Raw genomic sequence first — 72,089 nt, forward strand, 5'->3', positions numbered from 1 at the left:
CTGGGCAGACTCTCATGTCAAACTAACACACTAAGCTGCCTTTTAGCCCCCACCGCCGAATGACATTCTTCTTCATTCCTTCCCTTTTTCTGGCACCACGAATGGAACTCCAAATCACAAAACAAATGTAATAGCTTGTACAGTGCCTAGTTCATTTGTTTTGCGATACTTCTATTTGGTATATTGTGGTTGTGTAATTTAGAAGAATCCCTAATCTCCCAAGATGTTGACGATTTGTTTGAAACCAAAAGCACAAGTCTAACATGTATACATGTTACCTTGTATGTGACTATCTTTGTTAGTACCCCAGGTCTATGCATTTTATATTTGCTAAAAATTTATATTTAAGACGATTGCACAGATTCAGTTTTTTAACTATTATTATTATTTTTACATAGTTTTTAAGCATTTATCCATATAACGCATTGAAATACTGGTATTCACTTTCTGCCTATAGTGTCCCTTCAAGTAGATACATTGGCTCTTTATTTGTCCTAATGCCTTGCTTTCTCAACAATGCAGGCCTTTTATAGATGTATTAATTACTCTCACAGAAACCTCCCATGTCTTGACCTAGAGCCTTTCTCCACTAATCTCCAAACTCTCCTTTTACCTATATCAAACCTCACCTGTCCTTGTTCTGCAACCTCCTTCTACAATTCCACCCTCTCCTCATAACTAGACATCATGGCACCTTGTACATTTAAACACCGCAGGCGCCCCTAACAACAACCCTGGCACACCAAGTTCACTTGATACCTCCAAAAATGCTCCAAAACTGCTGAGCGCTGTTGGAGAAAGTCTCACTGTGCATCTGACTTTCTCCACTATAAAGTTATCCTGAGCTTATACAGCTTGGCTCTTTCCTCTGCAAAAGTTAATTACTTCAATACCCTCATAACCACACTCTCCCGCGAACCCAAACGACTATTTCACACATTTAACTCTCTTCTTCGCCCTGCTGTTCCTCCTCTACCGCCTCAGACTTTGCAACTCACTTCACTGACAAGATCTCTACAATCAGAGAAGAAATCTCTCATCTTTCTTTTTCCCCTTACAATACTTCCCCTAACTTCACTCCCTCTGCTGTTCTATGTTCATTCGCACCCGCTACATTGGAGGAGGTTTCTGCTCTGCTCCAGTCCTCCCGCCCCACCAACTGCTCCCTAGATCCAATTCCCTCGCATCTCATCCATACTCTGTCTTCTTCTCTTTCTCCACCTCTCACTAAAATTCTCAATCTCGTTCTCTCCTCTGGTATATCGCCCTTCAAACATGTAACTGTAACCCCAATTCTAAAGAAGCCCAATCTTGACCCTAACTCCCCATCCAACTATCGTCCTATCTCGCTACTGCCTTTTGCATCCAAGATCCTTGAAAGAATTGTGTATGCGAGATTGACAGACTTCCTCGAGTCCAACTCTCTGCTGGACCCGCTTCAGTCTGGTTTCCGCGCTAAGCACTCTGTGGAAACGGCACTGACCAAAATATCCAATGATCTACTCGCTGCAAAATCTCGTGGTCACTACTCTATCCTAATTCTCCTTGAACTGTCTGCGGCTTTTGACACTGTTGATCATCAACAGCTTCTTCTCATCCTCAGCAATATCGGTCTACAAGATATTGCTCTCTCCTGGTGCTCCTCCTACCTCTCAGTGTTTCTTTCTCTGGCTCTGCTTCTTCTCCCCAACTCCTCTCTGTTGGTGTCCCTCAAGGTTCAGTCATTGGTCCCCTACTGTTCTCCATCTATACTGCCTCCCTTGGTAAACTCATTAGCTCCTTTGGCTTCCAATATCATTTCTATGCAGATGACACCCAAATCTACCTGTCCTCTCCTGATCTCTCCCCATCCCTCTTGACTATTGTCTCTGACTGCCTCTCTGCTATTTCTAACTGGATGGCTGCCCACCTCCTTAAACTAAACTTAACCAAAACTAAAATGTTGATCTTTCCTCCTTCAAGTGTTGTTACTCCTGTGTGTGTCTCCCTCCAAGTCAATGGTGCAACCATCAGCTCCACCACGCAGGCTCGATGCCTAGGTGTTCTCTTTGACTCCGACCTCTCCTTCAAGCCTCATGTTCAATCTAACGCCAAATCATGTCATTTCCATCTCAAAAACATTGTGCGCATCCACCCTACTTAACACCAGATGCGACTAAGGTGTTGGTCCATTCCACTGTCCTTTCTTGCCTTGACTACTGTAATCCGCTTCTGAGTGGTCTTACGTGCTCCCAACTTGCGCCGTTACTGTCCATAATGAATGCGGCAGCGAGGCTCATCTTCCTGTCCGCCCGCCCTTCCCATGCCTCACCCTTCTGTCAGTCCCTACATTGGCTTCCTATAAAATATAGAGCTCAATTTAAAATTCTGGTTCTTGCTTGCTTTCAAATCTTTAGATACTGCTGCTCCCACCTATCTATCCTCCCTTATACACAAGTATGTCCCATCTAGGCCATTACGATTTGCTGAAGACTTACATCTATCTTCTGTCCGTACTCCCACCTCTGATGCTCGCCTTCAAGATTTCTCGAGGGCTGCACCATTCCTGTGGAACTCGCTTCCCTCCTCCGTTAGATGCTCACCCAGTCTCCACTCCTTAAAACATTTTTAAAAACCTACTTCTTCATAAAAGCGTATCAATTAATCTGTTAATAGCTCCTGACTAGTGATGTCGTGAACATGAAATTTTCCGTTCGCGAATGGCGAACGCGACTTCCGCAAATGTTCGCGAACGGGCGAACCCGGCGAACCGCCATAGACTTCAATAGGCAGGTGAATTTTAAAACCCACAGGGACTCTTTCTGGCCACAATAGTGATGGGCCCCCACCCACCTGAGTGGTGGGTGGGGGCCCTAAACAAGAATAAGGGGGGGAACCTAATGTCCTCCCCCCTGACCCCACCCCTGAGTGGTGGGTGGGGGCCCTAAACACAAATTAGGGGGGTGACCTAATGTCCTCCCCCCTGCTCCTACCCCTGAGCGGCGGGTGGGGGCCTTAAAAAAAAACATGTCCCCACCAGGTGACTAGGGGTCCCCAAACCCCTAGTCACCCCCTCCCCCCCAAAAAAATAATCCCCCTAAATACCCCCCTCACCCTAAAAATAATGAGGGGGGAGTCAATAAAGATAAAAACCTATAAATAAATAAAAATAAAATTACCATTAGATGTCTTCTTTTTTCTAAAATCTTCTTTCTTCAGCACCCAAAAAGGCCAAATATAAAAAAGAGCGCAAAAAAAATGAATCCTTGTTCACCCTTCGAGGGCAGGCCGCGTACTGAGCTCCGCAGGGCGGGTCAAGGCTTATAAAACCTTGCCACGCCCTGCAATTAGGCTTAGAACACTCTGATTGGTTAGTTTAAGCCAATCAGAGTGCTCTCTGTCATTTTACACAGCGTGGGAAAATTCCAAAGAACTTTCCACGCTGTGTAAAATGACACAGAGCACTCTGATTGGGTCGATTTCAAGCCACCCAATCAGAGTGCTCTGTGTCATTTTACACAGCGTGGGAAAGTTCTGTGGAATTTTCCCATGCTGTGTAATTTGACTCATAACTCTCTGATTGGTTACTTAATCCACCAATCAGAGTGTTATGAGTCAAATTACACAGCGTGGGAAAATTCCACAGAACGTTCCCACGCTGTTTAAAATGACACTGAGCACTCTGATTGGTGAATTTCAAACCAACCAATCAGAGTGCTGTGACAGGTAAATGTAGAGACTTACCTGTCAGTCTCTTCATTTACCTGTCAGAGCCTTCTGATTGGAGGGCCCCCACCCGCCGCTCAGGGGTAGGGGCCGGGGGGAGGACAGATAAACAGATACATCTTTAGTAATGAAAAATGTTTCCAGTTTTGACACAGCAAGATTTGTCATTACATAATGCATTCCAACTTGGCAGAAATCTACATCATATAAATCCAGTTATAAAAAGGGGACTGTAGAGAAATCTAAACAGTATTATAAGGAAAGATGCATTCACATATACAGGGAGTGCAGAATTATTAGGCAATTTGTATTTTTGAGTATTCATTTTATTATTGAACAACAACCATGTTCTCAATGAACCCAAAAAACTCATTAATATCAAAGCTGAATATTTTTGGAAGTAGTTTTTAGTTTGTTTTTAGTTTTAGCTATTTTAGGGGGATATCTGTGTGTGCAGGTGACTATTACTGTGCATAATTATTAGGCAACTTAACAAAAAACAAATATATACCCATTTCAATTATTTATTTTTACCAGTGAAACCAATATAACATCTCAACATTCACAAATATACATTTCTGACATTCAAAAACAAAACAAAAACAAATCAGTGACCAATATAGCCACCTTTCTTTGCAAGGACACTCAAAAGCCTGCCATCCATGGATTCTGTCAGTGTTTTGATCTGTTCACCATCAACATTGCGTGCAGAAGCAACCACAGCCTCCCAGACACTGTTCAGAGAGGTGTACTGTTTTTCCTCCTTGTAAATCTCACATTTGATGATGGACCACATGTTCTCAATGGGGTTCAGATCAGGTGAACAAGGAGGCCATGTCATTAGATTTTCTTCTTTTATACCCTTTCTTGCCAGCCACGCTGTGGAGTACTTGGACGCGTGTGATGGAGCATTGTCCTGCATGAAAATCATGTTTTTCTTGAAGGATGCAGACTTCTTCCTGTACCACTGCTTGAAGAAGGTGTCTTCCAGAAACTGGCAGTAGGACTGGGAGTTGAGCTTGACTCCATCCTCAACCCGAAAAGGCCCCACAAGCTCATCTTTGATGATACCAGCACAAACCAGTACTCCACCTCCACCTTGCTGGCGTCTGAGTCGGACTGGAGCTCTCTGCCCTTTACCAATCCAGCCACGGGCCCATCCATCTGGCCCATCAAGACTCACTCTCATTTCATCAGTCCATAAAACCTTAGAAAAATCAGTCTTGAGATATTTCTTGGCCCAGTCTTGATGTTTCAGCTTGTGTGTCTTGTTCAGTGGTGGTCGTCTTTCAGCCTTTCTTACCTTGGCCATGTCTCTGAGTATTGCACACCTTGTGCTTTTGGGCACTCCAGTGATGTTGCAGCTCTGAAATATGGCCAAACTGGTGGCAAGTGGCATCTTGGCAGCTGCACGCTTGACTTTTCTCAGTTCATGGGCAGTTATTTTGCACCTTGGTTTTTCCACACACTTCTTGCGACCCTGTTGACTATTTTGAATGAAACACTTGATTGTTCGATGATCATGCTTCAGAAGCTTTGCAATTTTAAGAGTGCTGCATCACTCTGCAAGATATCTCATTATTTTTGACTTTTCTGAGCCTGTCAAGTCCTTCTTTTGACCCATTTTGCCAAAGGAAAGGAAGTTGCCTAATAATTATGCACACCTGATATAGGGTGTTGATGTCATTAGACCACACCCCTTCTCATTACAGAGATGCACATCACCTAATATGCTTAATTGGTAGTAGGCTTTCGAGCCTATACAGCTTGGAGTAAGACAACATGCATAAAGAGGATGATGTGGTCAAAATACTAATTTGCCTAATAATTCTGCACTCCCTGTATATAAATGTTAAATCTAACTGAATTAATTACATTACTACTTTATTTCCATTTTGTTCTTATTGATCAGACTTCTGGATAAAAGGGAATCATGACATGTCACACATGTAATGTGTCCTTAAGGGGTTAAAGGATCACTATAGGGTCAAGAACACAAACATGTATTCCTGACCCTATAGTGTTAACACCACCATCTAGCCCCCCTGGGCCCCTCATGCCTCCATAAATATAGCAAAATTGTACTGTATTCAAGCCAGAAGCTGTAGATCTGCATGCTGTTTGCCTAAAAAAACAAGCAATCTGCTGACATCATCAGAAGTGGTAGCCTGATCCAATCACAGTGCTTCCCTATAGGATTAGCTGAGACTGACAAAGAGGCAGATCAGGGGCAGAGCCAGCATGATTCTAACACAGCCCTGGCCAATCAGCATCTCCTCATAGAGATGAATTGAATCAACGAATCTCTATGAGGAAAGTTCAGTGTCTGCATGCAGAGGGAGGAGATACTGAATGTTTGGATGCATTTTAGGAAGCCATGACCCAGAAAGGATCTCTAACAGCCATCTAAGGAGTGGCCAGTGAAGTTATCACTCGGCTGTAATGTAAACACTGCATTTTCTCTGAAAAGACAGTGTTTACAGCAAAAAGCCTGAAGGTAATGATTGTACTCACCAGAACAAATTCAATAAGCTGTAGTTGTTCTGGTGACTATAGTGTCCCTTTAATTTTTATTCTCTTTATCGTCTCACATTTCCCTTATATTTTACCTGTATTTGGATTCAGACTTTTGAGAACCATTGGTTACGAGGCTCCATCTGGCCATTTTTGCCCAGTCTCCCGCATGCACAATCAGCATTTCAGCATGACCATTTTAGATTTTGGTAAATCATCTCAGATTTGCCTTTTCCTAGTAACAAATACCTTAATACTTGGCACAATAGCGGTCTGTGTGAGAGATACTTTTGGTTGGACAGATAGCTATCTGCTCAGGTATAGTGATTATTATTTGGGCAATTTTACTAATTTTATTCATTTGTTTCTACCCATTTCTCTAAATTTATTTACATTTGTTATATTAGTTTCACTAACCACTGATTCCTTTCATTAACTTTTTTCTCATTCATTATTACATTCTTTATATTATTAAACATTTTTGACTATACACCCTACTTATTAATTTTTAATATTATTTAGGTTTTACATTATTATTCATTTCCTGACAGGAAATGTAATTTTAAAAAATGTAGAGCCTTAGTGCCTTTTATTTAATTATGTCCTTAAATGTAATTATGACAGATAAAAAAGTCTGAACCCAACTACCAGATGTTGAACAAATAGTGCTGTATATTGTAACAAAGTATATGCAGTTTAGGGCTGTAGAAAGTGTGTATAGGTGCTGTAGTGTATACATAGGAAGCATAGTGTGTGTATAAAGGATGCAATGAGTGTGTGCATAGGGGCTGTTGTGTATGTGTGTAAAGGTATAAGTGACACAAGTGTGTGTTTAGGGAATGTAGCATGCATTCTTGCCTACAGGGGGTTTAGCAGTGTGTTTACGAGGGATGTAGTATTTATGGGGTGTGCACTGTGTGTAGGGGTGTAATGTGTGAGAGGGTGAGTGTTTGTAGTGGCGCAGTGTGAGTAGTGGTGCAGTGTGTGTAGGGGTGTAGTGTTTGTAGTGGTGCAGTGTGTGTAGTGGTGCAGTGTGTGTAGTGGTGCAGTATTTGTAGAACTGCATTGTATGAGGGGTAGAGTGTGAGAGAGGGGAACTGTGTGTGTGTGTTGGGTGGTATAAGGCCTATATTGTGTATGGGGAATAAGATGGGAGCAACTATACATGTTTTTAAAATTATTATTTACAAAACCAAAAAACTAAACTTTATATCCCCTCTCCTTTCTTCTAACCTTTGGCCCGGGGGTTTGGGGTCATTGCAAGCTCTGGTGGTCCGGTGGCACTGAGTTACTCTAGCTTTCAGCTCCTTGAGTTGCAGACTGAGTTCACTAAAGAGCTCAGGCACTGCGCTATGTTGGAGCATTGCAGTGGTAATCAGTGGCAACCCTCTGAACTGCCCAGCTCGCGGGAGGAACATTCCTGCAGACATTCTCGTCTTACTTTGTGCTTTAAAGTGCCTGTGGGCCAGTGAGGGAAATCTATCGCACCGGCCCGTGAAGGTGAACAGCAAGGCCGGCACTTGGATAGCGCTGGCTCTGCATGGGCCGACATGGGAGATCCTTTGATCTACCATGCTGGCCTTGGCCCATGGCCATTGTGGCCCATCGGCTTTTGCCAAAATTTGCCCAATAGCAAGACTTGTTCACGCAAGCTTAAAGCAGTCTGTAAACTAAAAAGATCACTGTTTCCCAAAGAATATATCAAATGTATCTTTTAGTTGCCAACATACCATGTGCAATAAATGAATAAATTAATGGTGCATGCTTTATTTAACTAACTGAAAGCAAAATAATTTATGTGTACATTAATTATCGTAAAATAACTGCGAAACAGATAATAAGCTTAATTAGGAAATAATAGCCAAGAGAATATCTATTCATAGGTATGCACAAGGGTTGTACCTGGCATGCACAGGCACACCTAAATGCAGGAACAAATTGTACTCCCTCCTACATATTTAATTTCCCTACCTACATTTTTGTGTTTGTTGGTTGGCCTGTTTTTTTGGCTGAAGACAAACATCTTGAAAATTAAATATCTTTGTATATACATAGTTATTACAGCAGCAAAAATGTGTTATTTTCATAGTTCATTTTTTACATTGGTATTTTTTAAGTAGTGTTTACATGCTAATCTAAGTAAATTGAATTTTAAATTGTAGTTAGATTTAAATAAAATATAATCAAATACATATTCACCTTTTACATGCAATATACACTGAACAAAATTTTAAATGCAACACTTTTTGCCCCCTTTTGTCATGAGCTGAACTTAAAGATCTAAAACTCTTTCTATGTACACAAAAGGCCTATTTCTCTAAAATATTTTTCACAAATCTGTCTAAATCTGTGTTAGTGAGCACTTCTCCTTTGGCGAGATAATACATACAAAATACATACAAAACAAATAGGAACCCCCACAAATTATATATCGTTAAATAGCCCTTATCTGAGCACCCAAGTTCTCGAAATAGCGCTCATATCCATACAGTGTAGGGCAAACGCCACCGTGTGGAAGTGCCTAAAACAGTTCCAGGGCGTTTGCTGCTTTTGCCGGTCAACTTCCTGGGAGCTCCTGCGGCCTCAATATGGGGTGCTCCGGCTGGCTTCCAAGTAGTGTTTGTTCCCTTTAGTCTCAGGCACCTTCCCTCCAAAACGCGCTCTCCTGGTGGATTTCAAAGTGGTTAAAATCTGCAAACCAAGTTCTCCATCAACCACAGGGTCACTTCATGCTGAAATTAGTTCCATAGCGGTCGCGGCTAAGTACCGCTGGGACTATTCGTGGGTTTGGTTCACGCGAATGGCCACCAGAGAGCCAGCTTTCGGTTCCATTCACATGAAGTTGGCTCTCTGACCACCCCTCTCCTCGACACTCTCTGATTTGCTACTATTTCATCTTTTTTGTTGTGGTTTCTCAAATCCTATATCCATTCTCTTTATCCTTGTTTTTGCTCTTTTCTCTTATATCTAAATGTAAAAATGTTTATTTCTTCCTTCATTCTTTGTTTTTATTGTGCTTCATGACTATGATGCTTTTATTTACAGAGCACTGTAAGAGCATGGCATATGCTATTCAGTCACTACAGCATATTGTTTCTACCATAATTTGCATAACTTGTACGTATATTAATGTCAAGTTAATGTCGTGGCTTCCTTTTGAAGGTAAGCGCGTGACAACAGACTCATGGGCGGAGAGAGAATTGCAAGACCCGGAAGTCATACGTGTAGTGCCGATCTGGTTGAAATCAAACATGGAGGAATAACGAGAGAATAGGGAGGAATCCTTATAATACCTTCCTGTACTAATTGTTACCCTTTAAACAACATTCAATTGTTATCACATAATGAATGGCACTTTCTGACATTCAAAAATGAGGTGGACCACTGAATCAACAAACCTTAATTTTCATAAATAAGTGGATTTTCTTCCCTTATACCCCACCTGAAAATACACGCCATTGGAAATAGAAACCTCTAGCATAGGCTCTGATGTTCTTCAAAATTATATATCTATTTACTTACCAGACTAATTCATCTCCTATATTTCATGGTAAGTGTACTCCGACTTTTCAGTGGTTATTTGTGTATGTATGCAGAGGCACAACATTCTCATTTTTCCTACCACAGTTGATTGGAAATCTCTGCTATTTCCTTTCTGTACATGTTTTAGATGTCTTTTTTAATTTAAAAAAAAAAATGTTTACTAGAGTGAACTGTACATGTTTTTTTCTTACCCAGGCTTTACAAAAGCCTATATTGTATACTTTGTCTTTATGGTACATGTAAAAGCTTTCAATAAAAACAGATTTAAAAATAGAGATTGGAAAGTTTATTTGTAGCAGAGTCATGTAGTAGATTGAAACATGTTCCGTAACAGTGCTTTGGTTCCTGTTACGTTTACCAGCACTAGGAAATGATCTGCATAGGTTAGTAGTCAGAGCGGTCAGAGACACAACAGCCCATGACTAGAGGTGTAATGAGTAGTTAAAGGGTAATGAGTGTTCATATAAACCTTCCTGTAGACTCACTGTGAGATTTAGGAGTGTAGAGGAACTTTAATAAATATGATATAATACAACTGACACATCACAGGGTATAACTGGTAGAATGTTTAAACCATTACGGGTATATAAGTTCCGTGGATCCCCGAGTGTGGTATGGACCCCTAATTTACACCCAAAAAAATCTGCCTACAGCATTAGAAACACATAAAAACCTATTTGTTTTAAATGTGTGTTTTAGCTCTTTTGTTAAAGTAGGGAAGTTCTAGGGGAATTTGCAAAACTGAATAAAACATTGGAAATCACCTATAACTTGTGTTAATCCCTTTTCACTTTTTGCACTTTTGCGAATTTCGCCTCCGGCATCGCAGAAGCGCCTCTAGCGGCTGTCAGGAAGACAGCCACTAGAGGTTGGATTAACCCTGCAATGTTTACATGTGAAGGGTTAAAACCTGAGGAACATGGCACCCAGACCACTTCATTGAGCTGAAGTGGTCTGGGTGACTATAGTGTCCCTTTAATATTAATTATTTAGCAAATGTCATCATGACTCAGTTCGGACAAGGCAAAGTCAGGGCAAACATTCCAAATGAAGAGGAAAATAGAAACATTTCTCTATGCTCACTGTCAGATGCAAAGGTCAGAGGTTATAACAATGACTGACAAGGAGCTAAGATGGAGGCAACCAGTTGCAGGAAAACAACATGTGTGAATTTCTACATGTAACTTTATTTTTTACACTTCACAAATACAAATTGGTTAAATATATATAGGGACAATGACAGTTAAAGCGGCACTGTTATGCCAAACTTACCTTTGCCTAATCGCTTTCTCAAATGCATTTTCCCACAATACTCACCTTCCTCCGTGATCTTGCGATGACTCCTTACACTATTCCTGAGGTCCTGTCATTTAGACAGGGTGCTGGCGAAACTACAGAATTTCGTCCTAACAGAATGAGCATAGTTTGTTCGTGTTAGGACAACATTCAGTACTTTTTGTTCGGATTTGAATTTTATTCGAATTAATGAAATTCCAATCCTATTCATGCCGTAGCTGCATCTTGCAGCCGCTTAGTAGATAGCTCCCTAATACCCATGTTATAAGGGAGCTATCTACTAAAATGCTGAAGGACCAATTTTGGTCTTTCAGACAACTTTGCTAATACTAAGTAAAAATTACTTAGTATTGGTGAATAAGGGAATTTAAAAATGCCGAATGGCTGCTCATTGTTCTAAAGAAAAATAAAAAGACCCCCCTACTTCTTCTCAAATAATTAACAGGTAGGGACAGGCGGGTCAGAGCCCTAAGTAACAAAATCGGAGGCCTATTGTGTCCCGCCCCCACCCATGAGCGGAGGGTGGGGGCCTAAGTAACAAAATCGGAGGACCAATTGTCTCCCGCCCAGCCCCCACCCATGAGCGGCAGGTGAGGGTCGGGGGGAGGCAATAGATCCCCCTACTTAGGGCCACCAACCTCCGCTCATAGGTAGGGGCTGAGAAGGGGAGACAATAGGTTCTCCCATTTTGTTACTTAGAGCCCCCACCCACCGCTCATGGGTGGGGGCAAGGAGGGAGGCAGTATGTCCCCACCTTTTGCTGACGTTTAGTTGAATAGCCTCCGCTCGTGGGGCACGGGTGGAGGCTAGGTGAGGACACTATGTCCTCCCCTGTTGAATTTTTTCATAGATTTTAGGGGAAATTTTTTCCCTTTTAATTTTAATTTTATTTTAAACCACAGGCTGCTCACTGTTTAGTATACATGCTCCTAATCGCTATTTTAATCTCCCTTAATCTAGCATGGGGGTCATATTGACCCTCATAGAATGATGGGGACATTGGGAGAGTTAGGAAGTGGCGAGGAGCACTTCTCCCCGCCGCTTCTATTTTCACATATTGCAAGGAGGGAGCTGCGAGCCGGTGGCTCCCTTCTTGTAATAAACTAAACAAATGAACAAAGAGGTCTTAGTTCGTTTGTTTGAAATTTCTATTCATTTGTCTTTCTGACGAATAAATGAATAGACAAAATTCCTGTCCGAATTTCAGACAATAGTGAATGCCCAAGTGTTTAACTGGGCATGCACAAGAATTTCATATCGCTATCTAGTGTGGGCAGATGATGTGTCCCACAGGGCCTTCATCTGCCCACACAAAGATGGCGGCAGCCAGGACCTAGATCGGGGCATAAAATAAAGTTATTAAAAAAGGTCAAATGGGGGGCCTAGGGGCATTTGGGGGTGACTAGAAGGGACAATAAAATGTATTGCAATCGGGAGGGGAGGGTTAAAAAATTGGATGTGGTCATGACAGTGCCACTTTAAATTAGCCCAGACAACAGTAATCTGTCTAAAATACTTTTTGGAACTCTCTGTATAAACTAATTGTGAGTAACCTGTAGCAGAGAAGAGATAACTGCAATACATTGCTTCATTGTGAAAGAGATTCTGGAGCTCAGAATTGGTTTGTATATGCTTCACCGTCAACCAACAACATCCAACCTATTCATTATTCCTCCTTTATCTCCTTAAGGACCGCCTGAAGTTCCATACATAATAAACAGTAGTTAGGTCACTCCCTATGTTGGCATCATTATTTATTCATAAAAATGAATAAGGTAAATGAAACACTAAAATCTTCCCTCTAGTATGTATCTTAAATATAGTAGGATTCCCCAAAAAACACAAGAACATCACAAATTCATTGGAAAGAAACTGACCACAATGTGTATTAGAATGCAAACAAATGATATCTACATGAAACTAGACATGTGCGCGGGGAACAACTTTGTTTTGTTTTCATTTTGTTTCAATTTGGAAATGACAAATTTGGATTTGGCCTAAATTTGGAAATGATTAATTCGGAACAAAACAAAATTTGGACAAAATCATTGGAAAAATCTGAAATGTGGAGATCTGTTCGTTGCTGTTTAGTAAATAGCTCCATAATTTGGTAGCTTTATGTGGGATTGACATGTTAAGGATAACAAGTTAGGGAGATACCTACTAAACACAAGAGCTCCATAATTTAGTACCCTCATGTGGGATTGCTCTATTTAAGGATACCAAATTAGAGCGCTGTTTAACAGAGATCCTACATTTATTGTCTTTAAATATGGCAATTCCACATAAGGGAGCTGTCTACTAAACAGTGTTCTAATTTGATTTCCAATAATACTATTTAAATAATGAAAAAAAATACCCACGTAAAAACTATTTAATTTCCAAGTAGACATGCAACAGCATAATATATAATTTCTTACAATAAACATAATTTCTTCTTTCTACATCCCAAAATAGAATTAGTGTAACTAACATGTTTCAGCTTTTTGTAGTTAAAAAGGATGAGAGAAGTGAAAATAACATGTAAAAATAAAATACATTTAATATTCACCCAAACAAATAAAAGAAACTCATATTCAAAAATAAATTTCACAGGCTGGAAATCCATAAGACTTTCATGGATTCATCTCATCTCCACCCTTTAAAGAGCACACTACATGTTGTAGTGGTTTTGGCCCCATGAGTATTTTGGTGCCCCATCCCCTATTGTTAATAGTAAAAGAATTTTGGAACAATTTGACCTCTTTCCTGGAGTTTGCTGTGCAGCTGTCATCCATGGGCGTAGGAACCCAAAAAAATCTGGGGGGGATAGCATTTTTACTCGCCGGGTATATTCTAAAACTAGGAGTTGTTTATCCCATTGTACAGCGCTACGGAATTTGCAGTCGCTATATAAATGATTAAATAATAACATTAAAGGGTCACTACAAGGAAGGGGTTTTACTTACCCAGATACAGCGCCGGGATCCTCCTGATTAGAACCACCCCTACCCTTCCCATGAATATTAGAACCACCCCTACCCCTTCCATGCACAAAAGAACCCCACCTACCCCTTCCACGCATATTAACCCCCTACCCCTTCCATGCATATTAGTACCCCCCTAACCACTTCCATGCATTTTAGTACCCCCTAACCCCTTCCATGCATATTAGAACCCACCCTACCTCTTCCATTCATATTAGTACTCCCCTAACCCCTTCCAATAATTTTTCTACCTCCCCCCTCCTCCCATCCATATTAGTAGCCCCCCTAAACCCTTCCAATTATTTTTCTACCTACCCCTCTCCCCCTATCCTTATTAGTAGCCCCCCTAACCCTTTCCAATTATTTTTCTGCCATGTTAACTAACGCCAGTGCTGGAGTGCCGCCGTGTTTACATTAAAAGGCCTGCAGGGACAGGCTATAGACACCAGAACCACTACATTAAGCTGCAGTGGTTCTGGGGACTATAGTGTTTCTTTAATGTGAGGTAAATTAGAGATTAGTGCCACAAATAATATACTAGATTGCCTACTTACAACCAGATGAGGATGGTGATGGGCTCTAGCTGCCGTCTGGCTCCACTGGTCTGGTGTAGAACAGGCTCTCTGGAGGCTGTTTGTAACTGGTCCCAAAAATCAATGTTCTGTGAGAACGGGAAGCAGCTCCATTTTTGGGGGGCCCTTTACACAGCTCAAGGTCTGGGTCCCAGGGTCCACCTTCACGTTCCACCAATGAGTTTGTTCACAGGGGGTGGAGTGTGTAGGGGATGTCCTGATATGTGTGTAAGGAATGCATTGTGTGAATCTGTGTTTGTATGTGTAAGGGCTGCAAGGTGTGATTCTGTGTATGTACGGGATGCAGTGTGTGCGTCTGTAAGGGGTGCATTGAGTGTGTGTACCGGGTGCTTTGAGTGTGTGTAAGGAATGCATTGTGTGTTTCTGTGTGTGTAAGGATTGCATGATTGTGTGATTGTGTGTGTGTGTGCACGGGGTGCATCGAGTGTGTGTAAGGATGAATTGTGTGTTTCTGTGTGTGTAAGGGTGGCATGATTGTGTGTCAATCTCTCTCCCTCGTCACTCTCTTTCTCCCCCTCCCTCCCTCACTCGTCACTCTTTCTCCCCCTCCCTTGTCACTCTTTCTCCCCCTCTCTCCCCCCCTCCCTGTTTATTTCCCCCCCTCCCTGTTTCTTCCCCCCCTCCCTGTTTCTTTCCCCACCCCCTCCCTGTTTCTTCCTCCCTCCCTCCCTGTTTCTTTATCCCCCCTCCCTCCCTGTTTCTTTACCCCCTCCTCCCTCCCTGTTTCTTTACCCCCTCCTCCCTGTTTCTTTACCCCCCCCCCTCCCTGTTTCTTTATCCCCCCTCCTCCCTGTTTCTTTCTTCCCCCCTCCCTCCCTGTTTCTTTATCCCCCTCCTCCCTCCCTGTTTCTTTATCCCCCCTCCCTGTTTCTTTATCCCCCCTCCCTGTTTCTTTATCCCCTCTCCCTGTTTCTTTATCCCCCCTCCCTGTTTCTTTATCCCCCCTCCCTGTTTCTTTCTTTCCCCCCCTCCCTCCCTGTTTCTTTATCCCCCCTCCCTCCCTGTTTCTTTATCACCCCCCTCCCTGTTGCTTCCCCCCCCTCTCCCTGTTTCTTTATCCCCCCTCCCTAACTGTTTCTTTATCCCCCTCCCTGTTTCTTTCTTCCCCCCTCCCTCCCTGTTTCTTTATCCCCCCCTCCCTCCCTGTTTCTTTATCCCCCTCCCTGTTTCTTTACCCCCTCCTCCCTGTTTCTTTATCCCCCCTCCATGTTTCTTTATCCCCCCTCCCTCCCTGTTTCTTTATCCCCCCTCCCTCGCTGTTTCTTTATCCCCCCTCCCTCCCTGTTTCTTTATCCCCCCTCCCTCCCTGTTTCTTTATCCCCCCCTCCCTGTTTCTTTATCCCTCCTCCCTCCCTCCCTCCCTGTTTCTTTATCCTCCCCCTCCTTCCCTGTTTCTTTATCCCCCCTCCCTGTTTCTTTCTCCCCCCCCTCCCTGTTTCTTTCTTCCCCCCCCTCCCTGTTTCTTTATCCCCCCTCCCTGTTTCTTTATCCCCCCTCCCTCCCTGTTTCTTTATCCCCCCTCCCTCCCTGTTTCTTTATCCCCCCCTGTTTCTTTACCCCCCTCCCTGTTTCTTTCTTCCCCCCCTCACTGCTTCTTTATCCTCTCCCCCCTCCCTGTTTCTTTATCCCCCCCTCCCTGTTCTTTATCCCCCCCTCCCTCCCTGTTTCTTTATCCCCCCCTCCCTCCCTGTTTCTTTATCCCACCTCCCTGTTTCTTTATCCCCCTCCCTCCCTGTTTCTTTCTTCCCCCCCTCCCTGTTTCTTTATCCCTCCTCCCTCCCTCCCTCCCTGTTTCTTTATCCTCCCCCTCCTTCCCTGTTTCTTTATCCCCCTCCCTGTTTCTTTCTCCCCCCCTCCCTGTTTCTTTCTTCCCCCCCTCCCTGCTTCTTTATCCTCCCCCCTCCCTCCCTGCTTCTTTATCCTCTCCCCTTCCTCCCTGTTTCTTTATCTCCCCCCCCTCCCTGTTTCTTTATCTCCCCCCCCTCCCTCCCTGTTTCTTTATCTCCGCCCCCCCTCCCTCCCTGTTTCTTTCTTCCCCCCTCCCCTACCTGTGTTGTAGCGTGGCCGAGCTGTGTACTGTCCGCGGGTACAGGGAGCTTTTGTTTCCTGTATCCGGCGGACTAACAGGAAGTGCACACTCAGTGTTCACTTCCAGTTAGTCCGGCCGGGTACAGGAGACAGATGCTCCCTGTACCGGCGGACTATACCGCGCTCGGCCACGCTACATTGAGGGAGTGACAGGAGGGAGCGCTGAGCGCTTCCCTCCTGTCAGCCCCTCTCCTCTGGCTGCGCCCGGGCGGTGAGCCCTCATGGACGCACCAGCCCGGGCAGAGCTGCAGCCGCCTGAGGCTCTCTGCAGAGCGCTCGGGCGGCTGCAGCAAAAGGGGGGCCGGTGGAGCTGGGGGGGATTTCCCCATTACCTGTCACCCCCGCATGATTTGCTGGGGGGGATACGTCCCCCCCATCCCCCCGGTTCCCACGCCCATGCTGTCATCACCTCTCGGCAGCCAAAAGCTCTCTGTCTGAGCTTATTTCAGCAGTGCAGGGCTTAGCTGATTGGCTGATAGCGATGCGATCAGTTGACATGCTCAGCCAATGAATTGGCCTAGCATTGCAGGGCTTAGCTCAGGATAGCAAGGAGTGACACCTGGATGACCCTAGGTAAGAAGTCAAATCGTTTTAAAGCTACTTTGAAACTTTGCTACTTACATGGGGGTACCTGGGCACTCCTGGTACCATAACCACTATAGAGTGCTCTAGTGATTATGGTGCTCGAAGTGTTCTTTGAGGACTTTGCAGGAATACTACTCCTACATTTTCTGCCCATAAACAAACACCAAATATTTAAAATATAATTGGGAAGCACAATGATATTAGCACAAATCAGCATGGTTTTATGAAATATAAATCATATCAAACTAACTTAATTGCATTCTATGAAAATGTAAGTAGAAGCATAAATCAGCGTGTTGCAGTGGATGTCATCTACTTGGAATTTGCCAAAGCTTTCAATACTGTTTCACACAAAAGGTTAATGTTTAAACTATAAGCAATTGGTCTAAATTAGAACCTTGGCTTATAGATAGAGTACAGAGTGTTGTCATTAATGGTAAATTTAGAGTGTTAAGTAATGTCCCTGGGGGGGTCTGTTCTGGGACCATGTCTATTCAAAATAGGCATTGGACGTCATTTCTCAGTATTTGCAGATGACAATTGACTAGAAAAAGTGCAGTAGTGGGCTACAAAATTATTACGAGGAATTGAAGATTTTAGTTATAAAGAAAGGCTAACAAAATTAAATCTGTTTAGCCTAGAAAAACAGCACCTCAGAAGGGAATGTGATAGCATTACACACATATATTTAGGGCCAATACAAACCATTGTCTGGAAATCTATTCATAATCAGGACTATACATAGGACACAAGCTACCCGTTAAGACTGGAAGAAAGGAGATTTACTCTAAGGAAAGGGTTCTTTACAGTAAGAACAATAACAATGTGCAATCCTCTGTCTGAAGACTCACAGTCTGTACAAATGTATAAACAGCAACTGGATTAATTTTTGCAAAACATTACATTCAGGGATATATTTTTTAATATATGGGGTAACAGCTTGTTGATCCAAGAAGAGATATGACTGACATTCTGGATTCTTTTCATAGTTTGTTGCAAAATTAGAAAGAGTTCCAACCTGTTTTTTTTTGCCTTCTTTTGGATCAACAGCAAAAGCAGTTGTGAGTGTCTCGGTGCCCGATCAGCACCTCGGTGTGACTGCCCCTGATCAGTGCGGTCACGCTGTTAAAGTGCCCGATCGCCAGTGCAATGTGACCAAATCTGATTGGTATGGTCACACTAAAGGAGGGAGAGGTTACTCACCTTGCCTCTAGCACTGCTCCTTGCACACAGCTACTATGACAGTGGCTGCATCCAGCGTTAGGAAGGACGCCGGCCGCTGTAAGGAGGCGCTGTATGATAGCGTCACCCACAATGACATCACTAGTGCAGTGAACGTGTGTGTGGCGTCATGTTTTCGCCGTTCCTGCACGTTCTGGGGTCATGGGACCCAATTTAGAAAATAGCAGGTTTAACAGGGTTATTTAAACCCAAACCTGAAGCTGTTTAGTGCACTGTTGTGGTTTCCATCCTGTGTTGGTTATCCGAGAGCGCGTTCCTGTTTACTGTTATTTGGTTATTGATCTTGGCTTGACTTTCTGTATTTCAGGTATCCCTGATCCTTTGGCTTTGTTCTTACCGTATTTGTTCCTTTCTGTACTACTGACTTTGGCTCGTTACTGGTAATTCTTATACGTTAAATCAGGCCATTCTAAGGCCCGGTAATACATTGTTAATGTTTGTTATTTTGTTTGTGTTTGACTTAGTCCTGCGTGTTGGCCCACTGGTTCGTCCTGACAGTGAGAAAGGATGAAATTGATGTACACATGTCTCTTTTCAGGATATATAACTATGTACATTTTTATGATGTCTGGAGTAGTCCTTTAAATGTCTTGCAGCTCTGCCGACCACATGGACATGAACACATGGTGCAAATTAGTATTTTACTTTAAATGGCTTTTGTATTTAATCATGTACACAACCTTGCAAATCCAAGTTCTATATTGAGTGTGTAAAACAATATTTGGGAATAAGCTAAGCATCTAAAAAGGAAAAAATAAACCAAACATAGTGAAATACAGTACATTACAGGAAGAATTGCGCTTTTCAGATTGCACTCACAGTGTATCCGTATAAATTGTGACTTGGGGTGCCTCCCCTGATGTAGGCTGGGGGGCTAACGCCTTCTTTCAATTCCTCCTACTGCAGATAGGATCCAGGATAAATCAGAAGACTGGGATTCTTTTCTTTCTAAGCTTCAAATCAATTTATACGGTACAAAATAGATTTAAAAAATTAACAATTGGGGGGCGGGGCCTGACCTGCAAGCTGAACAGTCGTATGGTGGAAGAGCTCCCACCACACAGGCTGTTTGTAGGGAAATACTCATGGATTTCATGACCGTTCCTGTGGAACTCGCTTCCCTCCTCCGTTAGATGCTCACCCAGTATCCACTACTTAAAAAAATCGTTAAAAACCCACTTCTTCATAAAAGCGTATCAATTAAACTGTGAATAGCTCCCAACTGGGTCCTCTTCTGCAACTGTCTCTAGTCTAATACTATCCTTACCTTTTGTGTCATTTTACCCCACTCCCTCTAGCATGTAAGCTCATTGAGCAGGGCCCACAACCCCTCTGTTCCTGTGTGTCCAACTTGTCTGGTTACAACCAGGGCCGTCTTTAAAATTGATTTGGCCCTGGGCAAGATTTGATAGGGCCCCTGACCCCCACTCCCTGACATGCAATCACACTCTCCACTTCCCAACGCAGTAGCGGAACCATTTTCCCATGCTTGCAGAGTCGTATTTAGCACTGAGTTGTGTTTGTGTGTTTGAATGGAAGCATGTTTGTGTATGGAGTATGTTTGTGTAAATGTAGGGGTGTGTTTGTATGTGGTGTTGGTGTTTGAATTAGGGATCGACCGATATTGATTTTTTTAGAGCCGATACCGATACCGATAATCTGTGAACTTTCAGGCCGATAGCCGATAACTTGCCGATATTCTGTACATTTACCATTTTGAAAAAATAAACCAATCCTAAAGGTAAATGCACAAAATATACATGCCACATGTAGTGGGAGCTGTGTGTGTTTGTGTAGTGTGTATAGTGAATGCAGTGAGTGTTTGTGTAGTGTATAGATAGTGAATGCAGAGTGTGTTTGTGTAGTGTGTGTGTGTGTATACTGAATGCAGTGTGTTTGTGTAGTGTGTATAGTGAATGCAGAATGTGTGTTTGTATAGTGTGTATATAATGCAATGTGTGTAGTGTGTATATAATGCAGTGTGTGTATGTAATGCAGTGTGTGTTTGTGTAGTGTGTGTGTGTGTGTATGTAATGCAGTGTGTGTGTGTGTAGTGTGTGTATGTAATGCAGTGTGTGTGTGTTTGTGTAGTGTGTGTGTATGTAATGCAGTGTGTGTGTGCGTGTTTGTGTAGTGTGTCTGTATGTAATGCAGTGTGTGTGTGTATGTAATGTGTGTGTATGTAATGTATTGTGTGTGTGTGTATGTGTAGTGTGTGTATGTGTGTAATGTAGTGTGTGTGTGTGTGTTTGTGTAGTGTGTGTGTAATGCAGTGTGTGTGTGTGTTTGTGTAGTGTGTGTAATGCAGTGTGTGTGTGTGTTTGTGTAGTGTGTGTAATGCAGTGTGTGTGTAGTGTGTGTTTGTGTGGTGTGTGTGTAATGCAGTGTGTGTGTGTGTTTGTGTAGTGTGTGTAATGCAGTGTGTGTGTAGTGTGTGTGTGTGTAATGCAGTGTGTGTGTTTATGTAGTGATGTAATTTGCGTAAAATATGGGTGTAGGGGCATTTTTTTACGTTAATTATTATTTTTTTAAATATGTAAATGGTGTTTTGTTTTTTTTTTAATCCCCCCTCCCTGCTTCTTAGCAGGAAGGGGGGATATAGTATTCCCTGGTGGTCCAGTGGCATGGAAAGTACTGTGGGGGGGCGGCAGCAAGCGCTGACTTACCTTGCCAGCAGCTCCTCCAGCTCCCCAGTGTAAATCTCGCGGATCTCGCAAGATTTAGACATGGAGCTGCAGGCAAGGTAAGTCAGCGCTTGCTGCCGCCCCCCCCAGGACCGCCGGGCTTGTAATGAGCCCGGCGGTCCTAGGAGGTATTATCGGCAATATCGGTATCTATATTGGCTGATACCGATATTGCCGAAAATACCGAATATCGGCCGATTATATCGGTAAAACCGATAATCGGTCGATCCCTAGTTTGAATGCAAGCATGCATCTATGTGTAGTTTTTTTTGCTTGTTTTTTTAAATGCCGGGGTGTGTTTATATATATTTTTGGTGTTTATGTACTGTTGACGTTTCAATGCAGGATTGTGTTTGTATGTAGTGTTGATGGTTGAATGCAGGGGTGCACTTGTGTGTAGTGCTGGCGATTTGAATGATGAGATGTATGCACATATACACAGAGATTGCCACACACACACACACACACACTGAAACACATGCAGATACACAGACATAAACACTGACACTCACACTAACACACATGCAGATACAGACTGACACAGATACACACACTAACACATACAGACACACAGACACACAACCTGACACACATACATAGACATATATACAAACACTGACACATATGGATACTCAGACACACTGATGCATATACTGACACACATGCATACACAGATAAAAACACTGACTATATACAGATGCACACACAGATATACACACGCAGGTACACACACTGACAACATACAAATACATACAATGATAACGTACAGATACACACACTGACACACATACAGACACGCAGATACACAACCTGACACACGTGCAGATACACACAGACCACATAGAGAAACATAGATATACTAAATACAGATACACCGATATACATACTGACAACAGAGATACACACTGACAGACATACTGATACACACACAGACACCCTGACAGACATACTCACACACAAACACAGACATACTGACACACATACACAGTTTAAATTTTTACACACTGACAGACATCTTGACACACACATAGACATACTGACACACACAAAGGCCCTGACAGACATACTGACACACGCACAGACATAATGACACACAGACATAGTGACACACACACAGACACCCTGACAGACATACTGACACACACAGACATACTAAGACACACATACTGACACACACAGACACCCTGACAGACATACTCACACACATACTAAGACACACAGATATACGGACACACACAGACAGACATACTAAGACACACACACACACACAGAAATGGTGACACACACACATACATACACCCTGACAGACATACTCACACATACACACACATACACACATACTAAGACACACAGACATACTGACAAACACAGACACCCTGACAGACATACTGACAGACATACTGACACACTGACATACTCACACACATACACACATAGTAAGACACACACACACACACACGCAACGTTTACATTTATAAAGCCACCCTCCAGCCTACCTTATGGGTTCCCTGGGGTCCAGTGACAGCCTGAGGTTGTTGGGAGTGTGAGGCTCCTGCACTCCAGCTCCCTCCTGACGGCCTCCTCCTCCTCCATCCCGCGCGGCTTAATTCTATCTGGGAGGAAGTGACTCACGGCAGTCACTTCCTCCCAGCCTGCTGCGGTAAAACAAGGGGGCCCGGTCGCGCTGTTAAAGGGCCACAGCGCACGACCGGGCCCTCTTAGTGTGTGGGCTCCCGGTGCAGCCGTAGCACCGGCGGGCCCAGGGGAAAATCAAAACATTTTTTGGGCGGACAGCGGGGCCCACAGGATAGCTGCTTTAATATACATTTTACAAAATTACATACTGTGCCATTTGTCTTTTTTTCTTTGCATTTACATATATTGCTATATTACTACGTGGTGAACACCTGCTGTCCCTTACTGCGGTATATCCTAAAACAGGGATTGTACTCTATATATAACACTTGAGCTTTCAGTAGCTCTAGAGAGCGTAAGTGCGTTTTTGGCATATGAACTAAATTTCTATTGGCCATTTCATATTGCACTAGTATTTGTTTTTATATTTTTATTTCACAAAGCTTGACATTATTTTATACATGAAGAACTCTACATTATTGTCCACTCTTCATGGTCCAGTGCGGGGTCAACACCAGTGGAGTGTTAGAGATTAGGGATTGCCATTTGCTGTTTCAAGATTATTTCCACCATGTCTAAAGTTTGTGCTGACAACCTGTCACAGTCTGTGTGTTGGAAGCTCTCTTTTCTCTTGCGTTGGCTAACTGATTCTTCATCTTCAATGATGCTGTACCTTTAGTGCAACACTATTATTGCCAAACTCAGTGTAGGCAGGGTTCACTTGTGCAGTAAACTGCAGCCACACACTCTGTATATTACCAAGGGGAGAAGCTTGCAATCTCCAAAGCATAGGGTGTGGCTCAGAAGTGCACTGCAAATCAAGTAATCTGTATCTGGCAAGAAAAAAAAAATATTACAGAGTGGAAAAAAACAGTGCAATATAAGCGTCTACCAACTGCACATACAGAAGTATCAGGCATAGCCACACTGCAAGACTTAGCAAAGCAGGCTGAAACCACTACAACAAAATCTATTTGAAAACATTGCAAACACCACCAGAACCACCACATTCTAGAATATATACATTTTATATATTTTATAAAGAGCTAAAAAAAAAAAAAGATCTGCAACACTCAGTGCAGGCATGGTTCACTGGGCAGTAAGCTACCACACATTTTGTATGTTACTGAGGAAAAATCAAATCTATCTCTTAAGTCAGTAAAACTAATCCTGCTCACAAGCTTGCACAGTACACACTTGACTGAACACACTCACACATAAGAAATAAAAAAAAAGGATTTTCATTCTCCAAAGATTTAACACAGAAACAAACAAGCAAAAAAAACCCAACCGTTTAACAACTGTAAACTGGTGACTACAAGTTAGTGCTAAGTGGCAGTGGCTAACAGTGTGACACTGGACTAACCGTAATCAACAGTGTCACCCTAGGAAGAATGCAGAAGGCTTTCTTCTACTCATAATGAAGCCCATGGAACAACGAAGTAAGGGGAGTGGGCCTTGACAGAACCTGAGAGTGGGCAGGTGCAGTTATTTAGGGGTTGGTTTAAGCTAATGGAGCTTGGGGGTGGGGTTAAGGGAGTTAAAATAGCGGCCATCTTAGAGAGTGGCCATTCTAATCAGAGCTTCACTTACCTGTTAGTTGTCCCACCCACCCTCCCTGTTTTGAGGCGATTTTCCCGTTTTGTCACAGCGGCGGGAACAGGGCGTGGTTAAGTTGGAAGTTCTCGGGGAATTAGAACTGTACAGGCCAGGCGCTAGGCTGGAGTAGGCCAGACGGTGTCAAGTGTTGGTAGGTTCTAGCTCTTCGGTGGCGACGAACCTGGGGGTGTAGGGTGTCTGGGTACACCCCTACAGTTATCATTAGGATATGGGGCCTCGTTGGTAGGCCGGTGTGTTTGCAAGTTTATTGTTAATTGATGTTAATTATTGTTCATGTGGTAGGGTCATTGTCAGGGGTATTCTGCGGGGGGATAGTAAATAATGTCAGTTTTGACAATGACCCTAAATATGTTAATTTATTCATATAATAATACTTAATAAAGCTGTGGACTTTATACTCCAACAGTATTAAACGTGTCTGTGTGATATTTAAAGTTAAAATTTATAGCACATGCCGAATAACGACGGTGCAAATGTCATGTGTATGAATGCCAATGTTGGAGTAGTTATTCAAGAGATAACTGTTTTTTTACTACACTCAGTCCCCAGTGGCGTACATACCGGGGTCGCAGGGGTCGCGGCTGCGACCGGGCCCGGCCCACCAGGGGGCCCGGCCGCCCTGCGACCCAGGTATGTACTCACTGGGCCAGCCTCTTCTCCTGGGGGGCCCAGGAGCCGGCCACCTCCGGGCCCCCCGAGGCTGGCCCAGCTTACACCCGGCGGGCAGTCAGGCTGGCTGGTGTGCGAGGGAGCACTCTCCCCTGAGTGCTCCCTCTTCAGCTCCCTCGCGCACCGCACTGAAACCGGAGCCGGAAGATGACGTCATCTTCCGGCTCCGGCATCAGTACGCGGCTCGCGAGGGAGCTGAAGAGGGAGCACTCAGGGGAGAGTGCTCCCTCGCGCACCAGCCAGCCTGACTGCCCGCCGGGTGACACCACTGGACCCCAGGGAATCCCCTCAGCTCTCCCACAGGTAAGGAGGCTGGGGGGATTAAATAGAAAAAAAACCAAAAACGTGTGTGTGTGTGTGAGAGTGTATGTTAGTGAGTGTGTGTTAGTGAGTGTGTGTTAGTGAGTGTGTGTTAGTGAGTGTGTTAGTGTATGTTAGTTAGTGTGTGTGTGTGCTAGTGAGTGTGTTAGTGTATGTGCATTAGTGTGTGTGTGTGTGAGTGTATGTGTGTGTGAGTGTATGTTAGTGTGTGTGTGTGTGAGTGTATGTTAGTGTGAGTGTGTGTTAGTGAGTGTGTGTGAGTGTGTTAGTGTGTGTGTGAGTGTATTATAGTGAGTGTGTGTTAGTGTGTGTGTGAGTGTGTGTTAGTGAGTGTGTGTGTGTGTGTGTGAGTGTATGTTAGTGAGTGTGTGTGTGTGTTTGTGTTTGTGTTAGTGTGTGTGTGAGCGTGTGTTAGAGTGTGTGTGTGTAAGTGTTAGAGTGTTTGTCTTAGTGTTAGAGTGTGTGTGTGTTAGTATTAGAGTGTGTGTGTGTTAGTGTGTGTGTTGGAGTGTGTGCGTGTTAGTGTTAGAGTGTGTGTGTGTGTTAGTATTAGAGTGTGTGTGTGTTAGTGTGTGTGTGTTGGAGTGTGCGTGTTAGTGTTAGAGTGTGTCTCTGTGTGTGTCTGTTAGTGAGTGTGTATGTATGTTTGTCACTGAGTGTGTGTCTGTCAGTTAATGTGTGCGTGTGTGTCTTAAGCACTTACTTTTCTCCAGCGCCGGACTCCCTTGGCGCTGGGGATCTCTCCGCCCCGATCCGCTTCTCATCTCCGAATGCGCATGCGTGGCAAGAGCCACGCGTGCATTCAAACCGCCCATAGGAAAGCATTACTCAATGCTTTCCTATGGACGTTCAGCGTCTTCTCACTGTGATTTTCACAGTGAGAAACGCAGAAAATCCTCTAGCGGCTGTCAATGAGACAGCCTCTAGAGGCTGGATTAACCCTCAGTGAAACATAGCAGTTTCTCTGAAACTGCTATGTTTTCAGCTGCAGGGTTAAAACTAGAGAGACCTGGCACCCAGACCACTTCATTGAGCTGATGTGATCTGGGTGTCTGTAGTGGTCCTTTAAGTGTATGTGTTTATGCATGCACTGGCGTACATAACGTGGTCGCAGCCCTGCGACCAGGTGCCCGCCGCCATGTGTTGCGGCCCCAGCCCGCGCAGAGTAAGTGCGCGCGCGGGGGGGGCCCACGGATCAGTTTTCGCACCGGGGCCCCATGGGTTGTGTGTACGCCACTGTCAGTCCCCCATAACAACACCCCTGCCCTCTACAAAACGGTTTGCTGAATAAGTTGTGTAAAATTAGTCAGTGTGCTGTGGGGCAAAATCTTTCTGTTAGCTGTTCTAACAAAATTATGCTCTGTTGCTTATGGCATTTTATTTATTTTATTTTGGGGAGATTATTTTCAACTGATTTATGGAAGAAAAATTAAAACAGTAGATTTTTAAGAGTGCAGTGTTTTTTATGCAGGATTTGTAACACATCTAAGTATTACACGAACTGAAGTGATGAATTCAAATAATTCAGCACAAAAGTGAAATTTAAGCTCAAGCAAATGATTCCTGTGGTAATACCCATGTGATGTACTCAGTTACCTGTTCAAGGCCAAAGATGTAAGTAAAACTATTTAATGTGACAAGAGAACATATGGGAGCAATAAGGAAAGCAGGAAAGAACATGTCATGGAAACTTATCCCACAATGCATTTTTTAGAATTCCTTTGCGAAACCAAGGATTTAAAATTTTGCTGTATGAATAATGCAGAGGATGATGACAGGACCTACGGTCAGTGAAGCTGATCTACTAAGCAGCAAATCATAGTAAATTGGTAACAGAATTGCAAAATTTTGAGAAAATGTGCTGATCTGGCAAAACACAACTCAGCTAGGTTACTGTCACATATTCATCTGCACATAAAAATGTGATTAATGGCATTTACTGTCCTGACAGGAAAAGTTGTGCCGAGCAGCAATCAATCCACAGGAGGGTTTGTGTTGAGCAGCAATCATGCAAATAGGAATCTGGTAACTGCCTTTGGGGTCAAAGGCCAGTTACAACCAATCAGATCCACAGGTGGGGTATTTAGGCCCAGTTCTCCTCTTGCTCAGTGCCCTGTCGTGGTTTCCCTTGTGGTTGTCCGAGAGCGCGTTATTGATTCTGTTTTTCCTGGTTATTTGACTTTGGCATTGATATTGACTTCCCTGTTTTCTGGCATCCCTGACTCCTGGCTTTTCCTTATCGCTGTGTCTCTTTCTGTATCCCTTGACCTCGGCTATTCCTGACTATTCTTTGGTACGTTAGTCCGGCCATTCTAAGGTCCGGTATACGTTACCTATCAGTCCTCTGTGTTACACAATTCTACGTGCTGGATCATACTCTAATCTTGACAGTTACAGATTGGATACATTAGCCTCCATTTTGCACTTTGGTTTTGAGTTCACCACAGTTTAGTGCTTAGATAATAAACACCAGTTTGTTAGCTAGAAAAAAACTAATTTGGCCCACTTTCTTACAGACAAAGCAGGACACATTGCTAGGTGGCAAATAGGTCACAGGGTTTAGTGCAAGGGTAAATGTCATGGCCCTTCCCACATGTATTGTCTGAAGCTGCTCCTAAAACCAGTTTAACCTTAAAGCAGATCTGTCCCTTTCTGCATAGTTTGCAAAAACCTTCCTCTGACAGTGACAGCGCCCCTTGGTATGCAGTGGTCCGGGGATACCTAAAGCTATTCACAGCCCCAGTCATGTCTAAAAGGGGCATGCTCTGCAGCTCCTGGCTCTTCATCTGTTATTTTTCCCATATCTGTTCTGATGTCTAAAGAGGATGCCACAAGATTGCAGGAGCTGCCATATTATTATTATTATTGGTTATTTATATAGCGCCATCTTATTCCACAGTGCTTTACAACAAATAGACACTTTTTCCCTCATAATCGTCAAGCTTAGAAAAAATGTATAAGACAGAGCAGTCCCTACGTTGTCACAGTATATCTTTTGACTGCATTGGAATTTCAGTCGAGTAAAGATTTTCTACTTATGAAATACCATTTTTGGGGGGTGAGGGAGGGTATCAGGCGTGGTTGAAGGGATAGAGAGACACTTTAAATGGATACTCTAAGCACCAAAACAAGTGAGCTTAATAAAGTAATTTTGGTGTAAAGATCATGCCTCTGCGGTGTTACTGCTCAGTTGTCTTCTGTTAAAGGAACACTCCAAGCACCATTGATGATCTCAATAATCTAAAATATATAAACACAGAAACAAAACCTAGAGCAATATTGTAGTAGCCAAATTATAAAACTCTGTTAGAATAAAACTCACAAATGTGGAGTGGTTTTAGTACCACTCATAACTAAAGGCCCAGGGAGGATCAGTGCCTTGTGTTCGTTGGATCCAATATAGATGTGTTGAGGACTCACCATCAGCCGAAGGAATGAATTCAATACTTTATTCCTCGTATGACATAAAAAACAAATAATAACAAATGGAAGTGAAAGCTCACAGTACTTGAGTGGACCAAGTCTCTGGTAATGTTTAAGATACAGTCCGAGTGCACTCTCTCCTGCATCAACCAGCTGATCTCCAACTCCATTTCGCTGTACTTGTGTGCAAACTATGGGTTTGGCACACTACGCGTTTCGCCCATTCTGCTCCTTTATATAATGTGATAATGCAGATCACCTAAAACTCTAAAAGAATATTTAAAGCAGCCATCATAAAAACATCAAAATAAATAAAATACAATGTCCTAATCTCTTAAATATTAAAAAGAAGAAAGCTAAAAATTAGGGGAAAATATCGGAAAAGGCATAAATGTAAAAAATGGGCCTATCTTGTAAACCTTTAAGATTGTAAATTATGCCACAGAACAAAAAGAGCATAGGAATATAAAAAACAGTAAAAGATAATTGAAAGGAAATTATAGAAATAGAAATCTGAACCTTAAACCTGAAGGGGCCAAGGTGTCTAAATAAAAAAAACTTCCTATCCAACGCTTTTGCAAGGTCTTTGCTGGGCTGTTTGTAACTTGACTTGGGACTGACCTTTGTAGGTCATAAGATCTGCCCATTTCTACTTACTTACCTGAATCTGTCCTTCGTGGCCCCTGCCATATTCTTCCTGAAAACTTTCTTCGTACCTCACACTACATCTGCCAGGACCTGTGCCATTGTTGAACTCTCGCACATGTAAAAGAGTTCAGCACTAAATTCTATGGAGAGAACGCTGGAGCCTCTATGGTTCACGTATTGCAGTAGACAAGGTAATGCTTGAATCCAACATCCATCACTTTCAACAGCTGCTGGGATTGGACAAAAGTTGATGGCGGATGCTCTTCCTTTTGTCAAGTTTTATCAACCTCAGGTTTGCGAATAAGACAAAGTAGTTCCAATAAAATTCCAATGCAGCAGCGTAAGTATGAAATACAAAGAAGTGACAGAGCAGGTTTAAACATGTTAATATTATATCAGGTCTATAAATGCATATTTTAAACTCACGGGTATGGTCCTCTTTCCTTTTGTACTGGTTTATGTACTGGTAGTTTATACATATTTTATGTATAAATGTCAGGTAATACACAATCGGTTAATAAGACTGCACAGATTTTAATGTATGAATGATCTTAATTGGCTCTACCAACAGTAGGATTATAATTATCTGCCGTGCCCATAGACGTGAGAGTTTAATTAACCCATAACATATTATATAAATCACAACACATTATGTCACCAATTCTTTGAAATAATTTACAGTATTACATAACCCTATTTTTTATCAATACCGCATGTACTATATAATTGACTATAATTATAGAGCGTTAAGGTTGCACTGTTGTAAAAGTTTAGCAAAAAATACTCAGAAGCACAGATTCCACAATAAGCCCATTCAAAAACACAGACACACACACTAACACACATACAGATACACAGACGCACAGACACATACACTAGCATGCAGATACACAGGTACACACTGACAAATATGCTGATACACACACACTAACACACATACAGAAACACATTTATCCATTAAACTTTCTTGTGATAAATATTATTGCACTACCGTGTTTCCACGAAAATACATCCTACCCCGAAAATAAGCCCTAGCTGGATTATCGGGGTGGGCTGCAATATAAGCCCTACCCCGAAAATAAGACCTAGACCTTTAAATGCCTCAGCCGCCTGAGCGCTCTATAGAGAGCGCTCAGACGGCTGCCGCACTGCCTCACCTCCCCTTCCCTGTAGCGTGGCCGAGCTCCTCTCCGGTCTGTGACCTGCCCGGACTGACAGGAAGTGCACACTGAGTATGCACTTCCTGTCAGTCCAGCCGGGTCGCAGACCGGTGAGGAGCTCGGCCACACTACAGGGAAGGTGAAGAGAAGATTGGAGGGGGTGGGGGGAGTATTACAGGGAGGGAGGGGGGGAGGGGGAGAATATTACAGTGAGGGAGGGGGGAGAGTATTACAGGGAGGGAGGGAGGGAGGGGGGATAATATTACAGGGAGGGAGGGGGGAGAGTATTACAGGGAGGGAGGGGGGAGAGTATTACAGGGAGGGAGGGAGGGGAGAATATTACAGGGAGGGGGAGGTGAGGGTCTCTGGGGGTGTTACACAGAGTGGACACCGTCTGACAGACTGGCTCTATAACGGGGGGCTGCAACACCAACACAGTCCGTGGATTCAACACCGCCCGCCGCTGTCACCCAGACACTGCCACGACATCCTCCCGGGCCTGTCCGTCACCATAACCCCCAGCGCGCTCATAGCGAACCGGCCCCCGGGCCAAACACTGCGACCAGCACCACACAACGGCCGCCATGTTCTGTGACATCGCACTGGGCGAAGGCGGGATCTACGGAGGGAGGGGGAGGTGGCTTCCGACTGTGCGCGCGTCAGTCAGAGATCTTGGCTATTCTGTTTGCTCCCCTCCTCCCACCAGATGTCTTCAGCACATTGGCTCTTCTTTTTCCTCCTCTCCTCCCGCGGACATCTGCGCCCCCCTCCCTCTTTCGTGCACGGAGCGGGCTGACGTCATCACAGCCGAACATCTTCTTCTACCGGTACGGTATTCATCAAAAAAGAATAAAGCTGTTTGTTTTTTGTTTAATGCATAAATAAGCCCTACCCTGAAAATAAGCCCTAGTGTGTTTTTTGTGACTAAAATTAATATAAGACCCGGTCTTATTTTCGGAGAAACACGGTATTTTCCTTTCCATTTACATCTTAGAGTACACTACAAGATTATCATTGGATCAAGATTACAACATTGGATCTATACCCCTATGAGGCGAATTGCCTTTAATTCACCGTCATCTTGTTATCTCCACCTCCCCTTTCACTGTGTTTGATTTGTAGCTGTATTACTCTATATTTGTTTTATATTCTCCTAAATTTTCACATATATATCAGGTAGCATTATATTATATCATATCTACTTAGAGTTTTCCCTTTTGATATATACCTCACAGTCTCGGGCACATTCCTTCCAAAAAGCGCTCTCCTGGCCGGTTGGCAAGGGGGTCAAAACACTGGACCAAGATGACCGGGAACCGCAAGGTCACATAGCCGAAAACGGTTCCAGAGTGATTATGGCTAAGTATCCATGAAGTCTGTTTGCGGGTTGGTTCGTGCGAACGACCTCCAGGAAGCGAGTGTTCTGCTGAATTCAAGAGAGGGAAGGTACCAAACCAGGGGAACTGAGTAGAAGTCTTTTGGGGAGGCTGGGCAGGCAAAATCCCGAACGGGGTCTTTGGATATGGCCTAAGCTAGCTAGTAGGCTCATCCAGAATCATCCAAGTATTCATAATACAATTATAAACTGTAAAAAGTTGCCCTGTCTTTTGTGTCTTATTATTTATAAATGTATTATCTGATTATAATACCACTGTAGTGGATTCACATAGTTATTCAAATTGGAAATTGTTGGGGATGCTAGGCCAAAGCAGGAAAGCATTAAAATATCTCTATTTCAGTTAGTCACAAATTTGTATAGGTCTAAATTTTGAAATAAGCCTGACAGTATTATTGGGAATGCATGATCCTTCATTTAGCTATACAGTCTTGGCAATTTATTTATTTTGGAAGGTATTCATTCTATTCATACAGATGTTTTATTTTATTACATTCATTCCAGTGGGGCCGGTTGTAGGTGGACAAGGATACTTATTCAGTATTAAACTGCTCGTAAAAGGTATGACACTGAACGGAGGGACAATATACGGTGACTCCCGACACTAAAACCAATTTACTGAGACTTCCCTAATCAATTCCAAGCAAGCAGTGCACTACATCACCCTAAGGTATTTTCTTCATTTTGAGCTTTGCCTGATACAGCCACAAATACCTGATACACGTGTTACATATAACATATGTTTCGTTGTATATAAATACTTGTTTAAAACTCTGGGGTAATTCACTAATGTGGAAAAAGTGGAGAATTGACAAAATAGCAGAATTGAAAAATTATCTATAAACTTATTTGTATAAAAACAGCCTTGGCTGTTTTTGCCTGAAGTTTGTAATTCTCTTGTTGATTCTCCACAATTCATAGTTCAGTGAATAAATATGATAGTATGTAGAGTATGAATTAATGGATGTGATTATCCCCTTAATGACCGCGGATGTACTAGGTACGTCCGAAAAAAAACAGTGTTTAAGGTACATCTGCGGCAAATGTGCACTTACCTGATCACTGGCGATCCCCTGCCAGTGATTGCAATGTGGGGACTTACCTGGCATCCCAGGCAGTCCCCCTGCGACTGATGTCTGTGTCACACCGTGACACAGACAGAAACACAGACAGACACACCATGACACAGACAGACACACACACACCATGACAGACACACATACATACCATGACAGACACACACACATACCATGACAGACACACACCTTAAAAAAGACACACACACCTTGACACACACACTGTGACACCATAACACAGACAGACCGTGACACAAACACACACACTGTGACACAGACACACATTACATGACACATGCAGACACACACCATGACACACAGACACACACACACCATGACATAGAGAGACCGTGACACAGACACACACACACACACACCGTGACACAAACACACACACACACACCATGACACAGACCGTGACACAGACACACATTACATGACAGACACACACACACAATGACACAGACACACATTGTATGACACAGACAGACACACACACCATGACAGACAGAGACATACACACCATGACACAGACAGACACACACCATGACACAGACACACACACACACCATGACACAGACACACAGACACACCATGACAGACAGAGACACACACACACAATGACAGACACACACAATGACACAGACACACACACACACACACACTGATACAGACAGACACACACACACACTATGACACAGACAGACACACACCATGACACAGACACACACATACACTCACACTGACACTCATAATTTCTACCTTTGTGCTAGCGGCCGCATGGGGAGCTCAGTTTGCTGGCCGCATGGGGGAGCTGGCTCTTCTGGCGGCCGCAGGGGAAGCTCTTTTGGCGGCCGCTGGGGGAGCTGGCTGTTCTGTCTCTGCTCCCCGTCCCAGCGCGCAGCTTAATGAGACCGGGGCCGGAATATGACGTCATATTCTGGCCCCGGTCTCTTTCTAGCGCGCGGGGGGTGGGGGGGAGCAGAGACAGAACAGCCAGCTCCCCCAGCGGCCGCCAAAAGAGCCTCTCCTGCGGCCGCCAGAAGAGCCAGCTACCTGCCTGGCCCCAGGTGCCGACGGCCCACCGGGAAATTTCCCGGTATCCCGGTGGGCCAGTCCAGCCCTGTGCATATTGGATATACACCCTGTTCCAAATTATTATGGAAATTATATTTTTCTCATTTACCTAAATAATTGATGTAAATAACAGTCAGCATAATTCTCATTTTATCAACTATTAAGAGTACAATTCAAATTTTATTGAACAAACCTCCTAATGATAACAGTATTTTTCTTTTAAACATAAAAAACGTACAATGCACTGTTCCAAATTATTACGCACAGTAAGTTTCAAAACACTTTATGGGTTGTAAAGAACTGAAAATTGTCATGTGTTGTGTTTGCAGCATATTTACTGAAATCAAAAGCTATTTCAATCAAACTTATAACATTTATAACATTTTAACTTTTTAAACATTTTAACAGGTCACGTTACATTTTAACATAGGACCCCTTACTTGATAGCAGCTTCACAAGTCTTGCATCCATTGAACTTGTGAGTTTTTGGACAGTTTCTGCTTGAATTTTTTTGCAAGATGTCAGAATAGCCTCCCAGAGCTGCTGTTTGGATGTAAACGGCCTCCCACCTTCATAGATCTTTTGCTTGAGGATGCTCCAAAGGTTCTCCCAGTTCCTAAAATCGATGCCATATACACGTCCCCTGATAGGGGACATAACAGGGATTAAACTTATAAGAATAGTACTACTTAACACACCACTCCTATCTGGTGGCACATTAGATTGCACGCGCAGTGCCCCAAATTTGAAGTAGGAGGACCGACCAAGCATCTTTTTCCATCTCCCGGTTCCTAAAATCAATGCCATATACACGTCCCCTGATAGGGGACGTAACAGGGATTAAACTGATAGGAATAGTACTACTTAACACACCTTATAATAACGCAGAGAGAGGCAACGCAGAGAGAGGAGTCTGAAGAAGAGGAGTCAGAGGAGGAAGGTGGCTTTGAGGAGGTGGAAGACCAAACACAGCAGGCGTCCCAGGGGGCTTGTTGTCACCTTTCGGGGACCCTTGGTGTTGTACGTAGCTGGGTGGAGGCAGAGACCTTCAACGACATCAGTGAGGACAAGGAACAGGACATGGCTAGCTTGGTATCCAACCTTGTGCAAATGGGGAGTTTGTGGTTGTGCAAATGGACTGTTTGCGATTGTTTGCGGTGCGTTAAACGGGGAGTTTGGTCTGTCACTGTGAAGCGGGCGTAACCCTTACACTACCTGATCGATACAACATCATACATGATGTTTTAAAGCACGTTATTCCAAACAATTTAGGAATGTTAGGTGATTTATGCCCTTTATGGATTAAAACCAGACTGTACATCAACTATGTAATTTTCCATGGGAGTTTTACCATGGATCCCCCTCCAGCATGCCACAGTCCAGATGTTAGTCCCCTTGAAACAACTTTTTCATCACTATTGTGGCCAGAAAGAGTCCCTGTGGGTTTTAAAATTCGCCTGCCTATTGAAGTCTATGGCGGTTCGCCCGGTTCGCCCATTCGCGAACATTTGCGGAAATTCGCGTTCGCCGTTTGCGAACTGAAAATGTTATGTTCGCGACATCTCTATCTAGGTATGTTCTTTTGTATCCTTTTCACGGTCCTCCATGTCTTTCCAGTCCCATGACTCTTTTCAGGCACCCATGTTTTCCAACCTTCCTTATTTCTTTCAGTATCTTTCCTTATCTCTTTCAGCATCTTCATATTTCATTTGTACCGCCATGACTCATTCAGGATATTGTGCATTCTTCAAGTACTAAGACACCGATGCCAATATCAACCATGTTTTACTTTCCCACATTTATCCCCCCAAATTAAAATAAAAACCAGTGGATATACCCCAATGAGAACACAAATGCATTTATCACAGTTGATGTATGGGTGCTTAATAAAGTGCAAGTGTTATATCGATTGACTGTGCGAAAAAATAAATCTCTTAGCCGCTACCACGCTGTAATGTGCAATTTTTTGTACCAGATTCAGTGGATCTCTTAAATATGTGAATACAACTTAATGGTACACCAAGTGCAAACAAGAAATGTGTATATATACACCGTATTTTTACATATCCTTAAACATCCAATGTTGTGTATACATTTAAGAAAAATATAAAAAAACATAAATAGTGCAGTAACCTTATGTACAAAAGTGTGATATACACATAAATTGGAACACTCGCATATTCCAGAGCTATAACCTAGCTCTGGGAATTATTCGCCTGTAGTCCGTTTAGGTGGCCTACCCCTTTTTCTTTATGAGTAAGTTTAGGAGTTTTCTTGTGTATTCAGTAGTAGGATGTTCAAGGATATGTAAAATACAGTATATATACATTACTTATTTGCACTAGGTGTACCATTCGGTTTTATTCACATATTTAAGCGCTACACTGAATCTGGTACAATAAATGCATTTATGCCTAAAAACAGCTTGCAACACCTGCAGATCTCATGTCAGCAGCATTTACAATTTTTGTTTCTAAAAGGAATAAAGTAAGTTGTTCTGTTATTCGTTTAATAAGAAAACATATTTAGATTAAATTTTGAAAACTAGAATGGCCGATAAAATCCCCATAGTCTATGTAAATAGCCTGGTCTTTTTATTGCGCATAAATATGCAATTTCTCAAAAACAAAAAACAAAAACAAAAAAAACTCTTTTATGGTACATAAAGGTACATAAATTATCAAACAAAAAGCATGCTCTAAATGAGCCACTTCACATCTCATTATGTACTTCATATATAAAACAACAAAATAAGCTTGTATTTAATTGATGTCCCTTGTCCTTGATGTTATTTAATTTATGTCTCTTTTTTTTCAGGCCAGAATTACTAGGTGGACAAAACAGACACCAACAGTTGCAATCCTCCACTACCAGCACGCAGCACTGTAGAGGGATCACACCTCTTAGCTTCCTGTAAATGACAATAATGAGGGGGAAGCTGACACAGCCCTTGTGCTTCCTTCTGAAACTATGACAGCAACATGAACTGGATATACTGGGAAGGAAAGGGGCTATTCTACTGCATGTGGGGAATTCAAGTTCCCTGCTCTTGCTTTCAAGTGAAAACATGCAGCCAAAGAGGCACATAACTACAATTCCCAGTATTATCTGTACATAGCCCAATGACAACGCCAACGTGGCCTTCAACTCTAGCAGCAATGATCTTACCGATGGCTATGAGACAGAAGTGGTGGTGTGGCTTCCAATTCAAGATATCTTAAAAAAAAAAAAAAAAAACCTTTCCCATGTAATGCTACCCACAAACCATCAAGATTTGGGGATTTGTTCCCTGATTCTTGATACACCCATGCAGGGCCGGATTAAGAGCACACTGGGCCTGGTGCTGACAATTATGATGGGCCTAATTACGGAATCTTATCGACCAAAAACACTAAAACAGTCATACCTCCCAAGAGACATGTATCTGATGGAGATGGTGCTGGAGGGAAACTCATAGGATGCAGCTATAAGAAAACACATACTCTATGCTAATCTCTCTAATTTATGCTTTCATCTTTCAAGTAAATCCATAACCCCTAACAGCAGTGAAGCAGGAAGTCAATGGGCGGGGTAAAAGGGTGGGCCACTGGTGCGAATCACGTGACCAGACCTGCCAAAAGGGGAGAACATGCCCAAAAAGGGGGCATGTCTGTCCAAACCATTTGAAGGACAGCCTGGCATGAATGCATGTCAGGCTGCCCGCCAATCCTGCAGGCTGTCCAATTACGGGCTTTCACCAGGCAGCACCCTGAGCTTGACATAAGGGCTTCTAATGATGCGCTCACTCCATGCTTTCTAAGGACTGTCCCCTAGCACTCGCTGGTCCACTTGTCTCCTTACCTTCTTACTAGCAGGCAGAAGTTCCTGGTATATAGTCTGAGACAGAGAAAAGGTGTATGTAGTGAGTGTAGAAGAAAGGGGACATGCCACAGTGCTAGAGAGACCAACATCTGCATTACCTAAACTAATTTTATTGTCAGCCAGTCCACACAAGGTTTGTTCACATACATCGCTCTTTAGCTTCCAAACTTAAAGGGACACTATAGACACCAGAACAACTACAGCTTATTGTATTTGTTCTGGTAAGTAGAATCATTTCATTCAGGCCTTTTGCAGTAAACACTGTCTTTTCAGAGAAAATAACTCCACTGGCCACTCCTTAGATGGCTGCTAGAGGTGCTTCCTGGGGCAGTAATGCCTAGGGTGCAGCACTGCCATTCAGTGTCTCCACCCTCTGCATGCAGACACTGAACTTTCCTCATAGAGATGCATTGATTCAATGTATCTTTATGAGGAGATGCTGATTGGCCAGGGCTATGTTGGACTTGTGCTGGCTCTGCCCCTGATCAGCCTAGTTGACAGTCTCACCCAATCCTATGGGGAAGTATTGTAATTTGCTCAGACCACCACTTCTGATGATGTCAGCAGACAGTCAGTTCAGAGGCAGAGCCAGCAGCTGCAGACTTGAATACTAATTATATTTTACTATACTTAGGGAGGCAAGAAGGGGCCAGGTGGTTTTAACATAATAGGGTCAGAAATACATGATTGTGTTCCTGACCCTATAGTGCTCCTTTAAGCAAGAGTATGCGAAGAGTAGTTAGGGTTGCCACCTTTCTTGGAAAAAAATACCAGCCTTAATCATTTATATAATCACAAGGAGTGACATCAGAGAAAATTCTGTAAAATCACCAACAAACTACTCACAGTTTGATTCTGCTGTATAGATGGATTGCTCCCAGTGTCTCAGTCTCACAAGTCACCCAGTGTCTCAGTGTCCCTATGTATTACAGTGTCAGTGTCCCCATGTTGCCCAGTCCCCTAGTCTCTCAGTGTACCCATATCTCTCAGTGTCCCAATGTCTCAGTGTGTCCCCATGTCACTAGGATACTGGGGACACAGTGAGACATGGGGACACTGAGAGACATGGGGACACTGAGAGACCCGGGGACACAGAGACATGGGAACACTGGGAGACATGGGGACACTGAGACATTTAGGGAAACTGGGAGAAATGGGGACTCTGAGACACTAGGGACACAGACACTGGGAGACATGGGGACACTGAAACATTTGGGGACACTAGGGACACAGACATGGGAAAACAGACACTGGGAGACTAGGGGACACTGGGAGACTAGGGGACATTGGCTGGGAAACAGACACTTGGGGACACTGGGAGACATGGGAACAGTTGTGGACATAGACATGGGGACACATGGAGACACTAAGAACACAGACACTGAGACACTAGCGACACTGGATGTGGGACACTGGGAGAAATGGGGACATAGTGTCTCAGTGTCTCCCAATGTCCCTATGTCTCACAGCATCCCCATGTGTCTCAGCGTCCCCATGTGTCTCAGCGTCCCCATGTGTCCCAATGTTCCCTAGTGTCTCAGTGTTTTCCAGTGTCCCCAAGTGTCTCAGTGTTTCCAGGTCTCCCAGTGTCCCCTAGTGTCTCAGTGTCCCCATATGTCCTCTAGTGTCTCAGTGTCCCCTAGTGTCTCAGTGTCCACATGTGTCCCCAAGTGTCTCAGTGTCCCCATGTGTCCCTGCTGCCTTTCCCCCCATCCCTCACTTACCTGAGCTGTAGAGCTGCTGTCTGAACTCTGTGCTGTGTTGCTGCTCTCCCACAGATCAGTAAGTAGTAGAGAGAGGCAGAGATATGCTGTAACTTCCTATCCCTGCCTCTCTCCACACACAGTGATCCCTACTGGCAGGTGCTGGTATTGCAGAGTAATCTCCATTTATTCTGAGAAAAATACCTGCATTTGTATTGCTGGTATTACTGCAATACTGGCACGGCACGGCAGCCTCAAATATTGGCTGTGCCAGTAAAATACCAGTCAGGTGGCAAACCTAAGAGTAGTGTGTAAAAAAAAAAAAGTTTTTTTTTTTTTTTTTACATTTTTTTTAATGGGCCTATTCCATGGGCCTGGGCCTGGAGCTGCAGCTCCATCAGCCCCTATGTTAATCCGGCCCTGCACCCATGGTCTGGGAGTAGAAATGTGAAATGAACATGTCATCAAATGTTCACTTTAAATGACAAGTACCAAGCATGCTTTAGTGATTATGATTCCAGTAGTACCTTGGTGTGGACTGTCAAATCAACACTTTTTTTTTTTGCCAATCTATATATTTGTAGTGCAGGGAGTAAAGAAAACAAGCTTATGGTAACATATCAGTTAGACACAATAAGATAAATCGACAAAATAATACTTGACATGCTAAGAACGTGTACTTTTTTTTTGGGGGGGGGGGGTTTGGGAGGGAAAGGGCAAGATAGCGTGTTGTAGTCGGGAGTGAAAAGACAACAATGAATATTGAGGCTAAACTGATGAGTTTAGCATACAATCCAATTCCCCCAATAACGAGATGACACTTCGTTTTGAGGGTTAAGCAGAATCTTACTGTCCTGGCACATACAGTCTCTTTTATTTCCAATCCACAACCATAGTACAGCCCACAGGGTATTACAGAACAACCAATCAATCCGTACAATACACACAGACACTCCCACACAAAACCCTCCCCTCTGCCTGTGATATGATTACTGAACACAATGGGTAATCTCATTATCACAGGCAGAGGAATACAGTTTTTACACAATATTTATAACTTCTAAAATATACATGTCACAAACATAAAAGATTTTCCGAATCAGCATACTCCAAATACAAACATATGTCAAAATCATCCAAATTGGTCCATTGGTTCAAAAGATAGATCGAAGTCCTTTGTGACCAAATGAAGCATGGCTTTTCTGCCCAAAACCAGTTCCACAGAGACTTCTATCCTGGAGATAATTGAGAAGTAATCATGGCCACATGGCAGACAAAGGACAATAAAAGACATAAAAATACAATAAAATACACAAGGTTACATTTATTACATAAAATACAGACATTCTACCTATCCCCAGATAGCTTAGATCTGAGCGCACATTATTACCGGATGGCGCTCAGATCACATACATACAGTTCAATCGCCATGGAGCCAAAGTCTTTCAGTATACGTCTGGGCTCCATGGCATAGCTATCTGGGGTAGCATGGCTTTAACAGTCCGCAGAAAGGCACAAACCAGCCTTTCAGGGAAAAAGAACAGGGGCCATAGTCTAAAGGCAAGAGGCGGGAAAGCAGCACCCTCCAAGGACACGTGGCGAGGTCGGTTTCACCACATTTCTCCCCTTTACCATCCAGACTAACAGGGTATCTGACCTCCTGTCGGTCAGTGCCCTGGTTAGTCCAGCAACCCACCCACAGAACACAATCAGCAGTACAGTCTTTGTCCAGGTAAATGTGCAGCCAGTCTTTGTCCAGGGGTTCCATCACGGCTTTGTGGGTTACGGGTACTTCGGATCTGTGGGTTACTGAGGGGGCAGAGACCAGTGGTATTCTGCCCTGATGCCAGCGCTTCAGCTGGAGTAGACACAATAAAACAAAGGAAGTGAATGGCGCTTACACAGTAAAAACCAAAACACAGTACTGGAGTGAGAAAGGTGTTCCCCAACACCCTAAAGTCAAAATGTACGAAAGGTATTAGAAGCAACAAGTGCCAAAATACACACAACACTCCCTGTGTATAAACATATAAAACAATACTTATGCATGTACAGGTATATGTGAGGGATGTCCCATGTAGTCAGTACCTACAATAATAAAAAAGGTACATAGTATAGACTGTACATACAACGAGAGAAATATGGAGGTAATTGGATACACTCACGGATTTCAGAGCCGTGCCAGGCTCTGTATTTAGTGCCCAAGGGTGCCTCAAAAAGGCTTTGCTGGAGAATCCTGGATGATATCCCCCAGAGGTAGAAGGAACAGCAGCAGAGTGATGATAAAAAAGTATAGATTTATTGTAAATATAAATTAAAATAGTAACTGTGCAGGTCCCATATGGTGACTCACGAAATCACAGTCATGCAGACGCGTTTCAACTCAGTCTGAGTTTTCATCAGTGCATAAAATCATCCAGTTGCTGTTCCGTTTTAAATTCTCCGCTATTCTGATTGCCGGTCACATGGGCGGAAGTTCGGGTGGCCGGCGTCTGACATCAGCTGGAGTAGTCTGGTTGGAGCCCAGCTGTGAAGAAGAGTTAGTAGGCTCCTCTCTCTGGACCCAGTACTGCTGCTGGAGGGCACGACAGGCGGTCTCCCCTTTCAATATATTGTCCTGCTGCTGGGGGGCGAGACTGATTGCCTCACCTGCCCCGTCTGGGAGACTAGGGTCTCCCCTTTGGGAAATAAGCTGCCGCTGTGGAGAGGTGGTCACTGACTCTTCTCCCTGGAACACTTTCCGCCACTGGGGAGAGGGGGTAGCAGGTTCCTCTCCCTGACACTCTCTCTGCTGGTGGAGGGGAGAACCGACTGTCTCCCCTTTCAATATTTTGTCCCGTGGCTGGGGTGCAAGACCGACGATCTCTGCTCCCTGCAGGACACTCTGCCGCTGGGGAGGAAGGACGGCACCTTCGGCTCCCTGGGATACACACTGCCGCTGGGGAGGAAGGACGGCACCTTCTGCTCCCTGGGGTACACACTGCTGCTGGGAAGGAAGGACGGCACATTCAGCTCCCTGGGATACACACTGCCGCTGGGGAGGAAGGACGACACCTTCAGCTCCCTGAGATACACACTGCTGCTGGGGAGGAAGGACGGTACCTTCAGCTCCCTGGGACTCACAATGCTGCTGGGGAGGAAGGACGGCACCTTCTGCTCCCTGGGGTACACACTGCCACTGGGGAGGAAGGATGGCACCTTCAGCTCCCGGGGATACACACTGCCGCTGGGGAGGAAGGACGGCACCTTCGGCTCCCGGGGATACACACTGCCGCTGGGGAGGAAGGACGGCACCTTCTGCTCCCTGGGGTACACACTGCCGCTGGGGAGGAAGGACAGCACCTTTAGCTCCCTGGGATACACACTGCCGCTGGTGAGGAAGGACGGCACCTTCAGCTCCCTGGGATACACACTGCCACTGGGGAGGAAGGACAACACCTTCAGCTCCCTGTAACTCCTTTTCGGCCAAATCTGCTAGGAATTGCAGGTACTCTCCTACTAGTTTCCTGGCGAGCTGCACGGCTCTCTCCAGGGGGTTGGGTCCATAGACAGACAGCACCTCATTAACCTCTTTGTCAAACTCCTCCTGAGTGTAGTCAGACGCCATGCTTGCTCTGCTGAAGTTGGTTCCTTTTGTAGATAGGGTCGCTGTACAGGTACTAACGTTGCCCTCAATTTGTAAATCTAGGGAATGGTGTTACCTTGTAGCTGTCCTTCTGGGCTGTGTGAATGATCCCGTCGCTTGCCACCAATTGTAACAGAACGTTTTGCTCACCAGAGGTTAAAAACCGTTTAGGCGATATTCCCCTTTCCAGATACACCAACAGCTACTGTAAGCACCAATCTCCCGACCTGAAAACACATGAACCCTGGAAATATCTGAACAGGAAAACCATACGAGAGGGTTACACTCCTGGCAGTCAGCATACAATCCAATTCCCCCAATAACGAGATGACACTTCGTTTTGAGGGTTAAGCAGAATCACACGAAAGGGTTACACTCCTGGCAGTCAGCATACAATCCAATTTCCCCAATAACGAGATGACACTTCGTTTTGAGGGTTAAGCAGAATCTTACTGTCCTGGCACATACAGCCTCTTTTATTTCCAATCCACAACCACAGTACAGCCCACAGGGTATTACAGAACAACCAATCAATCCGTACAATACACACAGACACTTCCACACAAAATCCTCCCATCTACCTGTGATATGATTACTGAACACAATGGGTAATCTCATTATCACAGGCAGAGGAATACAGTTTTTACACAATATTCATAACTTCTAAAATATACATGTCACAAACATAAAAGATGCATTTTCCGAATCAGCATACTCCAAATACAAACATATGTCAAAATCATCCAAATTGGTCCATTGGTTCAAAAGATAGATCGAAGTCCTTTGTGACCAAATGAAGCATGGCTTTTCTGCTCAAAACCAGTTCCACCAGAGTCTTCTATCCTGGAGATAATTGAGAAGTAATCCAATTATCTCCAAGGACAGAGGCAAAACTCCATTAGCCACATGGCAGACAAAGGACAATAAAATACATAAAAATACAATAAAATACACAAGGTTACATTTATTACATAAAATACAGACATTCTACCTATCCCCAGATAGCTTAGATCTGAGCGCACATTATTACCGGATGGCGCTCAGATCACATATATACAGTTCAATCGCCATGGAGCCAAAGTCTTTCATACAGTCTTTCAGTATACGTCTGGGCTCCATGGCATAGCTATCTGGGGTAGCATGGCTTTAACAGTCCGCAGAAAGGCACCAACCAGCCTTTCTGCAGGGAAAAAGAACAGGGGCCATAGTCTAAAGGCAAGAGGCGGGAAAGCAGCCCCCTCCAAGGACACGTGGCGAGGTCGGTTTCGCCACAGTAACCTCTTAAGGACCAAGGCTCATTTGAGATTAGACACATTTGTGACCAAAGCCTTTTGGAACTTTTGCCATCTACCACAATTTCATCATTTCTGTTGAAGTACACCCATACATACTATATATCATTTTCTAAAAAATGAATAGGAATTTATTTTGATAGCCTGTATATGCACTTATCAGCCACAACATTAAAACCGCCTGCCTAATAACGTGCATACATCAAGACATGGACTCAACAAGAACTCTGAACATGTCCTATGGTATCTGGCACCGAGACCTTAGCAGCAGATACATTCATTCAAGTTGCGAGGTGGGGCCTCCATGGATCGGATTACTTGTTCCAGCACATTCCACAGATGCTCAATCAAATTGAGACCTAGGAAATATGAAGGCCAAGGCAACATCCTGAACTCTTTGTCAAGCAAATAGATCTGAGGCTACTGGGTCAAAGCATCTCCAAAACGGCAAATCTTTTGGGGAGTTCTCGGTATTGTCACAAACTTACCTGTTCCTTGCAACAATGCCGCTCCCCTCCTCAAGCCACGCTTATTACTCCAGTCCTTAGGCCACACGGTCCGAACGCTCTAGGTGGCCGCGCAAGTTGAATAGAATTACTTACCTTTGGTCCCACGAATGGCTCACTCTGCTGGTTCGTGGGCTTGACTGCTTAATTCCTGGGTAGCCATATGGTCTCAAAGGCAACATAACCAATATGACAAATTTTGATGTGTAATAACTGGAAAGAATAAACCCTATATATGACCCTGTTACTTTCCCAACCCCCATAAAACCATTACATGGGGGGGAGGGAAGCTTGTACTTGTGAGACATTGCTGAACACAAATATGTGTATTTTAGAGCAGTATAAGAGCTAACAGTATTTTGACATTCACAGTTAAATTCCATGCAGAACTAAGCAAATAACATGTCTTAATTTCTCAATTTTTTCAGTTTTTATTCCTATAAAATTATGTTTCATATATAAATATCTGATGTGGAATGAAAGCCCTGTTTCTCCTGAACAAAATTATATATAATAAGTGTGGGTGCACTTAATATGAAAGAGGTGAATTATGGTTGAACAGACATACAGTCAAATTAAAGGTTTTGTATACATTTTGTTTTGATCAGAACGTGTACAATTGCCTCTGTCCTTAAAGGACCACTATAGGCACCCAGACCACTTCAGCTCAATGAAGTCTGGGTGCCAGGTCCATCTAGGACTAACCCTTTCTGCTGTAAACATGGCAGTTTCATAGAAACTGCTATGTTTACAAATGGGTTAATCCAGCCTCTAGTGGCTGTCTCATTGACAGCTGCTAGAGGCGCTTCCGCGTTTCTCACTGTGGACTGGCTGAATGCAACGTGCCGCGCATGTGCATTCAGCAGATGACGGGGAAAGGAGGAGGAGAGTCCCCAGCACCGAGGGAGCCCGGCGCTGGAAAAAAGATAAGGGATTAACCCCTTCCTCTCCATTCAGCCCGGCGGGAGTGGGACCCTGAGAGTGGGCACCCTCACGGCACTATAGTGCCAGGAAAATTAGTATGTTTTCCTGGCACTATAGTGGTCCTTTAATTGTGGGGTTAATGTTGTAGCTGATCCTTGTATACAGTATATATACATACATACACCCCTGAAAAATGAGATAGAATTCCAACCCAGTTAAGAGATATACAGAGACAAATTTCTACTTTGTCTCTGTATTTCTCCACCGCCTGACTTTTTTTGACACAAGGCGGAGCTACATCAAGCACAGTGATCCATAAGCATTCCATACCATGCTCCTGGTGGGGTGGCAGGCACCCCACACAGTTAAGCAAAAATACAGCTAATTATACTACACTTCCAATGCGGCTGTGTCAGTGGAAGTGATGAAGTTACGGAATATTTACAGAATCAGTGATTTTTATAGAACACCGGATCCGATCAGGAGGACTGTCTGACAACCGAGGCAGTCCCCCTGCAGCCAATCCCAATGACCCAAGTAATGTGATCATTATGAATCGCATTCACATAACTCAGATTAGAATGATTGACAGATTGCCTGCAGGGGGACTGCCTAATGTATAATTATATTTTTATTAGTTATGTTTGGCAGATCCCCAAACATAACTAATAAAATAATATAATTATACAGAAATAATATGTAAATATACACTTAAAATAATAATACAAATATATATATATATATATATATATATATATATATATATATATATATACCGTATATACTCGAGTATAAGCCGACCCGAATATAAGCCGAGGCCCCTAATTTTACCCCAAAAAACTGGGAAAACTTATTGACTCGAGTATAAGACTAGGGTGGGAAATGCAGCAGCTACTGGCAAATTTCTAAATAAAATTAGATCCTAAAAAAATTATATTAATTGAATATTTATTTACAGTGTGTGTGTATAATGAATGCAGTGTGTGTGTATATGAATGCAGTGTTTGTGTGTATGAGTGCAGTGTGTGTGTATGAGTGCAGTGTGTGTGTATGAATGCAGTGTGTGTATGAATGCAGTGTGTGTGTATGAATGCAGTGTGTGTATGAGTGCAGTGTGTGTGTATGAGTGCAGTATGTGTGTATGAGTGCAGTGTGTATGAGTGCAGTGTGTATGAGTGCAGTGTGTGAGTGCGACTGCAGTGTGTGTGTATCAGTGTGTATGTATGAATGCAGTGTGTGTGTATGAATGCACTGTGTGTGTATGAATGCAGTGTGTATGAGTGAGTGCAGTGTGTATGAGTGAGAGCAGTGTGTGTATGAGTGCAGTGGGTATAAGTGAGTGCAGTGTGTGTATGAGTGCAGTGTGTGTGAATGAATGCAGTGTGTATAAGTGAGTGCAGTGTGTGTATGAGTGCAGTGTGTGTGTATGAGTGCAGTGTGTATGTATGAGTGCAGTGTGTGTGTATGAATGCAGTGAGTGTGTGTGTATGAGTGCAGTGTGTGTGTATGAGTGCAGTGTGTGTATGAATGCAGTGTGTGTGTATGAATGCAGTGTGTGTGTGTATGATGCAGAGCCTTGGTGGGGGGTGGGCATTTTTAATATTTTTTTTATTATTATTTTAATAATTTTTATTTTTGTTATATTATTATTCTTTTTTGTTATATTGTTATTTTATTTTATTATTTATATATTTTTTTCTTCCCCCCTCCCTGCTTGATACATGGCAGGGAGGGGGGCTCCAGTGGCATTGGTAGTTCAGTGGGGGGGAGGGGGCTGGCAGAGCTGTTACTTACCTCTCTTGCAGCTCCTGTCAGCTCCCTTCTCCTCCGCGCCGGTCCGTGCAGCTCTTCTGTCAGCTCCCAGTGTAGTTTTTAGTTTGTTTTTAGTTATAGCTATTTTAGGGGGATATCTGTGTGTGCAGGTGACTATTACTGTGCATAATTATTAGGCAACTTAACAAAAAACAAATATATACCCATTTCAATTATTTATTTTTACCAGTGAAACCAATATAACATCTCAACATTCACAAATATACATTTCTTACATTCAAAAACATAACCAAAACAAATCAGTGACCAATATAGCCACCTTTCTTTGCAAGGACACTCAAAAGCCTGCCATCCATGGATTCTGTCAGTGTTTTGATCTGTTCACCATCAACATTGCGTGCAGCAGCAACCACAGCCTCCCAGACACTGTTCAGAGAGGTGTACGGTTTTCCCTCCTTGTAAATCTCACATTTGATGATGGACCACAGGTTCTCAATGGGGTTCAGATCAGGTGAACAAGGAGGCCATGTCATTAGATTTTCTTCTTTTATACCCTTTCTTGCCAGCCTCGCTGTGTAGTACTTGGACGCGTGTGATGGAGCATTGTCCTGCATGAAAATCATGTTTTTCTTGAAGGATGCAGACTTCTTCCTGTACCACTGCTTGAAGAAGGTGTCTTCCAGAAACTGGGATTAGAGCTTGACTCCATCCTCAACCCGAAAAGGCCCCACAAGCTCATCTTTGATGATACCAGCCCAAACCAGTACTCCACCTCCACCTTGCTGGCGTCTGAGTCGGACTGGAGCTCTCTGCCCTTTACCAATCCATCCATCTGGCCCATCAAGACTCACTCTCATTTCATCAGTCCATAAAACCTTAGAAAAATCAGTCTTGAGATATTTCTTGGCCCAGTCTTGACGTTTCAGCTTGTGTGTCTTGTTCAGTGGTGGTCGTCTTTCAGCCTTTCTTACCTTGGCCATGTCTCTGAGTATTGCACACCTTGTGCTTTTGGGCACTCCAGTGATGTTGCAGCTCTGAAATATGGCCAAACTGGTGGCAAGTGGCATCTTGGCAGCTGCACGCTTGACTTTTCTCAGTTCATGGGCAGTTATTTTGCGCCTTGGTTTCTCCACACGCTTCTTGCGTCCCTGTTGACTATTTTGAATGAAACGCTTGATTGTTCGATGATCACGCTTCAGAAGCTTTGCAATTTTAAGAGTGCTGCATCCCTCTGCAAGATATCTCACTATTTTTGACTTTCTGAGCCTGTCAAGTCCTTCTTTTGACCCATTTTGCCAAAGGAAAGGAAGTTGCCTAATAATTATGCACACCTGATATAGGGTGTTGATGTCATTATACCACACCCCTTCTCATTACAGAGATGCACATCACCTAATATGCTTAATTGGTAGTAGGCTTTCAAGCCTATACAGCTTGGAGTAAGACAACATGCATAAAGAGGATGATGTGGTCAAAATACTCATTTGCCTAATAATTCTGCACACAGTGTATTGATGACCCTACAGTGCTAAACCCACCATTTAGGTGGCTTGCCCCTCCCCTTAGCCCCCTATAAAAGTTTAAAACTCACCTTATTTCCAGCACCACGCGGGTCCGCCCCATTTGTGACATTATCAAAATGATTTTTTGATTTTGATTTCTCTGAAAAGGCAGTGTTTACATGAAAATGCCTGAAAGGAGCTAATATACTCACCAGAACAACTACATTAAGCTGTAGTTATTTCTGGTGACTATAGTGTCCCTTTAACATGCATAGCTTGGAGGGAAGACAAGACAGGAGATATGATAGAAACATTTAAATACATAAAGGGAATCAACACAGTAAAGGAGGAGACTATATTTAAAAGAAATAAAACTACAACAACAAGACATAGTCTTAAATTACAGGGGCAAAGGTTAAAAAATTATATCAGGAAGTATTACTTTACTGAGAGGGTAGTGGATGCATGGAATAGCCTTCCAGCTGAAGTGGAAGAGGTTAACACAGTGAAGGAGTTTAATCCCTTCCCGACCGCGGACGTACCATGTACGTCCGACAAAAAACAAAAAATAAATATATTATACATATATTATATATGTATAATATATTATAAAATAATTAAAGCATTTTACAATATATTATACATATAAATGCATATATATGATTTCATTAAAAGTGTACTTTGAGATATATATACGCATATCTCAAACTACCCTTATAATGTAATTATATATGCATTATATATGTATAATATATATTATAAAATGTTTTAATTATTTCACAATATATTATACATGTATAGGAAATAAAAGTCTGTGTGTGTGTTTGTGTATATATATATATATATATATATACATACACACATATTATATACACACGTATTATTTGTATATGTGTGTTTGTGCATATATATATATATACATACACATGTATACATATAATATAAATTGAAAAAAACTAAAACATTTTATTTTTATATTAATATATATATATATATATACACACACATTCTACATATATATTTAACTATTAACTACATAATTGTTTTGATTTTATTAATTATAATTTAAGGGGCCTGCTTGACAAACCCTATATTTAACCCTGTAACTTTCCAAAACACCATAAAACCTTTACATTGGGGTTATTGTTATACTCGGGAGACTTCACTGAACACAAATATGAGTGTTTTAAAAAGTAAAACTTATCACGACGATGATATCACCAGTAAAAGTGCAGTTTTTTTTTGTTTTTTTAAATGCAAAAAACAAATAAAAATGCAAACTTTGCCCAGCGTTTGTGACTAAGTGGCTACTATAAAATACTGGAAATAACCTACTTAAATAAATAACTTGTCTCTGGTGTCTCTGTGTAGCAGTACTTACCCTCTCCAGGGGCCGGCTGGGGTCCTCTCTTCTCGCCGCGCGCGGTCCTGCTCCTGCACGAGCCGCGCGCGGCTCAGCCAACGACGAGATCAGTCGGGCGGGCAGTGACCGCGAGAAGCGGTCACGTGTCCCGCCTGATACTAAGAGCGCGCCGCGCGTCTCGGGCGCGCTCTTAAAGGGACAGTGGGAGACAAAATTAGAATCAGTCTCCCATTGGCCCCTGTCATGCCACGTTCCCCATACACTCACGTTTTGGGGGCGTGGATATGACAGGGGCCAATCAAAGTGAACGTTAGGGTATTTATACTCACCTGTTTCCTTTGCACCTTGCCCTATCGTGGTTTCTGTCCATTTCCCTTTAGTGCTTGTATCGTTCAGTTGGTTTTTTGGTGCTTGACCTTGGCTTTGTTCCTGACTCCGCTCTCTCTTTATCCTTGCTTGTTTATCCGCTGGTTTGTCTTCTGTGTACCAGTCCTCGGCTTGTTCTACTTTACGCTGTCTCTCCGTTCCCTTGACCTCGGCTTGTTCTGGCCTTTGTCTTTTCTTGTACTCGTCTAGTCCGGCCATTCTAAGGTCCGGTAAGACGAATCCTGGTTTCTTGTCTCTTGACTATCTGGACTATTCCTGCGTGTTGGGGTATATTACCGTGACATTACGATAGGGCCATGGACCCCGCAGGTTTAGGACAACAGATGGCCACTCATGAGGCTAGATTCGCAGAACAGGATCACCGTATGGATCAAATGGCTCAAGCCATCCAGACACTGTTATCCAGATCAGCTCCGGTACCTGTACCTGCGCCTCCTGTAACCCCTGTACCAGACACAGCTAATATGCCTAATGCTTCAGCACATCTAACCCCGCCACCTAGGTATGGAGGGGACGCTAAGACATGTAGGGGATTCCTTAATCAAGTGGAATTCCACTTTGAAATGTACCCACGTTCATTTCCCACTGATAGATCTAAGGTGGGTTTTCTTATGCACCAGCTTACGGATAAGGCACTAGAATGGGCAAATCCTATTTGGGAGGCTAATGGACCTATGGTACACGATTTCAATAGCTTCCTCACAGCGTTTCGTAGAACATTTGACACGACTAAAAGGTCAAAAAATGCCGCCAGGGCGTTAATGAGAATTAAGCAAGGATCTAAATCTGTAGCCGATTATGCTATTCAGTTCCGTACCCTTGCCTCACAGGTAGATTGGACTAACAATGGGCTTACTACTGCGTTTATGGAAGGTCTGTCTGAAACTATGTTGGATGAGGTAGCAGCTAAGGACCTCCCTGTACCCCTAGAGGACCTTATTGACTATCTCATCGATATAGATAACAGGATCCGTGACAGGTTATATACCAGGTCCAGAAATAGACGCTTTGTCCCCGTTAACTCACCTAGAGCTGAGACTCCCGAGGGATCTAAAGGGTCAGAGGAGGAACCTATGCAGTTAGGGGTTGCCAAACTTACTGACGCTGAAAAACTTTATAGGAGAAAGGAGGGACTTTGTCTTTATTGTGGTAGGAGGGGCCATATGAGACAAGAATGTTCCGTGGGTCCGGGAAACTATCGCACCTAAGACCGTATAGAGGACTGGCCTTGGGTGTGACATCAGAGTCCTCACATTTGCCTCTTAATAAATTGCTTCTCCCTGTTTCCCTGCACCTTGGTAGTAACTGCATAGCAGGGAATATACTAGCCCTGGTTGATTCCGGACGGCCGAAAACTTTATAGATTCCAGTTTTGTCAAGGAGAATAACATACCCACCAGAGAGAAGGAGACACCCTTGGCCGTTGAGGCCATAGATGGTAGACCATTATGCTCTCCAGTTATCACACATGAAACTGTACCACTACATATGTCTACAGGGGTGTTACACTCTGAAACCATTCGGTTTCAGATCATTACTTCTCCTTCCTCTCACCTCGTGTTAGGGTATCCTTGGTTGCGTACTCATAATCCCACTATTGATTGGGAGTCAGGACAAATAGTTTCTTGGAGTGATGCTTGCCAAGAGTCTTGTATTGTTAAAATCACCCCTTTGAATTCTACTAATATTCCTCCCGTGCCTACGGTCATACCCCCTCAGTACTTGTCTCTTAAATCTGTTTTTGATAAAAGGGAGGCTGAAAAGTTGCCACCTCACAGGCCTTACGACTGTGCTATTAATTTACTACCTGGTACTATGCCTCCCAAAGGGAGAATATATCCTTTATCTCCTCAGGAGAATCTGGTTATGGAGGAATATATTAAGGAATCTTTAGAAAAGGGATTTATAAGAAGATCCTCTTCCCCGGCAGGGGCTGGTTTCTTCTTTGTATCTAAGAAAGATGGCGAATTAAGGCCTTGTATTGACTATAGGGGCCTAAATAAAATCACCGTCAAAAATGCGTACCCCATACCTTTGATCACGGAACTATTTGATAGGCTTAAACATGCCACAGTTTTTACTAAATTGGACCTTAGGGGTGCTTACAATCTCATACGTATCAAAAAGGATCACGAATGGAAGACCGCATTCAATACCAGGCGTGGTCACTACGAATATACTGTGATGCCCTTTGGCCTTTGTAACGCCCCAGCAGTTTTTCAAGAATTTATTAATGATGTCCTACGTCAATATATACATACATTCGTTATAGTATACTTGGACGACATATTAATTTATTCTACTGATTTCCAGACTCATCACATGCATGTTAAATTAGTGTTGAGAACTCTTCTTGTTAACGGTCTCTATTGCAAACTCGAAAAATGTTCATTTGATCAATCAGAAGTCCAATTCTTGGGTTATATAATCTCTGCCAAGGGTTTTCGTATGGATCCCAAGAAACTTTCTGCCATTATGGAATGGCCTCTACCTCAGGGTTTGAAAGCCATTCAGCGTTTTCTGGGGTTCTCAAATTATAATAGGCGTTTTATTAAAGGGTTTTCTGCCATTGTAGCACCTATAACCAGAATGACCAAGAAGGATGGTAATACTCATGTCTGGAAACCAGAAGCACTCGAGGCCTTTGAATTCCTGAAGGCTTCATTTGCCTCTGCCCCTATTTTACAGCATCCTGTCCCTTCACTACCCTTTATTCTTGAAGTTGATGCTTCTGAGATTGGGGTAGGTGCTATCTTGTCTCAAAGAGATTCACCTGAAAAGCCGTTACACCCTTGTGGCTTCTTTTCCAGACAGATGTCCAAAGCAGAGAAGAATTATGATGTAGGCAATCGTGAACTCCTTGCTATCATTTTGGCGCTCAAGGAATGGAGACATCTACTAGAAGGTACTAGGGATCCCATCCTCATTTTAACGGATCACAAAAACCTCTCCTACCTTAGTGAAGCAAAAAGATTGTCTTCTAGGCAGGCCAGGTGGTCTCTGTTTTTGTCTCGTTTTAATTACATAATCACATACAGACCAGGTGATCGTAATACTAAAGCTGACACTCTGTCCAGACAATTCGAGACTACTGACAAACTAGAAATTGATGTTACCCCTGTCATTCCTCCCGACAGAATAATAGCTACTACTGTTCTTTCTATTTCTTCTTCCCTCTTACAAGCTATTCAGGCTAAACAAAACATGGCTCCTGGGGAGAGGCCTGCTGATAAACTGTTCGTTGATATACCCGAGAGACGAGACATTATGTCATTATATCATGACACTAGAACTGCTGGACACCCTGGTATTTCTAAAACGTTCTCAGCAGTTTCTAGATATTTCTGGTGGGCTTCCTTACGCAAGGACGTCACCGATTACGTTAATGCCTGTACTACTTGTGCCAGTATGAAGTCCTCCCACAGAGTTCCTTGTGGGTTGTTGCATCCGTTGCCCATACCCGAGAGGCCGTGGTCCAATCTATCCATGGATTTTATTGTTGAATTACCTCCTTCGAATGGTAAAACTGTCATCCTGATGATTGTGGATCGTTTTTCTAAGATGGCTCATTTTGTGTCTCTTGTCAAATTGCCATCATCCAAGGAACTTGCCTCTATCTTTGCCAGGGAGGTGTTTCGGTTGCATGGTATTCCCACTTCGATCGTGTCCGATAGGGGTAGCCAGTTTATCTCCAGATTCTGGAAAACGTTTTGTTCAGAGATGGGTATCTCCCTCTCGTTTTCCTCCGCTTACCACCCCCAGTCTAATGGAGCTGCTGAACGTGCCAACCAATTTCTAGAGCAGTATCTTCATTGTTTCATGTCCCACCATCAGAACAATTGGGCTGACCTTCTTCCTTGGGCTGAGTTTGCTCGTAATAATGCTGCTCATGAATCCTCCGGTAACAGCCCTTTTTATGTTGTTTATGGCCGGCATCCCGTGGTTCTTCCAGCTGCATTCTCCTTACAGGGCATGCCAGCTCTGGATGAACATTTGGCTGGTTTACGTAATACTTGGGAGCAGGTTCAGTGTTCTTTGGTGGCTTCCGCTGCTCGCCAGAAGGTTCAGGCAGACAAGCATCGCAGGGCGGCTCCATCCTTTGCTGTGGGGGACCGGGTTTGGCTTTCTACTCGCAATATTCGTCTTCGTGTGCCTTCTATGAAGTTGGCTCCTCGTTTTATTGGTTCTTTTCGTATCTTGCATGTGGTTAATCCTGTCTCGTATGCCTTGGATCTTCCTAGGAATCTACGCATTCCTAACGTGTTTCATACCTCCTTGTTAAAACCCCTCCTGTGCAACCGTTATACTCGGCATGTCCCTCCTCCTCCTCCGGTTTCTGTGGAGGGCCATGAGGAATTTGAAGTGGCTGCTATAATTGACTCTCGTTTTCTTCGGGGTCGCCTCCAATATCTGGTACATTGGATGGGCTATGGGTCTGAGGAACGCAGTTGGATTTCCGCTGGCGCTGTTCACGCTCCTCGCCTTGTGCGTTCTTTCCACGCTCGCTTTCCTGCCAGGCCTGCTCCTCCCCGCCCGGTGGGCGTGTCTTCAGGGGGGGGTACTGTAGCAGTACTTACCCTCTCCAGGGGCCGGCTGGGGTCCTCTCTTCTCGCTGCGCGCGGTCCTGCTCCTGCACGAGCCGCGCGCGGCTCAGCCAACGACGAGATCAGTCGGGTGGGCAGTGACCGCGAGAAGCGGTCACGTGTCCCGCCTGATACTAAGAGCGCGCCGCGCGTCTCGGGCGCGCTCTTAAAGGGACAGTGGGAGACAAAATTAGAATCAGTCTCCCATTGGCCCCTGTCATGCCATGTTCCCCATACACTCACGTTTTGGGGGCGTGGATATGACAGGGGCCAATCAAAGTGAACGTTAGGGTATTTATACTCACCTGTTTCCTTTGCACCTTGCCCTATCGTGGTTTCTGTCCAGTTCCCTTTAGTGCTTGTATCGTTCAGTTGGTTTTTTGGTGCTTGACCTTGGCTTTGTTCCTGACTCCGCTCTCTCTTTATCCTTGCTTGTTTATCCGCTGGTTTGTCTTCTGTGTACCAGTCCTCGGCTTGTTCTACTTTACGCTGTCTCTCCGTTCCCTTGACCTCGGCTTGTTCTGGACTCTTTTCTTGTACTCGTCTAGTCCGGCCATTCTAAGGTCCGGTAAGACGAATCCTGGTTTCTTGTCTCTTGACTATCTGGACTATTCCTGCGTGTTGGGGTATATTACCGTGACACTCTTTAAATGGGATACCAGGAGACAAAACAGCCAGGAAAGAGTGCATGTGTTTGGAGCCTGCTTGTGGGATTGAGTGAGCTTATTGTGGTGTGGTATTGTGTAATAAGGTCGGTTTTAGTCGTGTTGTGTTTGTGGTGTAATGTAATGCATGTGTGGCTAGGGGCTGTAGGAAGTGTGTGTATAGGGGATGCAGTGTTTGTGTGAGGGGTTCTGCAGTATATGTATATATATATATATATGGTAGTATTGTGTGTGTGTGTGAGTGGTGCAGTGTGTTGTTTTTGTTTGTGTATGTGTGAGGGGTGCAGTGTGTGTGAGTGAAGGGGGCAGTGGGTGTGTGTGAGGGGTGTAGTGTGTATGTGATGGGTGAAGCATGTGTGTGGGGGGGGGTGCAGTGTGTGTGTGGGGTAAAGTGTGTGTGTCAGAAGGGTGCACTATGTGTGATGGATGCTGTGAGTGTGAGGGGTGAAGTGTGCGTATGTGTGTGAGGGTGCTGTGTGTGTGTGAATGGGAGCTGTGTGTGAGTGTGTTGTATGTGAGGGTAATGTGTGTGTGAGAGTGCTGTGTGTGTGTGAGGGTGATGTGTGAGAGTGCTGTGTGTGAGAGTGATGTGTGTGTGAGGGCACTGTGTGTGAGAGTGTTGTGTGTGAGGTTAATGTGTGTGTGAGAGTGATGTGTGTGTGTGTGAGGATAATGTGTGGGAGGGTGATGTGTGTGAGAGTGCTGTGAGTGAGAGTGTTTTGTGTGAGGGTGATGTGTGTGAGAGTGCTGTGTGTGAGGGTGATGTGTGTGAGGTTGATGTGTGTGAGAGTGTTGTGTGTGAGAGTGATGTGTGTGAGTGTTTTGTGTATGAAGATAATGTGTGTAAGCCATTATATCCCCCCTCCCTTCTTACCTTTAGCCTGCTAGTGGTGAGTGAACTCCAGCCTTTAGGAGCTAGAGTTCACGTTCGCGAGATCGGGGTTATTGCCCTGGCAACGCTCCAGATCTCGCGAGAGGAACCCGGCGGAGCTGCAAGATAGAGCTCTGGCAGGTCCTCCTCTTCCTCCATCCCCAACCACGTGTCTGTGCAAGTGGGCCAGTGAGGGAGATCTTTGATCTCCCCACCGGCCCGTCATGGAATAAAGCAGGGCCGGCGCTCGAATTGTGCGGGCCTTGCATGGACAGGCCAGGGAGGTCCTGTGACCTCCCCTGCTGGCCTCGGCCCATGGCCATTGCGGCCCACCGGGCCAGTCCGGGCCTGATACTGATAATATCATCGGTGAAATGGCAGTTTATGTGTGAAAAATGCAAAAAAAAACTCATATAAACACTAATTTTGGCCAGGGTTTGTGACTAAGTGGCTACTAAAACAGACTGGACATACCGTATTTTGAAAACCGTGGGTTGCCTACTCTTACAAATGGTATGCTATGATGGGGTTAATTTTCATTCCAGGGCTGCCATACGGTCTCAAAGGCAGCATAGGCTCAGCAAACCAATCTGGCAAATTTCAATGTGCAAACATGGAAAAGCCCTACATTTGACCACTGTAATTTTGTAAAAAAAAAAGCCATAAAACCTGTACATTTGGGTGTTCTTTGTCAGTAACACATATCAGAAACTGAAAATTAGAATTAGTGCATGGGAAGTATTAAAATACCACCTTTTGAAATACCCTAGGGTGTCTACTTTTCAAAAATATATGGCTTGATGGGGGGTAAATTACATTGGCTGTCTTCAAAAATATCCCAAATAGGACATGGGTGCATGACGACCAACTGTGAGAATTCCAAGTTGGAAAACTGGAATGCCTACCCTCCAAATAGGGTCTTTTAGCCCCCAGAGAACCCGGCACACCTATACATGGGTACTCAGGAGATGTTGCTGAACACATATTGGGGTGTTATTTGGCAGTAACCCTTAAAGTGCTCAGTACATATATTCTTAAACTGCTACGTGTGTCAAAATACCCCAAGTTTAATACCTTAGGTTGTCTTCTTTTAAAAAATATATACATGTGAAGGATTATTCAAGGATTCCTGACAGATATTAGTGTCACAATGCAACCTTTGTTAATTTTGAAAAAAAAAAATGGTTTGGAAATAGCAAAGTGCTGCTTGTACTTATTACCCTATAACTTGCACACAAAAAAACAAACAACTAAGAACATCTTAACATTGGGTATTTCTAAACTCAGAACAAAATTTAGAAACTTTTTAGCACAGGTGTTTTTTGGCAGTTGTAGATGTGTAACAGACTTGGGGGTCAAAATTAGAAAAAGTGTTTTTTTTCCCATTTTTTCATCATATTTTATAAAAAAAATTAATAGTAAATTATATGATATCATGGAAATAATTGTATCTTTAGAAATACCATTTAATGGTGAGAAAGACAGTATATAATATGTGTGGGTACATTAAATGAGTAAGAGGAAAATTACAGCTAAACACAAACATCGCAAAAATGTAAAACTATCCCTGGTCCTTAACGGTAAGAATATTGAAAAACGGTCTGATCACTAAGGGGTTGAGAATGTGTGGAATAGGCATGAGGCTATCCTAGATATAAGATAAGGACAGGGACTAATGAAAGTGTTTAGAAAATTGGGCAGACTAGATGGGCCTAATGGTTCTTATCTGCCGTCACATTCTATATAGCTCAAATTCTAGGTATATAGATATACCCCCAAAGAAAACATGCATATATTTTTCTGCATGTTTTCTTTGGGGTATATAAAACAGAAATGTAGAAAACTTACCTGATCCACATGCCTGTGCTGTTACCTTCGACAGACCACACGGCAGGGAAATAACATTACTACCTACCATTTGGTCAGGAAACTGCTCCTGGTTTGTGCAGGCGGAAATCCACACAGCAGCTGCTTCCCTGCATAGTCGGAGACGATGAATGGCGTCTCTTTTATTAGTTCAAATGTCTTGGCTTCACACCTGCCTCGAAAGTGACCATGTCGCCCAGGCGACCCCATTATCAATCATTTTGGAGTCGCAGAGATGATGTGGACCAACCAGAACATACATAAGCTTATAATATGCTAATTTGGGCTTGTATTCAGTGTCCTACCGTAGTTTCTGCCTTGATACACTTTTAGTGCTTGTAGTAAATCTCTCTTGATACTCTGATAATGACCTTGGCTTATATTTGACTTTGTGTATTTCTGGTATCCTGACCCGGCTTGTTATTTCGTTTATCTGCATTTCTAATATCCTGACCTTGGCTATTACAGACCTTGTCTTTATCTTTCTTATAAGTCTGGCCAATCTAAGGCCCAGTAATAGGTCTACTTAGTATCTCTGTTTGTGGGATTCACCCTTCCTACCATAACATTAAATTTGTGAAAGCTACAGTCTGCTTCATCCTCTGCACATACTTTCAGGAACTAATAGAAGAGGAAGAAAACCTTGCCATCTTTCTAATTGACAGCTGAGGAAGTGTTGCGGCGGCCAGTTACAAAAGTGATGATTTCTATTGAAACTGACACTTATATAAACTGTCAATCAAAACATTTACCAAGTCCAGACACATAAAGCACATCAGCAAGTTGTCTCTAGTGTTCCCTTAACCCCTTCAGGACGGGTGACGGACGAGGTCCGTCATCCAGGGAATACCCTTAACGACGGGTGACGGACCTCGTCCGTCACGCGGTAAAATTAACCCCAGATCGCCGCAATCGCGGCGATCGTGGGGTTAATGGTGCTCCAGTCTGCCTCTGTATTAGAGGCAGACCGGGAGCACCGGATCGGGCTGCCCCAGTACATGTGCCCGCTCTGACAGCATGTCTGAGCGGGCACATGTGCGGTGTATACTCACCTCCGCCTCCCTGCACTTCCGGGTTCAGTGTGAAGTACAGGGAGACGGATCTTCAGTGATCCTGCCCCCTGGTGTAAAAAAAAAATTATTAAATTTAAAATCCCACCCCCATTTTCCATTTTAATAAAAAATTAACCCCTTCCCTGCCAATTGATCACTGACTACAGTGATCAATTGGCAGGGATTACATTTTAATATGATCTGATTTATTTTTTTTAACCCCTGAGGGTTAATTTTTTTTTTTTTAACCCTCAGGGGTTAAATTTATTTTATTCATTAATTTAAATATTTTAAAATTATAAAGTTAGTGGGGAATTGGGGGACTTAGTGTTAGGCTAACTAGGGGTTAACGTTAAAAAAAAGTTTTAAAATAAGCTTTAAAAAGTTAAAAAATTAAGTTAAAAAAAGTTTTAATAACGTTTAAGTAAAAAATAAACCCTTTACCCAGTCCAAATAAAAATTAACCCCTTCCCTGCCAGTCTATCACTGCCTACAGTGATCAAAATACAGATCACAGTATTATACTGTGATCTAATTTTTTTTAACCCCTGACGGTTAACTTTTATTTATTTTTTAACCCTCAGGGGTTAAATTTATTTAATTAACTAATTTAAATATTGTATAATTAAATATTTTGCTAGCTGGGGTGGGTAGGAGTTATGGGAAAATAGGGAATTTACTGTTAGTGCTGCTTACTGCTAGTTAGGGGTTAACGGTAAAAGAAAAAGCTTAGAAAAATGTTAAATCTGTAAAAAAAAGTTTTACGAAAGTTTAGGAAACTTTAAAAAAATTAATAAGCAAAACAAAAGTTTAAAAAATAGTTTTAAAAAGTAAAAAAAGTTTTAAAAAGTTAAAAAATACATTTAATAACGCTCATTACCACTACACCTGGTACAAGCTAGCGGAAAAATGATCCCACGCTAAGGTTCAAAATATGCCTTTTGAAATACCCTGGGATGTCTTCTTTAAGAAATGGTATGGCTTTATGGGGTATTTGGATTATATAGCCTGGTAAAATACTCTAAAATGGGACATGGGCACAGCGTAAAAATTTTAAGTTTGAAAAAAAATCGAATGGCTGTGTCCCAAATGTGCCCCTCCGATGTCCACATATACCTGGCAAAGGTACATACGGGGGTATTTTTGTACTCAGCCGACATAGCTGAGCAACATATAAAGTATTATAGAGTGGTGGTACACATAAGGTTTGCAAAATATACTGTGCAAACTCACTTTGTGTGTCAAAAAGGCAGAAAAAACGCTTATTACCACTACACCTGGTACAAGCTAGCGGAAAAATGATCCCACACTAAGGTTCAAAATATGCCATTTGAAATACCCTGGGATGTCTTCTTTAAGAAATGGTATGGCTTTATGGGGTATTTGGATTATATAGCCTGGTAAAATACTCTAAAATGGGACATGGGCACAGCGTAAAAATTTAAAGTTTGAAAAAAACTGGAATGACTATGTCCCAAATGTGCCCCTCTGATGTCTATATATACCTGGCAAAGGTACATACGGGGGTATTTTTGTACTCAGCTGACATAGCTGAGCAACATATGAAGTATTATACAGTCGTAGCACACATAAGGTTTGCAAAATATACTGTGCAAACTCACTTTGTGTGTCAAAAAGGCAGAAAAAACGCTTATTACCACTACACCTGGTACAAGCTAGCGGAAAAATTATCCCACGCTAAGGTTCAAAATATGCCTTTTGAAATACCCTGGGGTGTCTACTTTAAGAAATGGTAGGCCTTTGTGGGGTAGTTTGAATTTAAAACCTGCGAAGATGCTTGGAAATTGCACATAGGCCCAGCGTCAAAATTCAAAGTTCTGTAAAAACTGATATGGCTTGGTCTCCAATATGGCACTGTAGCTTCACAAAATAGTGCCAAAGACATACAATGGGGGTGTCCTTTTACTCAGAAGACTTAGCTGAGCATAATTTGGGAGGTTTGAACTTAGTGGCACATATGAAATATACAAAATGCCCAGCAAAAAATGCAATCCGTATGTAAAAAAATGCCCCAAATTATTTTTTACCACATACTTTGGCATATATTGGTGAAAAAATGGGGGCATGCTAAGGCACAATATGCACCTTATGATATACCCTGGAGTGTCTACTTTTACAAATGGTAGGCCTTTGTGGGTTTTTTTTGAACAGTCAAACTGTTATAATACCCCAAATGGAAGCATAGGCTCATTAAATCCGTCTCTCAAAATTCTACTGTGAATACTGAAAAGGACAGGTCTCCTGTATGGCACTGTAGCTTCACGAAATAGTGCCATAGACATACAATGGGGGTGTCCTTTTACTCAGAAGACTTAGCTGAGCATAATTTGGGGGGTTTGAACTTAGTGGCACATATAAAATATACAAAATGCCCAGCAAAAATGCAATCTGTATGTAAAAAATGCACAAAATTATTTTTTACCACATACTTTGGCATGTAATGGTAAAAAAATGGGGGCATGTTAAGGCACAATATGCACCTTATGAGATACCCTGGAGTGTCTACTTTTACAAATGGTAGGCCTTTGTGGGTTTTTTTTGAACAGTCAAACTGTTATAATACCCCAAATGGAAGCATAGGCTCATTAAATCCGTCTCTCAAAATTCTACTGTGAATACTGAAAAGGACAGTTCTCCTGTATGACACTCTAGCTTCACGAAATAGTGCCATAGACATACAATGGGGATGTCCTTTTACTTAGAAGACTTAGCTGAGCATAATTTGGGGGGTTTGAACTTAGTGGCACATATAAAATATACGAAATGCCCAGCAAAAATGCAATCTGTATGTAAAAAATGCACAAAATTATTTTTTACCACATACTTTGGCATGTAATGGTAAAAAAATGGGGGCATGTTAAGGCACAATATGCACCTTATGAGATACCCTGGAGTGTCTACTTTTACAAATGGTAGGCCTTTGTGGGGTTTTTTTGAACAGTCAAACTGTTATAATACCCCAAATGGAAGCATAGGCTCATTAAATCCGTCTCTCAAAATTCTACTGTGAATACTGAAAAGGACAGTTCTCCTGTATGGCACTCTAGCTTCATGAAATAGTGCCATAGACATACAATGGGGATGTCCTTTTACTCAGAAGACTTAGCTGAGCATAATTTGGGGGGTTTGAACTTAGTGGCACATATGAAATATACAAAATGCCCAGCAAAAATGCAATCGGTATGTAAAAAATGCACAAAATTATTTTTTACCACATACTTTGGCATGTAATGGTAAAAAAATGGGGGCATGTTAAGGCACAATATGTACCTTCTGAGATCCCTGGAGTGTCTACTTGAACAGTCAAACTGTTATAATACCCCAAATGGAAGCATAGGCTCATTAAATCCGTCTCTCAAAATTCTACTGTGAATACTGAAAAGGACAGGTCTCCTATATGGCACTGTAGCTTCACAAAATAGTGCCAAAGACATACAATGGGGGTACCGTTGTACTCAGCAGAAGTAACTGAACACATAATAAAACTTTGTACAGGAATAGAACACACCAACTTTACAAAATACACATGAGAAGTTCTTTGTTATAAGTTTGTGTGCGAAAACCCCCAAAAAACACAATTTTACTCCAATATTTAGCAGAGGTTGGCGGTAAAATGGCTACGTAGAAAGTGTCAAAACAACCTTAGGTAAATAGCCTGTGGTGTCTACTTTATATAAATATATACTTTTGTGTGGCAATTTTGTTTTCTTTTATGGCTATTAAGCTTACAAGACAAACATACCAAATTTTAAAATCGCTCCACATTAAAAGTTTATTTTACTCCTTGTGCTTTGTGACCTGTAACTACCAAAAAAAACTTAAAATCCCAGACACATTATATATTCTGTAAATCAGAACAACTAAATGAATTTATTTTTAATTACTTTCCTTAACCTGCACTAATTGTGCACACATTATTATTGCAAAAACTGTAAAAAAAAAACAAATTTTTCATTTTTTTTGCATTTTTCTGTATTTTTTAATAATAAATAAGCATTTATGTAAATATATGTTACATCAAATTAAAGCCCTTTCTGTCCTTTAAAAAACGGTATATAATATGCGTCGGTGCAATAAATTAGTAAAATGCAAATTGCAGTTGAACGCAAACAGCAAAAAATGCAAAAAATGTTGTGTCATTAAGTGAAAGACAAGCTTCTGAAGCTGTGTCCTTAAGGGGTTAATCTATATTTTATACTTCTAACACAATGCACAAATGGAAGTTTATGTAATTTAAAATGTATTTAATATAGGTGTACCATGATTTAAAATATCTCCAAATTAATCATGCTTTAATTTCTAGTTTCATTACCTGCAAATTGAACTGTAGTTACATGGACCTTTGAGGCTATGCAGCCTTAAAATAATAGCAGATTCTCTCCATGAAATACTAACTCTTAAAAAAATATATTTTTGTGACTCTTGACCATACGTCGTTTCTTCTTTCCAATTTATCAGAATACACAGTTACCTTTAAAACTTAATTGCCAAAAACTGTGATCTTTCTTGATTATTTGTTATAAAACCCCAGCATACAGCTCTACAAACTTTACAAATGTAGTGTAGGGATCAGGGCATGTGCGGCCGCTAGACGAACTAGGAAGCTGCATAGGGCACGCTGGCCAGGGAGCGCAGTCTGCGGGTGACTGTCAGGATGAGAGCACACAGCACAGAGCTTCCTTCCTGCCAATCACTGCATGTAGCGTGGCCGAACCAAGGTCTGCGGTAGAGATGTTTCTGTGACTGTATCCTCTACCGGGTATGACAGGAAGTGCTCTCAGTTAGCTCCGAATCACTTCCTGTCAGACCCGGTAGAGGAAAATGAAGATCCTACACTGCAGTCTGTGGCTCGCCATGCTACAAGGAAGGAGGTGAGCTGGCACAGGATGAAGGGGACCATAAAGGGATGAGGATAGGAGAAAATAAAGGGACATGGGGTGAGAGTCCATAAATGGACAAGGGTGGTGAGAGTCTAAAAAGGCACGGGGAGATACCACAAAGGGACAGGAAGGGACACACAGAGTGCTGAGGAGGGGCAAAGAGATACACAGAGGGCTGGGGAGGACAAATAGACATACAGTGGGTCTGGGGAGGGACAAAGAGTGGCTGGCAGGGCCATACAGGCACAAAGAGGTTTTGGGGGCAAAGAGACACACAGAAACACACAGTGGAGCAATTAGACACAAAGCAACTAGGGGGACTAAGAGACACAAATGTTAACAAATGTACAAATGTTAACAGGGATCATGAGGTTAAGGAGTGCCCCTATAAAGTGCAGTTGCTACCACTGAATTGGAAAGCAGGAAAAACCAGGATAAGTGCATCATCTCTAGATCTGTACAAACAGAGTCAGAAAAGGGACAGGTCCTTACTGTAAGGCAGGGAATGAAAAGCTAACAAGGTTATTCACTAAATGTAAGTTATTTAAAGTAACACTATAATGTCAGGAATACAACTATGTATGTAGACACTATAGAGCGGAAGTGGCAGTTTAGGTTCCAGGCCCCTTTTCTGTGCAGTAAAATAGTAATTTTAGATGCCTACGCCTCGATCACCACATAAACGGGGGTTACAAGCTCTTCCACTTACCTGCACGGCACCATGAACCGCCCGGAGGGGCTCGAAACTCCCGGGGGACAGCTCAACATGCCGCTGGACTATTACCCAACTGTTGTTTCCTGGTTATTTGTTTCACGGACCGCACAAAATACCCCTGGCTGTGGTCCTTACACACCCCACCGCGATACAGCATACCCGACGACCGGAGGGCTCCAATTCAACGGACAATTCTCAACTGTTCCCTAACGATAACTAATCTGAAGCACACTGCAGCCACAGCCTGACACACCGGAGATTCACTCCAGCCTATGGGGACCTATGACTGAGACATAAACCCTGACACAGAGGCCCACATATTCTTACTACAAGCGGTTACAGAGCCTGATGCGGACATGGAGGACTTCAGTCCAAGTGGCCATCTGTGGGTCCCCCACGCCCTAGACTATCCTGCCGACGAGCGATCCACCTTCGCTGTACAGGTCATGGTGCTTCTGCACGCTTATACCGGGACTCAAAAGTCTGTTTATATGCTTTGATTTTCTCCCAAGCAAGTCGCCAGGCCACAGTTTGTACCGCAGCGCTTGATCAGAACAGGGCCCGTAGATTCTCCTTCAATGGATAGACACATCCCAGTTTTTAGATAGCGTAATTCATGTTGTTTCCGTAGCTGGCGAGAGGGGGACACACGCCATGACTTGAATAACGAACGCAAAAGGGGAATCGGATGCTGAGACATACCCACTCCCCGTTCAATATTACCGAGATCACCTTAGCTTCACTTGCTTTACACCATATACCCACTATGGTTCATGCTTAAACCCGCATACTCCCGAGTAATGCTATACTGTGATTGATTCCACACCTAGACCAGGTACCTAAAAAGCGCCAGCTAGCCTAGCTAGACAACCAGACCACACACAACATCGGGACACATAGTAGTTAATCTGCTTATGGTGCACAACGAACAGCACATTAACGTGTCCATAACTACAATCCCAGCAACTAACTACTATAAGAGCGCAGCTGCCTCGCTTACCCCCTCCTCCCTCCAACTGCTAATCTTAACAACCACCTGGTATAAGAATTGTTCTGTACGAGTCACTCGTATTGCCCCTCACCTAGACAATCATACACAGATCCTAGACCTACACCGCTACTTCCTTAGCTTACACAAATTGTCTTCCCGTTGCTACAACCAAAATATACATTGTACTTCAATGTCGTGCCAATGTTGTTTTACTACTCTATGGCGGGTACATGCTGCTGAGGTATGGCATACACATAAGCTTTTGTTTATTGATACCCAGGAAAAATTACCTGGCAGAGGACAGACAGTAATGCACACCTCACGAGCTATGTTTCAGAACACGAATGGAGCACTACTAGTCCTGTGTATACCCTCTGTTAACCCCTTCAGGACGGAGTCAATAGTACACGTTCTGATCAAAACAAAACGTAAACAAAAACTGGAATTTGCGCTATATGTCTGTTCACCCGTAGTTCCCCTCTTTCATATTAAATGCACCCACACTTATTATATATCATTTTGTTCAGGAGAAACAGGGCTTTCATTCCATATAAAATATTTATATATGAAACAATTTATTATGAATAAAATTAAAAAAAACTGTGAGAAATTTTAATTTCTTTTTTTTTATTTGTAGTTCCGCCTCACATTTTAGCTGTAAATGTCATAATACTGTTTTACTGCAACAAAATGCACATATTTGTAATCACGATGTCTCACGAGTACAACAGTACCCCCCATTAACAGGTTTTATGGTGTTTTGGAAAGTTACAGGGTCAAATATAGAACGTTCCATTTTCAAATTGAAATTTGCCAGATTAGTAATGTTACATTTGAGACGGTGTGGTAGCCCAGGAATGAGAATTACCCCCATAATGGCATACCATTTGAAAAAGTAGACAACCCAAGGTATTGAACATGGGGTATGTTTAGTCTTTTTTAGTAGCCACTTAGTCACAAACACTGGCCAAAGTTAGCGTTCATATTTGTTTTGTGTGAAAAAAGCAAAAAACTAATATTTGGCCAGTGTTTGTGACCAAGTGGCTACTAAAAATGACTGGACATACCCCATTTGCAATACCTTGGGTTGTCTACTTTTGCAAATGGTATGCCATCATGGGGGTAATTCTTATTCCTGGGCTACCATACGGTCTCAAAGGCAACATAACTAATCTGGCAAATTTCAATGTCAAAAAAATTAAATGCAAGCCTTTTATGTGACTCTCTAACTTTCCAAAACACCATAAAACCTGTACATGGGGGGTACTGTTATTCTCGGGAGATTTCACTAAACACAAATATTAGTGTTTTAAAACAGTAAAACATATTACAACAATAATATAGTCCATAAAAGTGCCGTTTGTTTGTAACAAAATTCAAAAACCGTCACTTTTACTTAAAATATCATCGTTGTAATACAATTTACCAGTTTTAAACACTAATATTTGGGTTCAGCGAAGTCTCCCGAGTAAAACAGTACCCCTTTATGGTGTCTTAGAGAGTTACAGGGTCAAATATAGTGCTTGCGAATTAAATTCTCTGCACTTTCTCCCTGTGTTGTCAGGCATGTCAATCAAATTTTAATTAATCAAATGACATAATTATGTAAAAAAATTACTTAAATATACACGTAGAATTTTAATATATATGCATTTATAGGTATATAAATTCTACGTGTATACTAATGTAATCTTTTATGTAATTATATGTATTTATCTCTATATATATATTTGCGGTTATTTGTATTTTATATATAGATAGATATATATAGAATGTAATTCTAAGTGTATTCTGTTTCCAATATATATATATATTAATAACAAAATACAGTAAGAATGAAATTACATATGAATATATAATTTATTTTAAATTTTGTTTCAATATTTTATTTATTTATTTAATTATGTTATTTATTTATTATTGTAATTATACGTATATATATATATATAATATATATGTAGATTTATTATCTATATATAATATATATACATATTATATATATGTAACGTCATTCTAAGTGTATTTTAATACTAATATATATACTAATATTAATATTAAAATACATTACGTATGACGTTACATATATATAATATGTATATATATTATATATATAATATATATACATATATTATATATATAAAAAGGCATTTAATTTATTTTATAACATGTTATTTTTTTTTTTTTGTACACTACCTACCAGCAGGGGGACTGTCTGATCGCTCTCTTTGAGAGCGATCACATGGCCCCCGGGGGCCTCATTTGCCGGAGGGGGGCTGCCTGGGCTCTCAGGCAGCCCCCCAGAAGAGGATCGCGGCGGAGGTGAGTACACCGGACCTCCAGGGGCTGCAAGCCGTTACGGCGTTCTATGCCGCCGCAACGGCTTTAAAGCCCTTTAAAGCTGCGACGGCATAGAACGCCGTAACGGCGTTAAGGGGTTAACACATGTTTGTTCCAGTCTCTATTGTTATTAAGTAGTGTTATTTTTTGTTTTTTACAATTTTTTATTTAATTCTTATTTTTCTTTACTCATGCTGACTAAGCGTTTACTCCGCTCCTTACTATAAAAGTATGCAGATCCTATACCTGCCGTGGTACGAAATGTAGGATGATAGCGTGCCTGTAACTGCTGTCGTGACAACATGAGCTGGTTGTTAACGCCTGCACGATAACAAGAAAACGCAAACAGGGAAATGGGTATCACTGTTAACCTAACATTCTGCTTTACAGGCACCACAACGTGGATAATTGACTTTGGCAAAACTTAGATTGATATACAGTAATGAGTTCCTCTAACAGCATACTTAGCTACGGATTTATTGTTATATTGTGTTCAAAGCATAATAAACAGCAGCGACTGACACTAAGTTACCCTGCTAACTACATAATATATAACTGTGCGATGTTTTCCCTCGTTTCACCCTACACTTTTAAAAAAATGTGCAAGTTTTATCTGAAAACCATATCATATCTAAACCATGTATTAAGTTGCTTATGTCAACTGCTGTTGTGGCATGACATAACTGTTTGTTCACCGCTGCACAACAAAAAAAAATAAAAAAATAAAAAAATAGTAATTTTACTCACCATTTCTCCTACGCCACACTGGTTATGCCATGGCTGGCCCTACCTCTATAGCTGAAGTCAGCAATCTTGATAGTAATTTCCCATAGGAAAGCATCGGGAAGCTATTACGCATGCGCAACTAAACTCTACACCATTGAATGAATGCATATCTATGGGGATCATTTAGAATCCGCATGCAGAGTGTGGAGATGCTGAATGTAGGTGCTGCACACTGTGCTACTGCACCTCTAGTGGCCATTTGAGTAACTGACACTTGAGGTGATACTAGACAGCAATGTAAACGCTGCCTTTTCTGTGAAAAGGCAGTGTTTACAATGAAAGGTCTGCAGGGACAAACTATAGACACGAGAACCATTACATTAAGCTGTAGTGCTTCTGGTGACTATAGTGTCCCTTTAAATCCAAGTGGCAAAATCAAAGCAAAAACAAATGATCTGGAAAAGTTCTCCATCTCGGCTATAGCCAAAGTTTCAGTAGGCTGAATTTTTCCATTTGGATTTAAATACTCTCCAAGCACCATAACACCTTTATCTGTCGTTATGGTGCCAGGAGGCCACCAGGTGCACCCTTACCTCAAGTGTTAAACCGTACTCGAACGTTTTAATCCCAAAGTTGCCTCCATCCATGATTTTAACTCCCTCCTGGTGGCAGGGCTGCCACTACCATTAGGCAAATAAGCAGGGCCGGTGCAAGGATTTTTGCCGCCCTAGGCAAAAGAAAAATTTGCCGCCCCCCCCTCCCCATGTGACATCACAATGCCCCACCCATATGGCCTGCCATATGAACTAACGCCAGTGCTGCACACTGTGTTTACATTAAAAAGCCTGCAGGGACAGGCTATAGAAAATGGAACCACTTCATTAAGCTGCAGTGGTTCTGGGGACTATAGTGTCCCTTTAATGTGAGGTTAATTAGAGATTAGTGTCACTAATAATATACTAGATTGCCTACTTACAACCAGATGAAGATGGTGATGGGCTCTAGCTGCAGTCTGGCTCCACTGGTCTGGTGTAGAACCGGATCTCTGGAGGCTGTTTGTAACTGCGGTCACAAAATTCAATGTTCTTGGAGAACAGGAAGCAGCTCCATTTTTTGAGGCCCCTTACAAAGCTCAAGGTCTGGGCCCCAGGGCCCCACCCATAAGTCCACCTATATGTTCCACACATTAAATTCGCTCACAGGGAGTGTAGTGTGTAGGGCATGTGTTATGTGTTATTGTAGAGGATCTAATGTGTGTGCTTATGGAATGTAGTGTATAGGCATACCAGTTTGTGTAGGTGATGCAGTGTGTTTGTGTGTAGTGGAAGCAGTGTGTGTTTGTGGTTGTCTGTAAGGGATCCATTGTTTGAATCTGGGTTTGTATGCATAAGGGATGCAAGGTGTGTGTCTGTAAGTGTGTGCATTGAGTGTGTGTAAGAAATGCATTGTTTCTGTGTGTATGTAAGAGAAGCAGTGCGTGTGTGTGTCTGTTGGCATGTGTGTGTAAGGTATGCATTGTGTGTTTCTGTGTATGTATAGGGATGCATTGTGTGTGTGCGTGTAGTGTGAAAGAGCTCTCCCTTCTGTCCCTTAGAGCTCTCCCCTGCCCCTTAGTGGTCTTTCCTCTCCCCCCACCCTCCCCTGGGGGTCTCTTCTCACACCCACCCTCCCTGTGTTTTCCTCACCTCCCCTTCTCCTCATCTCCACTTCTCCTCACCCCCTCTCCTGTGTTCTTCTCACCTGCCCCCGTGTCTTCTCACCTCCCCCCGTGTTCTCCTCACCTCCCCTTCTCCTCACCCCCTCTCCCTGTGTTCTTCTCACTCCCCCCTCCCTGTGTTCTTCTCACCTCCCCCTCTCCTCACCCCCCTCTGTGTTCTTCTCACTCACCCTCCCTGTGTTCTTCTCACCTCCCCCTCTCCTCACCCCCCGTGTTCTTCTTACTCCCCCCGTGTTCTTCTTACGCCCCCTCCCCTCTTCTTCTTACCCCCCCCCTTTCTTCTTACTCCCCCTTTCTTCTTATTCTCCCCTCCCCCTTTCTTCTTATTCCCCCTCCCCTCTTCTTCTTATGCCCCCCTCCCCTCTTCTTCTTACTTCCCCTCCCCTCTTCTTCCTACTCCACCCTCCACTTGTCTTCTTCTTACTCCCCCTCCCCTCTTTCTTCTTACTCCCCCCTCTTCTTATTATTCCCCCCTCCACTTGTCTTCT

Source organism: Pelobates fuscus, chromosome 5, assembly GCF_036172605.1.
Source record: "Pelobates fuscus isolate aPelFus1 chromosome 5, aPelFus1.pri, whole genome shotgun sequence".
Taxonomy (NCBI): Eukaryota; Metazoa; Chordata; class Amphibia; order Anura; family Pelobatidae; genus Pelobates; species Pelobates fuscus.